Below are 72,089 nucleotides of genomic sequence, written 5' to 3'. Positions count from 1 at the left end.
AGACCAAATCGAAAGATGAAGATAAGGCAGCTAAATGGGAAAATAGGCAAGACCAAGCACGTGGGTTGATAGGGATGTCTATTTCTCCAGATCTTAGATTCCATATTGTAGAACTTGATACTCCCGATGAAGCACTGCAACAAATTACTAAAGTCTTTGGAATTAAAAATGAACTTAAAGCCCATCAACTTGAAAATGAATTGCTTACATTGGACCCCAATAATTTTTCTTGCATTGAAGATTTTTTGTCCAAGTTCAAGACCCTTAGACTTCTCTTGGAAGGTGTTAAGGTTAAGAAAGAATATAGTAGCCTTATCTACTCCATTCTTACTAAGTTGGGACTAGCCTATTCTGTGTTTGTTTCCACCTTCTATTCTACAATAGAAGCCTTCATTTCTCAAGGACAAACCTACAAGTCCCCTTCCTTTGATTCCTTTTGTGATTCTTTAATAAGAGAACAAGAAAAACTCTTACACCTTGGTCTTCTTCATCTTGGAAACTCTTCTAAGAAAGCGTTAGCCGCCCAGCAGCAACCAAATCCAAAGAATCCTAAGAAGTTGTATCCTAAAAAGAATGGTCCTAAACCAAACAAGGTTCCTAAGCAATTTCAGCCTCAAAATGAAAAATCATTTCAACAAAATGATAAGACAAATAAAAACAAAGGGAAGAAGACTGATAGACATTGCAACTTTTGTAATCGAGATGGCCACTTAGAATCCAAATGCTGTAAGAAGATGGAAGCCTTGGAAGCAGCAATGAAGAAGCATATGTTAATTTTCATTCTTTTATTAATAAATTGCCTGAAGTGGCCGCAATTTCTCAGGTCGTGGATTGTCTCCCTCTTTGAGGGTTTTAACCACGTCAAAATACTGGTGTATTGATCTGTGATCTGTTTGTGAGCGGTGTTTGTTGGCTTCGTCAGATCCTGTTAGAGTTTGGCTTTCAGAAGCAGCATCCGACTACACTTTGGTGTGATAATCAAAGTGCTATTCAGCTATGCAAAGATCCAGTCCAACATCAGCGCAGCAAACACATTGAACTGCACATGCACTTCATCAGAAAGCTCATTCGTGACCATGTTCTTGAAGTGCAATATTGTTCAACAGATGATCAAGTTGCAGACATCTTTGCAAAGGCCCTCGCAGAGGCAAAGTTCACTAAACTTCAATTTATGGTTGGAGTTCAGGAAGTTGTCACTAAGGGGGGATAGGCTCTAGTGCCTCCTTCCTTCTCCTATTGTGTCATATTTGTAAATCATTCAATCCTATCCCAAGTTGTTCTTAAGGGGGGATTTTAGGATATTTCGACACATAGGAAATAGTTAAGTACAACTTGGTCTAGTATAGAGATAGGTATAAGAGTTAGGTAAAGTGTGTTTCTTTACCTTGTACATTTTGTAACTTACAATACAACGGTTAGTTCTCTCCTCAATATTACCGACACTTGATCCGTGGCTTAACACCCGATTGGTCCATGATCTCTATTTAAAGAGCATGGAGGGTCATTTGTAGGGTAATCCGTCTATGAGAGAAGCATATGTAAATTTTCATTCTTTTATTAATAAATTGCGTGAAGTGGCCGCATTGGCTCAGGCTGTGGATTGTTTCCCTCTGAGGGTTTTAACCACGTCAAAATACTGGTGTATTGATCTGTGATCTGTTTGTGAGCGGTGTCCTTTGGTGTTCTGTCTGAGGGACTTACCCTGTAAATTCCTACACAAAGTTAGCAGAATTAATTAGAGAACTAAATAACATGTTAAGAAATGATTCAACACTTGAATGGATAGTGGAAGCTAAATAGTGCTTTGAGGCCATCAAACAAGCCCTTACCAAAACTCCACTCCTTATAAGTCCTGACTTTAGAAAAGATTTTATAATTTTTTCTTTTGCTTCAGAGCATACTATTGGAGTTGTCTTGTAGCAAAAGAATGATCAAGAATATGAACAATGCATTGAATTTTTTAGTGAATCTTCAAGAGATGCAACACTAAAATACAACATAATGGAAAAATAGGCATTAGCTTTAGTGAAAGCTATTAAATACTTATGAGTGTACGTCTTACATTCACACCTCATTGCTTATGTTCCAAATTCAGTAGTAAAGGACATCTTGACACAAAATGGGCCTGAACGAAAGAGAGGAAAATGGATTGTCACTATTTTTGAATATGACATAGAAATAAAGCCTACAAAAGTTATCAAAGGCCAAGGTTTAGCCAAACTCACGGTTGAATTGAACTGTCAGTCCCTAGATATAAATTTCATTGGTGCCCTAGATGATTAGGAAGAGACAGTGACTCCACAGATCAGTGAACCTCTTACAGATTCACCTTGGTATGCAAATATTGTATTTGTCTTACTAAAATTGCAAGCTCCTCCTGGTTTATCTAGAACTAAAGCTAGATTTTTGAAAATGAAATCAATGTGATATTGTATCATAGATAATGCTTTATTTTGGAAAGATAATGGTGTTATTATATTAAACCGTTTTTTGAAAGATGAATCTAATAAAATTATGCAAGAATTTCATGCAGGAGTTTGTGGAGGACACTTGTATTGGAAAACTACTGCTGACAAAATTTTGAGGGGTGATTTTTACTGGCCCACTTTTTTTGCAGATGTTAAGAAACATATGACCTCCTATCATAAATGTTAGATATTTGAGGGAAAAATAAACATTTTATCTTTACCTCTCAAACCCACACTACAAGAAAAAAGGTCATTGGTGAGGTTCATGCATATGATGAACCTTTAAGGTCTGTCACCAATGTCGCATATGGTGACGGTCTTTAAAAAAGCATTGTTGTAAGTGTATATAATGATGGTCCTTTAAGGTTTGTCACCAAAGCCATTTTCAGGGACACTTTTGGTGAGGGTAGTTAAAGGCCTGTCACTAATTCTCTCTTTCGTGACACTTTTGGTGAGGGTCGTTAAAGGCCCATTACTAATTATCTCTTTGGTGAAACTTCTAGTGATGATATTTAATTGACCTTCACCAATGACATTTTTAGTTACTTTTGGTGAAAGTCAATAAATATTCGTCATCATTGATAATTCCAATGAGTTTTTGATGATGATTCATGCCCGTGATGGACCTTTAAGGTCCATTACCGATGTCGCATATGGTGACAGTCTTTAAAAAATCATTTTTGTAAGTGTATATAGGGATGTTCCTTTAACGTTTGTCACCAAAGCCATTTTCAACGACACTTTTGGTGAGGGTCATTAATGGCCCATCAATAATTCTCTCTTTGGTGACACTTTTGGTGAGGGCCGATAAAGGCCCATCACTAATTTTCTCTTTGGTGACACTTCTAGTGATGATATTTTATTGAACCTGATCAATGCTCTTTCTGGTTACTTTTGGTGACGGTCAAAAAATGTTCATGATCATTGATCATTCCTATGCATTTTTGATGATGCTACGTACCTATTACTATATTTTTTTGTCAAAATATAATGATTCAAGACCATTGTTGTGGAGTAATTTTCATTATGTGTCCAAGGTGATAATGGTTATAATAGTCAATCAATTTGTTAAGAAGTAATTAGTGTGTATCATTTCCATCTAGTCATAAGAATATAGTGTTCCTATGAGTCAACACATGATTCATCTCTATTAGGATTTTTTATCTAGCAAATTTCCTTTAAATAAATTTCCACTAGTGTGTGTAGGAACTATATTATTTAATACATAATCAAGCTTTGTCAATTCTATTAATGAGAGAGACCTAGCACTCCTAAACACTTATGGCACACATTAACATTCTTTGGAATAGTACACTAACATTCCTTGGCACCTCGCATGTCTTGGAACATATTTTTACCTGGAACATCTTTGTACCTAGAACATCTTGCCATGAGTAGGATGCCCAAGCACATGTTGCCATGCCATAGCATATCATAGCACTCCCCTATCATCTGTTAGTATTCCCTGTAGTCCCTAGAATTCCTTGGAACTCCTTGTCATAATATTGCATTGCCAAACATTAGCACTTGGCACACATTGGCACTTCACATGTAATGGAACATATTATTATTGTGCCTAGCATGCCCCTTTTGAAAAAGATAAAGTTTCAACTTATTAACCCTCTTATGTGTTCATTTCCTTGAATTTTAGCTTGGTTATTCCTTTTGTTGCCTTGAAACTCCTTGATGCATATTGGCATACTCTGACACCCTACACATCCTAGCATGTCTTAGCACCTAGCATGCCTTGGCACTATTTGGCACATATTAGCACACCCCGAAACTACCTAGCACACTTTAGCACTTCTTGACATTCCCTAATATTCCCTGGCATTCCTTACCCATGCTTAGCATACCTTTTCACTCCTTCCATTTCATGAAAGATAGCACTGATTGACACTCCCCAACACACCCTCATATTCATTCACTTCCATGCATTTTCACCTAGTGATCCCTTGTGTTGTCCTAGTATTCCCTAACACTCCTCAACATGCATTAGGACTCTCTCGCACACCTTAGAACTCATAAGTGAAGAATGAAACTTGTAACCAATGTTACCAGACTCAGAATAGAAAATAAACCGGTGAGGCAAAAGATCTAAGGGTTTTAATCAGATTGGGAAAAAATCGGCAAAAAATCAGTGAAATCAATAAATAAAAATATACACATATATTGAATTAAAAAAATAAATAAAAATTCATTGATATTCAGTAAAGCCATGTCCAAACAATTCATGGTATCAATATATGTCCAAAAAATTATGAATGAATAAGAATCTCATATATGTTATGAGTCCAAACATGATCTAAAGTATTGAGTCATGACTCCTAACTAGTGACTGCGTAGAACTAGAAGCATATGCTTCTAAAAGTTTAAAAAAAACTGCATACTAATTAGAAACAAATCAGTAACTAAGAGTATATGACTCTCAAGAGTGATAACTAGAAACGATTCCTCCCACTCCTTCACTTGCTTGACTCTCAAAGTTCTTCAAGTCATGTAAGCTTAAAAGAGAAGTCTCCTCTAATTGGACCTAATCTGCTGCATTTTTAGATTACAAATCTACCTGTTCAAGGTCTATTGGTGAATGATCCAAACCAATCATCATCATCAAACATTGAAATTTGAATTTAAGTTTGACTTTGAACTTTAAAGTTTAAGCTTTAAATTGAAAATCACATTATGAAACCTTCAAATTCAAGCTCTCACCTAGTATTTGCTTGTTGTGATGTCGTAAATTGTAATGGAAAAATACAACGTCATTTAAGCGCTTTTCTGTCAATTGGATGCACTTCTTAGAATGCATTTTCTCAAACATGATCCTGTTTCATTCACAACCTGAAGCACTACATGCTTGGTTTAAGATACGAATGGTGAATCTCTTCAAATATGGCGTATCACTACAAAAAAATTTCCACAAAAGACCTAGCAAGTGACAGGGGTTCGTGAGTAGACATACTAAATACTAAATAGAAAAAACTTATACAGACAACAAAATTTAATAAAACGTTTAACATAAAAAATAAAATTTAAACAAATTTAATGAATTGATGAAGCCTTCAAGCATCACGGGGTACCTGGCAACATCTTAGACCTTTCTCGTATAACACTGGTGTTGTTGGGAAAAGTATCCAATACAGAATGACCCTATCCCACTCTAAGGGTGATAGTACCTCAGCAACAATCAAAGCAAAGCTATTCGAGATTACTTCTTTATGAGATGTAAGAGAGGGGAGAAAGAGATCCACTAACTGTTGTCTTCTGCTAATGATTGATCCAATCTTCTCTCTTTGCTGCTTGCTCCCAGCTCCTTGCTTTTTCACTGACCCAGCTACACCAAGATCCTGCAAAATGGCAAGAGAGGGAAACTACAAGAAGCATACATTCATAATTGATTCAAGGATTAGAATAAATCAAATACACAAGTATAGCAATGCACCATTGAGACACATGCATATAGAAGAACCTCAAATGCTTTATTAATGGAAGAAGTAAAGTTCAGGAAGTGATACAACCATCAAAGGCCCAATCCAGCATCACCTCCTAGCAGAAAGTAATCTCCTCTTCACCTCCTTCAAGCAAATCACCCAATAGTTCTATACTCAAACCAACAGCACTTCCTTACATTCACAAGATTCCAGCCTCTATAGACCTCATGAGAGAGCTCTATATATAGGAGATTTGGAGAAAGGATGAGTCAGCTTGTAGCTCGCATGAAGCTGACTAGTGTCCTCTCCCACTTCAGTTATTCTTCAGTTCTTGAGTCCACTTGGAGGTTCTTGCTTCCACTTGGAGATCTAGACCCTTTTACTCATCACAAGTCAAATTCCCTGATCCAAGTGTCATTTTGGAAGCTTCCTGGGCATTGACACCTTGAGGAATGACTGTGCCACATGTCCCAACTCGCCCAGCGCAGGTAGCCTTCTTTGCAGTTGACATTCAGCGCAGGTAGACAGTGTAGCTCTTGACATTCAGCGCAGATGCTCAGTGGAGCAGTTAACATGATCCAGAATTAGCTTGTTTTTGAGTGTTTTCAGGTGGAGAACTGATATTTAGTGCTGTGGTTTGCTGACCTTGTTCCTATAGGGGTAGGAACAACATGTTTAGGGACTTTGGATCCCTTAGATTATTGACATTTCATGCTTCATGTTGTAAGGCACAAAAATGTCTATAACAGTTGCCCCCTAAAGTATGAGGTCGTTTATCGGGTGAAATGCTTCATCAGGAGGATCTGAAGTTCATTCAATCGCTGAGAGGTGACCTGTAATAAAATACAATACAATACATTATTTTTCATTCTGATTTCATGATCTAGCTGAGGCGGGCATTCCCATGCTCACCTTTATAAATTCATTTTGGTACATATAACAGACGATCGTCTGATGGTAGACTGATAATTCTCTGCTGAAATTATCATCCTTTGAGTAGGATGATCATCTGCTGCAATGATGTACATATCAAATGTCTTTATATTTCCTGAATATATATCGCAGCCTGGATGGATGAAACTAGATCCGGGGTCTTCAAACTCATTCGATCTTCACTCTAAGTACAAGTCGATCCATGTGAGAATTGCGCTAAAGTCGAACATGGAAAGACATCGCTTGATTACCGGTCAATAATGTAAACTGTTAACAAGCGCGAGAGGAATCACCGGTAATGATAATGACCCTCAAGGTACTGCAGTACAATTCACGTGGTGTGAATAAAGGACTTGGCGTCGAACACCACGCAAAATCTTCTGGTCGAAGGTCATTGATGTATACCTGTCACCGGAAGTGAGAAACTTGCCATTGAGGCATGCAAGCTTCAAAGTACTGAGGGGGGTGTTCCTAGATCAACTTCCTGGATAATGAGCTGAAGTCGACAAGAAGCGATCCGTCAAAGGAGGGCCTTAATGAATCCCACATCAGTGACACGGAACGGAGCTAATGATTTTAGTGGAGGTGAAAACAATCTGTGAAATATGATTCAGGGTGGTGATCATGGGTGGATGAAGGATAATGTATGGCAGTGGATGGGACACGATTGACTCTTTCTGAACAACATCTCTTGAACATATAACGACACTGATGCGATGGATCGGTAGCATTACCCCAAATGTGGATGGTTTGGCGAAGACCATGGTGATGAGACCGACGAATGAAACAACCCAACCCGATGTGATACGGAGGAAAAGTGTCATGTTCAAGAGCGACTTGCTACCATTAAAGCTTTGAGGTTCTCCCAATTTTTCCCCAGTCATTTCTGACCAGTACCTCTTTATTTTTGTCAAGCTTGAGGAGGATAACATATGCTTGTTCTATAACCTGCCCTTCGAGCAAGCCCATTGCTATGTTTTAACGAGCCTAGCGATAGGGAAACTCGTTCTCGTCTAAAGACAAGTTTGTCGCTATTTAATAATTTTAACGAGTCTAACGACAAGGAAAACTCGGTCCTTTTCATTTTTAGAGAGTCTGAAAAGGTACAGAAAGTTAACTCCAAAATTCCTTTTTCGTCATCTAATCCCTTAAGTCCAAAAAAGTATAAAACAATACAGAAGGGATGAGTTTTCGATAATTTTAACGAGCCGAATAAAACAAGCGCTCGACCTTTTTGTGTAATAATCCCTTAGGTCCAAAAAGATTAAAATCTAGAGGAGGGATAGCTCTTCCGGTCACTTTAACGAGCTGGAAGGCCAAAACTCGACAAACTTTTCATATTTTACGAGTCAGGAGAAAAGAGCTCAAAGAAGACTCGTCTTTTGAGGAACGAGTGATAAACAGGGATAGCAGCAGATTCCAGGTACAGGTTGGAATTTTCCAATCACGGCAGTGTCACAAGGATGGCTAAGTGAAATCACTCTTCGCAGCTGGTCCTCAAAATAGGTAAACAATCATATGGAGGTGAACAATCGGCCAAATGGAATGGAGGTGGCAGGTGCAAACACGACCAAGGCTTTTTATGGCTAATAAATTTACGATCACAGAGATTATTTACCAGGGTATGTTCATTTTTTAATGAGCTTGAATGCTCAATCTTATGTTTATTTTTTAATGAGCATGAACTATGTGCTAAAACTGCTCGGATCTCGCTTTTCTATTTTTTAACGAGCATAAATTCCGCGGTAAAACTGCTCGAATATACTAGTCATAAGATAAGAATGTCTCCTGTGAGATAGCTATTTTTTATGGAGCTTTATCTCACGAAGCTATGCTTCTCATATCCTTTCTTTATGCAAGTTTGGAAACGGCTAATCCTACGAGTTTAAAGGGTTAGACCTACAGGTTTAAAGGGAGGACCTAAAAATTTAAAAAATAAATAGTCGTCCCTTGCTTGCACTCCAAAAGGTTGCATGCCCCCAGGTGTAAGGTATAATTTCAAGGCTGCCCCTACTTATTCGATAAAACATTTGTTTTAAAGGGCGAGGCTTGCCTCTTTCTGGTTACCCAAAGATTGTTTTGTTAACACCATCAAACGAAAACATTTCCTCGGCACTGACTACCGAAGTAGACAATGGTGAATGACCTTTGTCAAACAAGTAACCTTAACAAAAGAATCTTGTTCTAGAACAACCCCTCTTCCATCCACGGACGGGGTACGGACTAGTCATATTCTTTCGCGGAAATTCTACCTTATACCCAAGGTTTCCTCTGCCCGAAGCAGACCAGGATGCATGCCCCCTGGGTTCCAGTACTATCTTTCCGAATCACTCGCACTCATCGGGAAGGAGGACTAGGAGTGGAGACATTTCTTGAGTGAATAGACCATTGAGGGTTGGTATGTGACTATTTGCGATGCGTGATCCCGGAAATGAAAGTTGGTCTACGAGCTTGACCATTCTTCCTTCGTGTGGAAAACACATTACTCTAAAGGGTGAGGAGACTATAGCTCCCATGCAATATATATAGTCTCGTCCAAGGAGTAGGTTATAATCCAAGGGTCCTTGAACGACCATCACGTTCATTTGAACGGTCTTCCCTTTCAATGTAACAGGCACATTGGGGAGGATCCCTAATCGTCGACTGGTTCCTTTATCAAAACCCAAGAGATTTCTTATCTCAGGCAAAAGCGTCGGGGAACCCAGTGCTTTCCAAGCAATAGAGGAAAGGATACTCATAGATGCCCCTTCATCAATGATAGTTCCAGCCATTACCATTCTATAAATTTGGACTATGATTCTGAATGGTACATTGGCTGGCAACCGGGGTCTGCCTAGTTGGTTCCAATCAAAGGACACAACCAGGTTGCTTGGCGGTGGGACCGAATACACGGCCGGATATGACCCTGACGATGTTCCTTCCTGCGATAAAGGAATGGGCACATTGCCCTGACGCTCATCAGAGTCTGTGTTGATGAAAAGAATCTGGATGGTGTCATCCTTATTCTCTTCAATGAGGGTGTCATTTGAAGGTGAAACTTCATTGACGGAGTCATTTGAAGATGAAACCTCCGAAGGCAGAACCGGGTCAACTGCCGTATCGACCTTTGGACTTTCGTCCGGTCTGGATTCAGTAGGTTCATTTTCAATGACTGACACTTCAGCTGACCACTTTAGTGGGCCAGCTGTATTTTCAACCAACGAAGGACTTGGCACAAGTTTTTTGTATCCAGGAGGAAGTCTCAGCGGTGAAACCGGGCGATCTTCCAAAACTCTCTTTGCTTCGTCTAAGAAGGGACAACGGTGGATGGCGTGATCGCCTTCACACAGTCTGCAGGGGAATCTTGCTCCCCCTCTTTGTCTTGAACCTTCACTTTCGCTGGTTGACAGTAAGCATTCAACATGGCTATCAGAGGTTGATGCTCCCGAATTTTGCAACCAAGGGGACCAGTCCCTTAGTATCCGGGGAATACAGGGACAATCTCTATGGAAGTTGTCTCCTCTACATATGACACATGGTGATTTAGGCCCGGTCTGTGCTGTGTGTGGATTTTTGTCAGATGTCTTTTGCTTGCCCCCAGTCGCCTTAGGCTCTTTCTTCTTCTTCTCCCTCTTCTTCTTCTCCTTCTTCTCCATGGGAGCTTGGCTTTTGCCGGCTCTACCTTGCGAAGATGAAGGATCAGAGGAAGAGTTATAGGAAGTAGAAGGTTGGTGGGCAGCTCTAGACTGATCTAACTGTTGACTCGACTGTTCAGGAACCATGGTGTTCTGAACTACATTGGTTGAGAATAGCCAAATAGGCAGGCCAATTGTCAGTCCTGGAAGCGACAATGTGGCCATGTGGGGCGCACCAACTTCTCCCCAAGAGGAGAAAGGACTAGGATTTCCATCATGTGGAATTCCTTGGTTAGGGCGTTCCATGTTCTCAACCTATAGATCAACGCAGGAATAGGAGGTGATTATGTTTCGTTTAAAATAAATTTTATAACGACGCTTTAGACACAAATTGCTTTTTCACTTTTTAAGAGTCGAGAAAAAGCTAAAGATGACTCTAGTCTCCTTCGATGTTTTAACGAGCCCGAAGTGACAAATGCTCGGATGGGCTTTTTTAGTTATAGAGTTTGAAAAAGGCCAAAAGAAACTACTCTGGAGATCTAGGCAGAGGGTGTGCCAAACCTTTCACAAAACCACAGAATACGTTTTACGGTACGGGTGGTCGATCTTCGTGAATGCTGTGTTCACTGCATTCCGATCAGTAGGGCGGCCGACACGGTTTCCTATGGATAAAGGCTTTGTTCCTATAGGGGTATCCCAATATATACGTGACGGTACATGGGAGCACAAGTCCGTATTGATACTTATCGCTTCACCGTGGAGGAATCACCCAACCACTCAACGCTAAGATATCACGTTTAACGACGCCGGAACACGTCTCTAGCTTAGACCTCTATGTGTTTGCGTTATGTTTCAATGCGTTGTTATGTAAATTCAATTTATTTTAAGGTTGATCTTGTTTAGCAGTTTGCCTTTATGGATCACCACGAGATGTATAGTAACACTCCTAAATGCAGTCTAAGATGATAAGCAAGCTTTTCAATCTTTCAACTTTGAAAATCTTAACTACTGAGGGAAAAGAAAGACAACATCTTTTCACACAGATCAAAGAGCACACACTAATGCACTTTTTCCTAAATCAACACACAAATTGTCAAAATGCACATGCACAATGCAGGTATTTCTTTTCTCTTTCTTAATGTTGGTGTAATACAAAAAGAAAGCTGTTGTATAACTTCGAATTCAATTTCAAGTGAAAGCAAACAAGCTTGTCCAAAATCAAAAGACACCTTAAGATTTACTTGTTTCGACACTAGAAATATATAAATTCAAACCATATGATGAAAGCAAAAGCTCAATCAGCTATGAACAGCAAATAAACTAACTCTTAAGATCAAAACAACACTTATCACAGGTCTAGATCTAAGAGGCCACAGCAAGACTAGTTCACTTTCGTTATGGGAAACTGCAAATGATATAAGAAATACAAAAAGAACAAATACAGTTTCTTTATACAACCGAGGCGGAATAGTGGCAAGGAAAGTTGGTTTCAGATAGGTACATTGACTAGTAACAGGCTGCAAAAACAAGGGTGAAAACAGGGCAATAAACAGGAGGGAACCCCAGTAGCACTAGGCAAAACTGGTCCAGCGCAGGTAGTACACTGGCAGTTTGACCTTCAGCGCAGGTAGCCCCTTCGGGAACTGTGCTGAAATGCAGACTGCCTTCACAGTGCCTGCACTGAAGAGATAAACTTTCGTTTTTCTCAGTTTCCGGGTCACAGATTGCTAAAAAATTCACAGTTTTTGGCCAAATCAGAAGCTATCATTCATGTACACACTAAGGGATGAAAAGGAGGATGAAAAGCTATCACTAAGAGCTATTTAGAGTCCTTGTGGATCAGCTCTTCAAATCATAAACTTGCCCAGAAGCTGAGCTAGAGTAGCTGCCCTCTACTTTGCATTTGAAAGATCCAAATGCATTTCGATTCGGTACTCCCTGTGTTTATGAAATGAATAGCAAAAACACAAACAACCAACAAGATACGATCCCCAGCGGAGTCGCCAATTTGTTGTTGGGAAAAGTATCCAATACAGAATGACCCTATCCCACTCTAAGGGTGATAGTACCTCAGCAACAATCAAAGCAAAGCTATTCAAGATTACTTCTTTATGAGATGTAAGAGAGGGGAGAAAGAGATCCACTAACCGTTGTCTTCCGCTAATGATTGATCCAATCTTCTCTCTTTGCTGCTTGCTCCCAGCTCCTTGCTTCTTCACTGACCCAGCTACACCAAGATCCTGCAAAATGGCAAGAGAGGGAAACTACAAGAAGCATACATTCATAATTGATTCAAGGATTAGAATAAATCAAATACACAAGTATAGCAATACACCATTGAGACACATGCATATAGAAGAACCTCAAATGCTTTATTAATGGAAGAATTAAAGTTCAGGAAGTGATACAACCATAAAAGACCCAATCCAGCATCACCTCCCAGCAGAAAGAAATCTCCTCTTCACCTCCTTCAAGCAAATCACCCAATAGTTCTATACTCAAACCAACAGCACTTCCTTACATTCACAAGATTCAAGCCTCTATAGACCTCATGAGAGAGCTCTATATATAGGAGATTTGGAGAAAGGATGAGTCATCTTGTAGTTGGCATGAAGCTGACTAGTGTCCTCTCCCACTTCAGTTATTCTTTAGTTCTTGAGTCCACTTGGAGGTTCTTGCTTCCACTTGGAGGTTCTTTAGCTCCTTGCTTCTTCACTGACCCAGCTACACCAAGATCCTGCAAAATGGCAAGAGAGGGAAACTACAAGAAGCATACATTCATAATTGATTCAAGGATTAGAATAAATCAAATACACAAGTATAGCAATACACCATTGAGACACATGCATATAGAAGAACCTCAAATGCTTTATTAATGGAAGAAGTAAAGTTCAGGAAGTGATACAACCATAAAAGACCCAATCCAGCATCACCTCCCAGCAGAAAGAAATCTCCTCTTCACCTCCTTCAAGCAAATCACCCAATAGTTCTATACTCAAACCAACAGCACTTCCTTACATTCACAAGATTCAAGCCTCTATAGACCTCATGAGAGAGCTCTATATATAGGAGATTTGGAGAAAGGATGAGTCATCTTGTAGTTGGCATGAAGCTGACTAGTGTCCTCTCCCACTTCAGTTATTCTTTAGTTCTTGAGTCCACTTGGAGGTTCTTGCTTCCACTTGGAGATCTAGACCCTTTTACTCATCACAAGTCGAATTCCCTTATCCAAGTGTCATTTTGGAAGCTTCCTGGGCATTGACACCTTGAGGAATGACTGTGCCACATGTCCCAACTCGCCCAGTGTAGGTAGCCTTCTTTGCAGTTGACATTCAGCGCAGGTAGACAGTGTAGCTCTTGACATTCAGCGCAGATGCTCAGTGGAGCAGTTGACATGATCCAGAATTAGCTTGTTTTTGAGTGTTTTCAGGTGGAGAATTGATATTTAGTGTTGTGGTTTGCTGACCTTGTTCCTCTAGGGGTAGGAAAAACATTTTTAGGGACTTGGGATCCCTTAGATTATTGACATTTCATGCTTCATGCTGTAAGGCACAAAAATGTCTATAACAACTGGTATAGGAAAATAATTTAGTTGGTGCTCTATAATCCTATTGTTGGGAAGAGACAAGACTTTGAAATTCTAGCTCAAGGAAGAACCTTTCCATGCATGTCATAAGTCCTCTGTGAACCTTCCCATCCTGATCAAATTTTCTCTTATCATAAAAATATTGTGGGTTTAAGAAGTACCTAGCAACATGTAAGGGGGAATGAAATTTCCTATCCCAATTTGCATAAATAAGTTCCCAAAGAGGCATATAATTTTCCTCCCCATCCTCATATCTTCTTTGGATGGCCTCCTTTGTGAGATCTATCCCCTCATAAATGTAAACCATAGCGGGTTTGTCACCATCAACCATCCTGAAAGTTGAAGCTTTCAAATTTAAGTAAATATGAAATGTTGAGAATAAAAATAAGCTTGAAATGAAATTTAAAACATGAAAAAGTTAAAATACTTGAAGTACCTGAGAACTCTAACAAGGGACTCCATCACAACAATAATCTCTTTGACATCTTTGTTCAGCCTCTATTCTGTCTCAACCTTTTATTCTTTTTATTAAACAACTTGTGTTTGCACTAGGTGTTTATATCCATTACAATCCTTTTTATGCTAATATAAAGTCACCCAGAGGTAATAAGCTGTGAATTCTTGAATTCTTCTCTATGTAATAATATGAAGGTATTTTCATTTCAAAGCATCACTAATATCAAGGTTCCTGGATGGCATATGTATAGATCCAGTTCCACTAGCCCACTTCCTGTTCCACCAGCCCAGTTCCTACACCAACAGTGGAAATCATGTTCTCACTTCCACGATATACTTCAGACTATCATGAAAGAAAATGGCCATGTGGGTTTTGGAGGTCAGGCGATCAATATGCTGTTGTCTTCCTTCGATGGATTCCAGGCCTTCCAAATAATGTGTGGAGTTAGAGTCAAGCATTCGGTCAAACTGCATTAAACAGCGTTCCAACAATATCTACAATACTGTTTTTTTTTCCTTTCTAGGGGAGCTGCAGATCATTGTGTAGCTATCTAGTTATCATATCTCTTATTTCTAGTTGAAATGATTTTTAACTCTAATTTGTGTATTAGACCACCATAAAATTTGGATTGCTGGTGTGCCAACATGGTTATAAAACGTGAAGCCATGCTCTGTATCAGGGACACACGCATGGAGGGGGCACATCTGAATCGATAGCACAGGGAGACACCAGGACTTAGATGTATTGTGTTTGATAGAGGCAGGGTATTTTTATAATGTAGAAGATTAAGTTTTATTGTGCACTCAGTGGAATGACCGAGGGGACCACTGGAGTCTAGATATGTAATATCGATTTTAGAATTAATACAATACAACATTAGTTTTATATATTAATCCTTCCACTCAGATTCAATTCTTGTTCCAGATTTCCTCACATGGTTTAATGTCAGTTAGTTTTCTTAGTTTATGATTCCTTGGCTTAGATTGGTATAGTTTGATTTGATATAGTGTGTGTTGGCATAGATTACCATTTGATTATGTGGCAGTTTGTTTTGTGTATTATGACAACATGCTTCTGGTCTAGACTGCAATTCAAGAATATTATTAAATCCTTTCCATCATTTTGAATGTTATTTAAATTTGACTAATGATGTTATATTAAGAAGAGTGAGGGAGAGTAAATAGTTTCATTTGCATCTCAATTGGTTGTAGATTTAAAACATTATATTTACCCTGATCTCAATTGCTGCATAATGAAAATCACTCTAAGATTCTAAAAGGGAAATTAGAGCATTCATGGATTTGATTTCTTATCGTTCATTATTATCTCAATGAAATAATGCAAGGATCAATGAATATCAATAATCATGATTAATATTCCTTTCATCATAACGAATGCTACATATATCATAGTATTTCTGTGAGCCTGGAAGCAACAGATGGATCTATCTTATTTCTATTATACACTTTGTGATTCCTTTAAAAACATTCAACTATTTTTTTAAGATTTAGTTGCTTATGATTTCTATCTCAATTCATCTTTGTAGTATAGCATTATATCTTACGATTTCTAGCGTAGTTCATGGTCTCTCATATTCATAGTGTAGCAACATATTTTAAGATGATTTTCATTGGGCTTGTCTTACATTTATTTATTTTCCTGAAGAGGTTGTGAGTGTGAGCAGTACCTATATTCCTTTGTCCCATGGACAATTGAGGAAGACTTACTACAAGACTGAGGAGTCAGAAGTAGACTCCCAATGTGTTTATTTTTCCTTGAAGAGCATTGTTTCTTTACTTGATTGATGCCTTTTGATTTCTTGTAGGTTCTAGGGTTTCAATTTCACAAATCTTTGAGGTCGTATTCTAGAATTACCTCTACTACGCCTCTAGGTATTATGACCCCAAGTTGACAAATTAAATGTCAGTATAAATGTTGGTGTCATCTTAGTTGCAGGGCAGCTCGACGGTGGAAGTGATGACAAGACGTGAGTGAAGAGCCATGCATCCACTGTAGCTTGGGTCATTCCAAAGTCAAGTTGCTTATATAAAACCTAGAATTTATGCCACCCAACATTTTGGCGCTGTTTCTGGGGAGGCATTGTAGGATAAGTCCTCATGATTTGTTTTTTTTACAATTGAATTTTTAGATTAGCAAGATCCCCCTTGCTTGCTACATCATACTGGATGGTATTCCCAGAATGCTCACAAGCTAGGTTTTCCTTTCTACAAATGAGTGATTTTATTTAGTGCAAAGTGTGTTGCCTCATTCGTTTTTATTTGCAATTGAGTTTTTGGGAATAATTTCTTAAGTAGCTTTCTTTTTTACAATCTAGATTATTTAATTTCTGCAAGTGTGATTTCCTTAGCTTACGATTTTGGTTTTTTCTTGATCTTTTGAGTTAATTTTTGCATATACTAAAATAACCCCTGCTCTAAATCCTTGTGTTGACAATACTAGTTTTTGAACCTCTGAGATAGTAGTAGGTCAGCTACCAATGCCAGAGCATCTAAAATATTTTTTTTGGGGTTTTTGGTTTTCGTTTTGGAAGGCAAATGAATGAATATAGATATAGAATTGAAGTAATTAATCCTTTGGGTTATATTAATATCTCAGCAAAGGGCTTCTATAAAGCTTTACACAGTGATATAGGTCAAAATAGTGGTGAGAAGAAGACAAAAAATAATATGATTATCACAGCTTCCAAACTATAAAATAGAAGAATCATAAGTAGGGAAACCTTCTAAACTACATTCCAAAGGTTCAAGGCAGTATACTTAAGCATACTCAAGATGTTGACAATTTATTGGTTAGAGGGGATTGGCTAAATAGACAGTTCATAATCCATTTTCTTAATAGATGATCACTTTAGGATCTTATAAGAATAAATTGAGACACAATTCTTCCTACCTAGATATCTCTATAAGGCATAAGCATATGAAGAAAAACATAATGATTGATAATTGGAAAAACTTACAAGATAACACAAACTGTGTAAAACCAAATTCAGAATCCTCTGCCTTGTATTAAGGTTCCAGAAAGACTGAGTAAATCAAGTGTCTAGAAAATCTTCTTTCAAAGGTGGCTTCCAGGTTCAAAGTAGAATTAACAGTCAAGACTTAACAAGAAATGAACAATGAATCTTGAACTTTGAACCCATAATAACTCTAGAAGAGAGTTACTTATACAATAATAAAACTAAGAAAATATCCTAAAACTGATTTGATATTTATTATAGGAAAGGAATGATCTTTATGCAAGAAGATAGGGGCAGCTATTGAACTGCTTCTTGTTGTCCCTTTTATTCAGGTTGTGTTGGATTTTCTATTTGATACTTTTCCCCTTAAGCTAGTTGATTGTTTGAATCCTTTGCATTGGTTAATTCCTTCATTTGATTTTTCATTTGATACTCTTTAAACTCTATGAATATCCTTTAATCTTGTTGAGTAACCTTTACTATTTCTTTTTACCTTTACAGTGAATTTTCAGTTTTTTACTGTGTTTTTGAACAATAAATCCTTCTAGACTTGTCTTCAAACTGTATGTAGGATTTTTTTTTGTGAGTTTAGAACAGGATTATTTACTTGGAAAACACAAAAATTGTTAAAAAAAACAAGGTGACAGAGAAGGTCGTGATTGGATTTATTAAGCTTGAAAGGACATTGGAAGGAGTCTAGTGCATATCGGAAGGTAAAATGATGGTTTTATTGGTTGCAAAGGCTTATGGAGGCTTCACTGTGAAAACAGGAAAAAACAGAGAAAAATGGTGATTTTGGCATTTAAACGGAGAAACCGTCTACTTTTTGAAATATAGCGCAAAGTGAACAGTGTCTATTTTGTCGTTATGCGAGAGGTGGTTTTGGTTTTCATTGCACCGCTTATGAAGCACGGGCAGTTTTGGGAGGGGTCACCTGATATAGTTTAAAGCCTGACACATAGCAAAAGAAAATGGTGGAATACTGCTTTTCGAGTGGGTAATGCCCATACAGAGAGCCAACCCAAAATCCCTAAGGGCCATTGGATTTGAATGCCTTAGATCGGATGATGGTGGAGGAAAAATGCAGTATGGAGGGGCTCAAAAATCAATTATGGTGGCAATGGCTTTATTATGGATTAAAACTGAGATTTAGCAGCTAAATGGAGGTTAAGGTTAATTCTTCGTTAAAATCATAAAAACAATTTAAGAAAGAAAACCTTCACAAAACATGGTATAGCGGACTTGAAATAATATGAATGCGAGTGGATAAATGATATCAGGTCTGGGTTCATATCGCATGTCACAATTGCAATTTAGCAGAGGAAGGCCCATTGCAAAGGAATGTGATAGGGGTCAGATGTGACGTGGAATAAAACATGGTTAATACTGCGTCGGGTCTGGGTTCCCATCACAATCGAAGATGGCAACAAAGGAGGGTTATTGCTTTGGCTAGGACTTGTGATGAGGGCAGATGCGATATGGCGATGGATTATAATATATATTGTGACAGGTCCGGGCCCATCGCAATTGCATATTGCAATGAGGGGAGAGTGCATGCACGTTTGAAAGGCTTGCGATCCACTGATGCGATGTTTTATTAAAATACATAGTTTTATAATAAAAATAAGGTTTCGGGTTATTTAGTAACTGTTACACTAAAAAATGTCACCATGGCTATTTACAGTTAGTATGGCTCTATCAACAGTCATGCTATCCTCCTGGGCAAGTCTTATGCCTCTGCTCTCCATGTCAAAACTCCAAAAAGAGAGAAAGTCTTTGTAAATGTGTTTATCTCTGGGTACGCAGACTCTCTCGGCCTTACCTGCATATACGCACCTAATGTTCACAAAAACTGCGTACTTGTACGCTCTGTATGTAAAGGGGCAGGTGCGTACCCCTGTAAAGGTCAAAAGGCGCAAGCTTCACTCCAAAAAGTTACTTGTGGTCATTTCTAGAGGCTTCTAGAAGTATGTTTGACGTGTATGAAGCGCCTCCAGATGGTTCATGTACCCCTACCAAAGAGGAACTTATCCCATCAATAAGGGAGCTATCCCATCCAAAGAGGGGATTATCCCATTGATGGTGGACCTGATTAACTTCCTCTTGAGCACTATAAATACAGGCATTGGGCCAGAAGGAGGGGAGGTTGGAAGCTAAACATTTCTAAGGGTAGATGCTGCTGGAATTAGGACTCCCATTTAGAGGCTTGTGAGGAGAGATTACCATCTTTGGTTGTTCTATTTGGAAGTGGGTGAGCTTTGTCAAAGTAAAGGAGAACTCTTGATGGACCCTGGGAGGGACTTGCACAACACCAAGGCTCAGGTTGTAATTGTTCCTTTTGTTTCCTATTAATGCAAATGAGTCCATTCTTCTCAAAAACTTGTTATTTATGAGTTGTTTCATGTACTCCTTGGTCTATGTGTTAAATATGTTTTATTTTATGAGATTATCAAGTGCTATTTAGTCATTTGATTGTTAGTGAATGCAGGTTTCAAAGTGGAGGAGCTCATCCGGATCAGCGAGGCTGGACTGCTACAACAGCGTTGGATTATAGGTAGGATCTAAACACTTGATTTCTTATATAGTAAATGCATGTTTAGAGAAGGATTGCTCTTGTTTGTCTTGTTTGTCACTAGAGAGTCTTAGGCTCCTAGGGAGGTTGGTTGTGTCCGCACTATCGACTCTTTCCGCCTGACAAAATGGCGACTCCACTGGGGAATCCATAGATGAGAAAGTTTTTTCCTTTGTATGCAACTTTGATCTGAGAAAAGTCATTTATTTTCTGATTTTTGACTCTGTGACTTTGTATTTGGGTGGGTTAGCTTAGGGTTAGATTGAATTTAGTTTTTCTTGGTTTTTCCAGTAGTACGCACCCTCTGAGTATTGCACAGTGCATACCTCTACGCACTGTTGCTGTGTGCACAGAGCGGGCCCGCACCTGTCTTAACAGGTTGCCTGCGTACCCTGCTAAAAATTAAGAAATTTCCATTTTTTACATTTTTCCTCTTAGATTTTGATTTTTCTTAGTTTTTACTGCCCAGATCCATTAGCCTCCTGTCAAAGATCTTCACCTGAACTTGTTTCGATAGCATTGAGTGTTTTAGTGGATTTCATAGAAGTTTAAGCCCTAGGGTCTGATTTTTGAGTAGGTCCTGTAGTGACTTTGGCGGTAGAAGTTGTCAAGCCTTAGATCTCTCTGGTTTTGTCAGCCTTCTTAGGAGTCGGACCTGTCATAAAGTCTACCTGTGAGAGCAACTTACTTTTGAGTTGTCTCTTTGGCAAATTTCGAAGTGCTTGTTGATTGAGTATTGAATTCCATTTTAAAAAAGAACAAAAAGATTTGAGTTTTGTTTTGACTGGTCTCTTGATTCTGCATTAGCTAGTCCTTGGCTGGATTGTGGTCAAGTAAAACAACCTAGAATCATCTTTGTAGGCTTTTGCCTCGTTAGTTTTGCTTTAGAGTAAATTTCTTTTTGATTTGCTTGTGAGTCAATTTTTCATAGATTTTATAGATTTTGAGATTGATTTTCGTTAAAATAGATTTATATGCTTTATTAAATAAGAGGAAATACAAAAACATCTCCTTTGAAAAGTTTTGTTTCAAGTAGCTTTGAGGTATTTTGAAAGAAAAATAATTTTTCGTGCACGTAAGGAGTGGTCATGTTTGTATGCTTGGAAAGATAAAGGGAATTGTTTCTTTGATTGTCTTTACTAAGAAAGTTGTTTTCTATAAAATTTGCATTTTCCAACTCTCTTAGTTAGGAGTTTCATTGAAAGAGAAAAGTAGCGTAAATCATCTTAGGTGCATGTTTGTAGTGGTTTGAGTCGAGTCTACACACCATTGATTTCATTTCCGCTACCTTTTGTCTTTAAGAAAAACCATAAAATTGACGCTTAAAGTAAAATCAACTTAGTAACTTTTATTTACTAGGGCTCTGAAACACCAATTTAGATCAGGCTAGTGTCTCGGACTAGGAGAGTAATTAACTCTCCAAGACAACAAAACCAAACAAGTAGCTTATCTTGTGATAGAATAAATCCAATTGTCTCATTTGTACTCTGGGAAAGCTCCTCTTAAAGGAGAAGCACGAGCTTGTGTCCGAACCAGTGAGGGGATCAATCCTCCCTCGTTGGGAACGACACCAGACACGCACGTATTACAAACGGTAAACCTCAGATTAACCATTGTCGAGGAGCCAGGGGTCACTTGTCGGTAAACCTTGGATTATTGTCAAGGAACCGGCAAGGGGATTGAGCTTGATACTCTGCCCTTGCGTGCTGTCGGAGTGTAGACTGTTCCCCCAGGTGCATTTGTTGCGATTGGTAACCTTAGTGACCATTATCTTTAGGATTCTACCGAGGTGACGGTGGAGGGAAGATCCCACTGTACCTAGAGCAGACGTCGGCTAGACTCACTTGGATTTTCCGGGGGATTCACTTCACTCGAGACGGTTAAAGTGGAGGAACTTGTGCCGGTCTATTCATTAAGCAGGTTGCCGGGGTAACTGTTCCACCCGCCACTTCTGTACTGAATCCGACGATGTTGGGTTTCATCTCCAACTAGCGTTTTCTGTCTAGAAGGCTACTGTTTGTGCTTGGTTTGACGCCCTAGATTCTTTAGGCATGTGATTCGAATTTGTTTGGTTCTTTAGCGACTTTAGGTGGTTTGATTTGAGATTTTACTTTGTTTTCATGTGTAGTAGTTAAAAGTTTTTAGCTGTGGCGGAATTACCAAGACAGTCCCGTAGATTTCGGGGCAAGTCACCTGAGATTGTTACCGGAACTGATTTGTTGAGGAAACTTCGTAGATCACGGGGTGGATCTCCTGAAGACGTCCCGGGTGAGTACGAAGGATTGAAGGTCCTTGTAACTCCTCCTAGTGGCAGTAGAGTAGGTTCACCTGAAGAAGGAGAATCTTCCTTGGTAGTCCATCCAGATTACCAAAGTCTAGAGACAGGTTATAATCCCGAAGCTGTTACAGTTTCTAAGCTTGCTGGTAGTTTTTCATCTACTAGTGATATAGGTGAAGAACCTGAAATATCTGAACCTGTTACTCCGACTTCTAGTGTTCCAGATTCACCAAGAGTAGAACGAGTTATCACCGAAAATCTTCCTACTGGTTTGATAGCTATTGAAGAACTTGCTCCAGAGGAAGAAATAGGCGTCTCTAACCTTGAATATCAACTTACTAGGGAGCGTGAATCTATCTTTTACAGTCCTCCTAGAAGTACTACTTGGTACCTTTCGTTAACCAATTATTTAGACAACTCAGGGATAGGTTTTTCTACACCTCGTACTCCTTTTCCACCTGGAGGTATTTATACTCCTGTAAATATGTCTGGTCAGTCGTCCGTGTTCACTCAAACTCCTGAATCTTTTTTACACGGCGGTCCTTCTGTTCCCACCGGGTATCAATCACTTTCTGGTACCTTTGCGGGGGCATCTCCTCAACCCATTGATCATCGGCTATTAGCTGGAAACAATGGTAATCAATCATTGGGTGTAGGAGACATTTACATGATGTCAGGTTCAGTTCCCGTTTCTCAACCTCAAGGTGGCCAATTACCGCCTAGGGGGCAGCCTCAATTAACGCTTGGGGGGCAACCTCAAGGTACACAAATTGTGTCTGGAGGGCAGCCTCAAGGTCAGTATGTACCTATGGTGCAATACATGCCTCAAGGTCAACCCCAGCCTCAATATGTACCCCAAGGTCAACCTCAGTATCAATACTTACCTCAAGGGTATCAACCTCAAGGGTATCAACCTCAAGGTCAAGGTCAACCCCAGTATCAGTATTTACCCCAAGGTTATCAACCTCAAGGTCAATACTCGAGTCAAGGTTATCAACCACCTCAAGGTCAGTCATATGTTCAAGGTATGGGAACTGTACCTTTCAGTTATCAATCCTATCCTCAATCCGGTTATGGATCTTAGTATTCTCAACCTATTATGGGTCAATACCCTGGAATGATAGTGTGGGATCCGTCACAGGGTCAACAGGTGTTGCAGCCAAGTATACAGTTGGTACCTCAAGCTGGACAACCCATAGTTTCTGGTCCACCCCAGCAACCGCAACCTGTCCAGTCAAATGTTCAAACTTCTGTAACTTCGGTAGTTACTCAGCTGCCAATTGCACCTAGTACTCCATCTCAAACGGCTGCTGCAACTACCGCAACATCTGCCACACTTACTTTTGGAGTATCGACAGCTCCGGTTTCTACTGTCTCTGCAACCACTCCTCAGACATCTTTACCGTTGTCTGGATCTACGATTCAAACCACGGTCCAGATGCCTATAGGTCAGCCTGGTATAAGTACGGTTGTCACTACTCAACCTCAATTTGTTCATCAACCGTACCAGGGACAGTACCAATATGGGCAAGCTGTCCAACAGCCGGTTTACCAGTATCAACCATATCCTAGGTACACTTATCAACAACCTCAACAACCCCAGTATGGTCCGGTTAATCCTAGTTTTCCAGGAGGATATAATATTCCTAATGCGATTCCTGTTCCTAGTTATCCTGGATATCCTCCTCCTAGGACTGGTCTTGTGACCCAGAGTTTTAGAGATCCTAACCGGCAATTACCGTTTATCGCAACTTTGGATTTACTAGACTTGACGCGCCTAACGAATGATCCAATTCAATATCTTCCGTTCTGGCCGCCAATGCCAAATAAGTTGCCCAGTGATATACCCAAGTTCGAAGGTAAGTCTGGAGAGGATCCGTCCAATCATGTGATGACTTACCACCTCTGGTGTGCTTCAAATTCTATCTCGGATGATTCGATCCGCTTACGTCTTTTCCAGCGTACACTCATTGGTCTCGCGGCCAAGTGGTACATTGAGTTACCACGGGCCTCTTTTTACAACTTTAGCCAGTTAGCTACCTCGTTCTTAACTCACTTTCAGTTGCCGGTCAGATACGATAATGGCACGGAGTTATTAACTTCACTAAAACAATCGACGTCCACGTATATTTCTGATCACATTCATGAGTGGAGACGTCGAAGAAGGTTAGTGAATGTTTTTATTCTGGACCAAATCTTAGCTGAATGGTTTGTTAAATCATTATTACCGAAGATTACTGAAGATGTAGCTAAGGTCGGAGTAGTTACTGAGGAGCAAGTCATTGCTCAGGCGCAGTACCTTGACTTAGTTTATACTCAGTCAGGTACGTTACACGAGAAGATCCCAGATCTTCCAAAATCGAATCAAATCGCTGCTGCTCCTTCGTGATCTCATGCCACTGATGGTATGATTGGCACGGTGAACACAAAGAGCAAGAAGAAATCTTCCAAGAATTCTACTACTCCTATAATCACCTTGCCTGATTCCCCGACAGGAGAGTCTTCTCCCGAACTTTACGCCGATATTCACGCCGTAGAGTCATCTACGGCCAAATCAAAAAACGGTGGAAAGAAGAAAGGAAAGAAGAAGGCTAAAGCAGACAAGGCTCCGAAGGAGAAAACAGAAAAGTCAGAAACCAATGATGAAAAGCGCAAACCTCGATATCCTTGTCTTATTTGTGAAGAGGATCATTTTACAAGAGATTGCCCTCATCGGGCTGAGGTTGTGAAAATAGTCAAAGGTTCTCCAACTCCTGCTGTGTTAAAAGATCCATTTCCAAAGCAGGAGAGTAAGATGATAGGTTCTTCCTCAACTGCCAGTGAAGAACCCATTTTGATGATGTCTCATGTGAGGATTGCGACTCGATCGCAAGATTATGGTAGTAAGAATCCTGTTGATGGTAAGGAAGCAGAATCTTCTCATTCTAATCCATCAACCTCAGCTCCTGGTTCTGATCCACTACAGATCGAAAAACCTAACCCGGACTTAGTAATCAAACCGCCCGCCAAGGGTGTACTTCGAAGGTCTGCTTTCAATCCACATGCGAGAGCGGCCCAGAATTACAACATTGTTGAGGACTTAGCTGTTTCACCCTCAGCAATGTCGGCTTTAGAAGTGCTGCAATCATGCCCAGCACAGCGAAAATTACTTTTGTCGGCTATCGGAGCTGTTGATGTTCATGACCCGAATCTGATAATCTTCGATCTAGAAAATAGTACACCGTGCCTACCCCATCAAATGGCTTTCTAGATTCCAGTGATAGTAAAAAATAGGCCTATTCATCAGACTGTGATTGATGAGGGAGCTTCTACATGTATTATGTCGATTCAGTGTTGGAGATCGCTTGGTTCTCCTTCGCTGAACCAATCCCCGACCATCCTTAAGGCCTTTGATGGCCGTGGGTTCCGTCCGTTTGGTATTCTACAGGAATTGCCTATAAGGGTAGAAGGTAAAACCGTTAGTCTGGATGTGGAGGTGGTTGATGCCCCTCTAGACTACAACCTTCTTTTGGGTCGAAGTTGGTCATATGCTATGACAGCGGTCGTTTCATCGGTCTTTAGAGTAATAAAGTTTCCACATAATGGTAAGATCGTGACAATTGATCAGCTGACATACTTTTCATCCGACCCAGCCTCCTCAGAGAGTATCCAGCATGTCGGTAAGACGACAATCCCTTATAGGGACGTTGGCGTAGGTTTAGTTAAAGATTCCGGTTTACTGGGAACTTTTCCTTTCCCTCCAATCAACGCAGACCCTTTACTTGCATCAATTCATATGATTACATCAGACACCATTATTTACGATGATCCTTGGATTGTCCCATCTGAATCTGAGATAGACTCATTCGGTGATGCTATGCCTTTGAGTCCATATGAAATTGCTTATGAAGCCGTCATGTCTTTTACCGACTCGCGTTCAACCCAAATCGACCAAATGAATGTGGTCAGTGAAGAATCACTTTTCACATCAACCTCAGAATGGATAGCATTTCCCGAAGTCGAGTCATCTGACGAGCAACTTCGCGAAATCCTAAGTGTAGACGATCTACCATGGGAAGATCTCCATCATAGATCTTCGTTTTTACCTGAGGATGATGCTTTTGAAAACGATTTTTCATCTATTTTTACCGCTGAATATGTCAAAGACGCTCAGAATCCAACGAAACATTCTGATTCAGAGTTGAATTTAGGGAATATTTCTCGCACTATTCCCATTGACATTTCAGTGAAGCCCAGAATTGAGTAAAACATTCATATAGGTGCCTCATGTACAGAAGATGAAATTCAAACTTACAAGGCCCTATTCCAAGAATTCCGCGATGTGTTTGCCTGGTCTTACGAGGAAATGCCAGGAATCGATCCTGCCATTGTTGTTCATGAAATAAAGACCTACCCGGATGCTAAACCCGTCCGGCAACGGTTGCGTCAGATTCACCCTCGGAAAGCGGCTGCGATTAAAGCAGAAGTCGAGAAGCTGTTGAAAGCAGGTTTCATTTATCCAATCCCGTTAACGGATTGGGTATCGAATATTGTTCCGGTTAACAAGAAACAAGGAACAATAAGAATCTGTATCGACTATAGGGATATAAATCGAGCTTGTCCAAAAGACAACTATCCTACGCCTTATATCGATCAAATTATTGATGATTGTGTCGGAAGTGAAATGTTTTCCTTTATGGATGGTTTTTCGGGCTATAATCAAATCAATATTCTACCTGCCAATCAACCAAAAACGACATTCATTTGTCCATGGGGGACATTTGCTTACTATAAATTACCTTTTGGGCTTAAGAATGCCAGAGCCACTTTTCAATGGGCGATGTCTTATGCATTTCATGACATCAAGCACATTGTGCAACCGTACCTCGATGATTTGCCTGCTCATTCTTTACATCGAGCTGATCACCTTGTCCACTTACGAGCAATCTTTATGAGGTGTAGGCATTATCGTATTCGGTTGAATCCCCACAAGTGTGTATTCTGTATAGAATCGGGTCGATTGCTGGGATTTGTTGTTTCAAAAGCTGGCATTCGCGTCGATCCCTCGAAGGTCGAAGCTATCATCAAATTGCCTCCTCCTTCGAGTTTGCGCCAACTCCAAAGTTTGCAAGGGAAAGCGAACTTTTTACACCGATTCATTCCAAACTACGCCGAGGTCACTAAAGGTTTTACACGGTTGTTGAAACAGAACGCTCAATTCTTTTGGGACGAGATTGCTCAACAATCTTTTGATGCACTTAAGCACGCGTTGACCCATGCACCATTGTTGCATCCTCCCAACTACAACCAGGACTACTTATTATACCTCGCAGCTTCGCATTCCACTATTGGAATGGTGTTAGTTCAAGAAGATGAATTCGGAACAGAGCATGTGATATATTATCTTAGTAGGACATTAAACCCCACTGAGCTAAAATATTCGCATGTGGAGAAATTGGCCCTGGCAGTCGTTCAAGCTGTCCAGCGTTTTCGTCACTACATTCTTCTTCGTAAAACTACAGTTATTTCGGATTGCAACCCTATGATTTATATTTTGACAAAAAAACTGCTAGGGGGCAAGTACTCTAAATGGATCGTTATTCTGCAAGAGTTCGACTTGGAGTTCGAGAAGTCCAAGTCTAAGAAATCCTTAGTTTTTGCGGAATTGATGTGTGATTTCCCGCGTGCTGACACAGACACTGTGGCAGAGGAGTCCATTGCGGATGAATCTTTGTTTCTTATCAGTACTTTAGATCCGTGGTACGGGGATATAATCATCTATCTCCAAACCCAAACCTTTCGGCCTGAAGCGTCAAAGTCAGAACGTCGAAAAATTCGGTTTCAATCCCAGCAATACAGAATAATTGGAGATACACTTTATCGCCGGGGGGCATACTTAGTTTTTCGACGTTGTTTAACTCACGAAGAGGTTGAGAGGGTTTTGAATGATTATCACTCTAGAGCATGTGGCGGTCATATGTCTGGGTATTCCACAGCTCAGAAGGTGTTGCGCGCTGGCTATTTCTGGCCGTCCATGTTTAAAGATTGTATCATTGCGGTCTGAAAGTGCCACAACTGTCAAGGGTTTGATCGCAAGATGCGCACACCACCTGCTCCTCTCCATCCTATCAATGCCGTTGGTCCTTTCCTCAAATGGGGTATCAATTTTATTACTTGTAACCCTCACTCGGCCGGGGGGCATGCGTATATCATCCTCGCGGTTGATTATTTTACTAAATGGGCCGAGGCGATGCCTACATTCGACGCAAGCGGCAAAACAGCTGCAGTTTTCGTATTCAATCACATTATAACTAGGTTTGGTGTCCCGCAAGCAATCATCACTGACCATGGGAGCCATTTTCGAAACATCATGATGACTGAGCTTACAAGCCAGCTTGGTTTGCGCCACGATAGCTCTACTCCTTATTATCCGCAAGCCAACGGTTTGGTTGAGTCTATCAACAAAGTTCTGGTTATCATGATCTGACGAATCATTGGTATTCATCGGTCGAATTGGCACAACATGTTATTTTCAGCGCTATGGGCATACCGAACTTCAGTGAAAACTTCAACAGGGTTCACTCCTTTCCAGCTAGTTTATGGCTTGGAAGCTGTGTTACCCATTGAATGTGAAATCCCATCACTTCAAATGGCTTTCGAATTACTCCCAGCTACTTCCGAAGAGGAGAAACGTTTATTATACTTAGCTCAGTTAGATGAGACTCGACGTGACGCTGCATTGGCAATCGAGACTCACGCGAAGCGAATGAAAGCTCAGTATGATAGAAATGTGACCCCTCGAAGTTTTTCAGAGGGAGACCTAGTGCTATTATATGATCAAGCTAACGATAAGCTAGGTGCTGGAAAATTCGTTCCTATGTGGCATGGACCCTAAATTGTAAAGCGCAAGCTAGCAAAAGGGGCCTATGAGCTGGTAGATTTTGATGGGGAGTCTTTGGGTAAACCCAGAAATGGACTTTACCTAAAGAGGTATTATGCTTAAATGGTGGGTATGGAGAATTTTAGTTAGGTTAGGTTTTCTTTCTAGCTAGTATGTTTGTTAGTTTAGATAGTGTGCTTAGCTTAGAAAGTGTGTTTTTTGTCATTATTCTGGCTTATCTTGGTTTTACTCTTGATATTGCAGATGTCGACGCCTCTCCAAACGTACATTGGATTTGCCGATGGTGCTTGCCGTAGTACACGGAATATCTCTTCCGCAGCTTGGGTTATCTATTCGCCCTCTGACAAGTTAGTTTCTATGCATGGGGTGAGCCTCGGTCAAGCGACGAACAACATTGCAGAATACAGTGCAGTGGTTGAATTATTGTCTGAATCTATTTCATTTGGAATTCGACGTTTGATAGTGAGGTTAGATTCTGAACTCGTTGTATTACAGCTTAATAGAGTATATGCCATTAGAAATCCTGTGTTATTAAGGTTGTTTTTGAGAGTGCGCCTCTTGGAACATGAATTTGATTACATTGAATATCAGCATATTCCAAGGTCTTTAAATACATTAGCAGATGCAATTGCTTCTCGAATGTTGGACAGACATTTACGATAATCATGCAAGTAAATTTAAAAGCATTTCATCACATATGTTAAACAAGATGAGCCGGTAATGATGATATATATATATATATATAGATAGGAGTGTGTCAAAAATATACATCGTCTTCGATCATAGGTTGAAAAATACCTTATGATCGGCAAAAATGATAAGTACAAAAAACCAAAAATGTCATATGTGTCTACAAAAGTGACTAGCCAATCACTGGTGGTGCTCTCTATACAAGACCACTGCCCGCGCTACCCTACACAAGAACCTCCTAAAAGGTCCTGGGACTGCGACCACCTAGCGCTGAAGTCGAATGGGAATGTCATCTATGGTGGTCTCTGGTATATCCGCCGTCAGACGCTCTAGATCCTGTTCCTGCTCGGCTAAAGTCTCTGCGGCCGCATCCTGTGGGGATGGTGCTGGTACAACTTGTACTCTCCTCTCAAAAGCCCGGAGGTTGGCTGGACGCCGTGGACCTACATCTGCATTTTGAAAATTTGTGCTGTCAGTTTTGAGGCGATATATAAAAACAAAAAAATATATATATACATAATTTAAAAAAATTGTGAAAAATGAAATACCTCTGTCATCCCACTGTTCTCCCTGTGGAAGAACCATGTCCAGATCATTCCAAAAATACATTCCGGCATAAGGAAAGTCCTGAACAGCAAAGACCTGGCTCTCTAGCCAGTGAAAGTTGTTGGCATTATGTTTTCTGGTATGACTGTATTTTACAGATGTTGTACTTGATGGCAACTCCAGTGGTAAGGCTCTCTGTTTGTTGAAAATTATGAAGGACGCAGGTACACCTTACAGAAAGTGCGTCCCCGCAGGTATACCATGCAGAACCCGTGTCCAGGGACGCCGGCCAGCCGTTCAGGGGGTGCGTCCACCCAGTGCACACATTTCAAGGCAGAGAAAAGCACGTGGGGGTTTCTTGTGTGGTATCTAGCCGACGCTTTTGTGTTTCTATGGTGTCGGCTCATGGTATTGTTCCATGTTTTGGGGAGGAGCTTGCCTATATAAATCAAAGGAGTTCATTTGGATTGTGCAATTGTCTTGGGTTGAATATCTTATTTGGTGAGATCTAGTCCAGATCTAAGAGGGCGAATCTTCTAATGGACTGTGATCTCTATGGCGCATGATCAGATTTGTAGATCTGACTGATTGGGTTTGTCTTGAAGCCTTCATATCATCTATATCTGAAGGGTTGCAGGATCAGTGAAGGGAAAGTGCGCCGGGACGCAGGTACTGTAAAGGGCAAGTGCGCCGAGACGCAGCACAGTAGAGAGAGACCTGCGTGTGGACGCAGGGCGATCAAGGTTCAGGTGCGTCTCTGAAGCAGAAGGACGCGGCGCGATAATATATTTGGGTGCGTCCCTGAAGCAACAGAACGCAGAGCAGTCAAAGGAACAGTGCGTGGACACGCAGCTGAGCAGAAGGATATCTGCGTGTGGACGCAGAGTAGCAGAAAGTTAATAGTGTCTGGTCGCAGGCCACAGAAAGAAAAACTGCGTCTTTGTTTTAAGATGTTCTGTTGATTGAATTTCTCTGTTGATAAGGTGTTCTGGGTTGGTTCTGTTATTGCTGATCTGATATCTGTAGTGGTCTATATCTGTTATGTACTTGTTGATCATCTGATGCTTTATGAAAAGAAGTAGGGGGTTGTAGCTCCCTTCCAGGAGTAGACTGGAAAACGAGAGAGTTGTAGCTCTCTGCAGGTTGCAGCCTGCGTACTGGTAAAGGACTGCACCAGTACAAAATCATTGTAAAAGAAGTTTCTAAATTGAAAGAAGATAGAGACATATTGCAGCAGGTGGTTTTCACCCACATTGGGTTTCCACCTTACATCTTGTGTTCTTTGGTGTGATTATCTGTTTTTCATGCTCATTATTTTATGGTACTGACATGCAAAAATAATTCAAAGATCAAATAAGGAAGATTTATTAAATTGCTTGATAATACTGATTCACCCCCCTCTCAGTATTATTTCCAACAATTGGTATCAAAGCAGGTCCTTCAGAAAAGCTTGATCGCTTGAAGGTAGATCGTTCATCATGAGCAACTACGAGAGAGAAGCATCAATCAGGCCACCGATTTTTGATGGGACAAACTTCAATTATTGGAAGGTAAGAGTTACTGCATATCTTCAATCTCTTGGTACAGAAGTTTGGGACATTGTAGAAACAGGCTATGCTTTTCCTTCAGCTACTCCTACAGATCCAGCTGAGAAAAAGAAGTATGAAACAAATGCAAAAGCAGTCAGTACTTTATTAGGAAGTATATCCCAAACAGAATTCATGAAGGTAATGCACTTCAAATCAGCAAAAGAAATATGGGACAAAATGATCACGAGCTATGAAGGAGATGAACAGGTGAAACAAGCTAAACTTCAAACTCTCAGGATTCAATATGAGACTCTCAAGATGTATAATGATGAAAGTGTGGCTAATTATTTTCTTCAGGTAGATGAGATTGTTAATTGTATGAAAAATTTGGGTGAAGAAATAAAAGAGGCTATAGTAGTTCAAAAGATTCTAAGATCATTATCCCCCAAGTTTGAATCTAAAGTATCTGCAATAGAAGAAAAGGAAAATCTTCGTGTTCTCACTATGTCTCAGCTACATGGAATTCTAACTGCTTATGAAATGAGAAAGGGAGGTCCATCAGACAGAAGGGAAGCTGCTTTTAAGGCATCAGGCAAAGAAGATTACTATGAAGCAAGCCATGTTCCAGAAGAAGAGGAAGAAGAATCAAATTTTGTCAGAAATCTTCAAAGGGGTTCTGGAAGGTTCAGAGGTAAGCTACCTTTCAAATGCTTTGCTTGTGGAAGAGTAGGTCATTATGCTGCAAAATGTCCTTATAAGGATAAAGGAAAGGAACCTGCTAGATGGAACAAGAAACAAAGTGCAAATAAGAAAAGCTACTACACCCATGAAGATAGTGATGGCTTATCAAACAGTGATGAAGATGAACAAGGTAATAAATATAAGCTGTTAATGGCATTTGAAGATGATGATTATGAGGATGTTGTAGATGTGGATAATCTCTATGATGAAATTACTAGACTCAAGAGATGTATAGAAGAAAAGAATGTGATCATTGATACTCTACAATTTCAAATTGATGAAAAGGAAAAACATCTTGAAAAACTAGAAGGTGAAATTGTTGGTCTCAGAAAAGAAATTGAGAAAACAAAAGCTATTAATCTTAAGTTTGTCAAAGGATCTGAAACTTTGGATGAGATTATCAATGTGCAGCGGTCTCCTCTAAACAAGACAGGTTTGGGCTATAATGGAGAAACCTCTCAAGCATCCACCTCAAAAAGTTATCTTGATGCAGCAAGAAGAAATGAGCAAAAGAACAATGAAGATAATCAGGTAAAGCAGGGACGAATTACAAACAGAAACTATCAGGGGCCATCCATCTTAAGGGTGAACAAAAGCTACAACCAGCCACAGGTAAAATCTTCTCAGTTTGGTTCAAGAATAGATGAAAATAGAAATTACAATCAGTTGGCTGGTAGATTCAATAACCGCAGAAGCTTCTTCAATGGACAATGCTTTTCTTGCCATAACTTTGGTCACAAAGCAGCTCAATGTGTTGCATATAAAACAATCATGACTAGGGAAGCTCAAAAACAAAGAAGTATGATTACAAAAAGGACCTATAACAACTTTTCGGCTCTTGAAAATGAAGTTGAATGTTCTATTTGCAATAATTTTGGTCATGAAGACTCTGAATGCAGGAGCAGGTTTTAGGAGAAAAAGGAACAAGAAGGGAAAAAGGAACAAGCCACAAGCACCAAAACATGGAGAATAAAGGAACCTCAAACAGAAAGATGTGGGATAGCATTTTATGCAGAAGGACAGGAAAATCTATGGTACATTGACAGTGGATGTTCGAAACATATGACAGGTGATAAAGAAAAACTTGAATCTTATTCTACTTTAGAAAAGGGAAAGAAAGTTTCTTTTGGAAATGATACTCCTGCAACTATAAAAGGAAAAGGTATTGCTCCTTTAAAAGAAAAGGTCAAGGCTGGAAATGTTTTGTATGTTGATGGATTGAAGCATAATCTACTAAGTGTCAGCCAGATGTGTGATCAAAGAACCGAGGTTATTTTCAGATCGAATGGATGTCTTGTTCGTGATCTTGATACAGGTAAAACAGTACTCAAAGGCAAAAGAACTCCAAATAATCTGTACATATTTGAAGAAGGACAACAACAATGCTATCTAAGCAAGGATGAAGAGCACTGGTTATGGCATCGAAGGTTGGGACATCTAAGCTTCTCACAAATAAGGAAAGCATGCAAATATCAGGCAGTTCGCGATCTTCCAGATATCAAAATTCCTGACAACACCATATGCAAATCATGTCAGTTTGGAAAACAAACCAAGACTAACTTTCCAGAGAAAGAAGGATCAGCTAGCATGCCTCTTGAGCTAGTACATACAGATACATGTGGTCCATTCAGGAAAAGAACACCTAGAGGAGAGGAATACTTGATATTATTTATTGACGATTTCTCCAGGTTTGTCTGGTTAGGACTTATGAAGCACAAAGATGAAGCATTCGAAAAATTCAAGTCCTTCAAAGCCTTGGTTGAAAATGAATCAGGTCACAAAATTAAGTGCCTCAGATCCGACAGAGGTGGGGAATTTACTTCAAATGAATTTTTCGATTTCTGTGATGAACATGGGATAAGGAGAGAATTCTCTACAGCTAGAACTCCTCAGCAAAATGGAGTTGTTGAAAGAATGAACAGAACAATCCAACAAATGGCTCGTGCTATGCTTGATGAATCAGGAACTCCCGCAACTTTCTGGGGTGAAGCTGCACATGCTGCGGTTATTATTCTCAACAAGACAAATGTCCGGGTGAACAGCACTCAAACTCCTCATGAGCTCTGGAGTGGTAAAACTCCTTCGGTAAAGCACTTCAAAATCTTTGGGAGCAAATGCTATATCAAGAATACTGATGAGCAGCTTGGCAAACTTGAACCTAGAGCAGATGAAGGCATTCTTCTTGGCTATTCTCCACATAGCAAAGCATACAAATGCTACAATAAAAGACTTGGCAGAATTGTTGACAGCATTGATGTAGTGGTTGATGAGAAGGGATATATTCCTAGGCAAGTACATCATGAAGATATAGAAGAAGATGAAGGCTACCCTCAAAGACAGAATGATGAAGAAGAAGAACCCCAAGGAGAACCTCAAGAAGAACCAGAGGAGCAGACAAGAATAAAAGAGAAAACTCCATCCAGATATGTTCAGAAGAATCATCCAGAATCTCAGATTGTGGGGCAGAAAGAAGCAGGTGTACAAACAAGAAGAACAGTTGCAGAAGCCTCAAGCTATTTGGCATTACTCTCCTCTACTGAACCACAAAATGTGAAAGAAGCATGCAAAGATGAATGTTGGGTGAAAGCAATGAATGAAGAACTTGAGCAAATCGAAAAGAACAACACTTGGGAGCTGGTTCCTAGACCAAAGGATAAGAATGTTATCGGAACAAAATGGGTCTTCAAAAATAAATTGAATGAAAATGGAGAAGTAATTAGAAACAAAGCCAGACTTGTTTGTAAAGGGTATGCGCAGCAAGAAGGAATAGACTTTGAAGAAACTTTTGCTCCTGTTGCAAGACTTGAGGCCATCCGAATGTTCCTTGCTCTCTCAAGTTTTCAAAACTTCAAAGTATTTCAAATGGACGTGAAATCAGCCTTTCTGAATGGAGACTTGGAAGTATACATTGAACAGCCAGATGGGTTCATTCTTGGAAATGATCCAAATCTTGTATGCCGATTGAAAAAGGCTCTCTATGGTCTCAAACAAGCTCCAAGGGCTTGGTACTACCGGTTGGACAAATATCTTCATCAACAAGGTTTCTCAAAAGGTTCAGCAGATAGCAATCTGTATATAAAAATTGAAAATGACAAATTGCTAATACTTGTTTTGTGTGTAGATGACATTATTTTTGGCAGCAATGAAGAAGCTATGAGTCAAAGCTTTGCCTCGGTCATGCAGAAAGAATTTGAAATGTCCTTGCTAGGAGAACTGACATATTTCCTTGGTTTGCAAATCCAACAAAAGGAAGGAGGAATCTTTTTATCTCAAACCAAGTATCTCAAGAAGATTTTGAAGAAATATGGCATGGAAGATGCAAAACCAGTATGTACACCCATGGTCACAGGATGTAGTCTCAGTACAAATGATGAATCTGCAGCAGTACATCAACCAACCTACAGATCTATGATTGGAAGTTTACTATATTTGACAGGTACCCGACCGGACATCATGCATGCAGTTGGAATAGTTGGAAGATTTCAGGCAAATCTGAAGGAGACTCATCTTCAGGCAGTAAAGAGAATTTTCAAATATCTTCAAGGGACTCAAAATTATGGCTTATGGTATCCTAGAGATACAGATCTTACTCTTCATGCTTATACGAATGCAGATTGGGCCGGAAGCGTGGATGACAGGAAAAGCACAAGTGGTGGTGCGTTCTTTATGGGTTCCAGACTGGTATCTTGGTTCAGCAAGAAACAGAGTTCGATTGCCTTGTCTACAGCTGAAGCGGAATATGTTGCTGCTGCATCTTGTTGCACTCAACTCCTTTGGATGATGCAGCCTTTGCAGGATTTTCAAATCACTTGTACACCACCTATCCCCATCTTATGTGATAACACAAGTGCAATCAGCATCTCAAAGAATGCGGTTATGCATTCAAAAACCAAGCACATACCAATCAAGTACCATTTTCTCCGGGAACAAGTGCTTGAACAGAAAGTCAAGTTGGAGTATGTTCCTTCCAAGGAACAAGTTGCTGATATTCTTACCAAACCATTGCCCAGGGACACGTTTGAATACCTCAGGCAAAAGCTGGGGGTTGTTGATGCATCATCTTGTTGAACCTCTTCTTATTGGTGGTACAGGCTCAGGGGGAGCACATAATGCATTGTTGGCATTATGGAGAAAGAGATCTTGGAAATAGCTGCAATATGTCTCTATCTCTTTCATGGTGGTGCGTTGCTGCAGATCTGGTTCATATTCAGGGGGAGCATGAGCTTAGGGGGAGCATACCCTTTGCCCTTGATGTCAAAGGGGGAGAATGAAGCTGAAGTTTGTGAGGTTGCCATCAAGTCCAAAGGGGGAGATTGTTGGCATTATGTTTTCTGGTATGACTGTATTTTACAGATGTTGTACTTGATGGCAACTCCAGTGGTAAGGCTCTCTGTTTGTTGAAAATTATGAAGGACGCAGGTACACCTTACAGAAAGTGCGTCCCCGCAGGTATACCATGCAGAACCCGCGTCCAGGGACGCCGGCCAGCTGTTCAGGGGGTGCGTCCACCCAGTGCACACATTTCAAGGCAGAGAAAAGCACGTGGGGGTTTCTTGTGTGGTATCTAGCCGACGGTTTTGTGTTTCTATGGTGTCGGCTCGTGGTATTGTTCCATGTTTTGGGGAGGAGCTTGCCTATATAAAGCAAAGGAGTTCATTTGGATTGTGCAATTGTCTTGGGTTGAATATCTTATTTGGTGAGATCTAGTCCAGATCTAAGCGGGCGAATCTTCTAATGGACTGTGATCTCTATGGCGCATGATCAGATCTGTAGATCTGACTGATTGGGTTTGTCTTGAAGCCTTCATATCATCTATATCTGAAGGGTTGCAGGATCAGTGAAGGGAAAGTGCACCGGGACGCAGGTACTGTAAAGGGCAAGTGCGCCGAGATGCAGCACAGTAGAGAGAGACCTGCGTGTGGACGCAGGGCGATCAAGGTTCAGTTGCGTCTCTGAAGCAGAAGGACGCGGCGCGATAGTGTTTTCAGGTGCGTCTCTGTAGCGAAAGACGCGGCGCGATAATATATTTGGGTGCGTCCCTGAAGCAACAGAACGCAGAGCAGTCAAAGGAACAGTGTGTGGACACGCAGCTGAGCAGAAGGATATCTGTGTGTGGACGCAGAGTAGCAGAAAGTTAACAGCGTCTGGTCGCAGGCCACAGAAAGAAAAACTATGTCTTTGTTTTAAGATGTTCTGTTGATTGAATTTCTCTGTTGATAAGGTGTTCTGGGTTGGTTCTATTATTGCTGATCTGATATCTGTAGTGGTCTATATCTGTTATGTACTTGTTGATCATCTGATGCTTTATGAAAAGAAGTAGGGGGTTGTAGCTCCCTTCCAGGAGTAGACTGGAAAACGAGAAAGAGTTGTAGCTCTCTGCAGGTTGCAGCCTGCGTACTGGTAAAGGACTGCACCAGTACAAAATCATTGTAAAAGAAGTTTCTAAATTGAAAGAAGATAGAGACATATTGCAGCAGGTGGTTTTCACCCACATTGGGTTTCCACCTTACATCTTGTGTTCTTTGGTGTGATTATCTATTTTTCATGCTCATTATTTTATGGTACTGACATGCAAAAATAATTCAAAGATCAAATAAGGAAGATTTATTAAATTGCTTGATAATACTGATTCACCCCCCCTCTCAGTATTATTTCCAACAAAAGTAACCATCAGGAAATCGAACAACTGCTACGCCCTCATCAGGATGCCGGGCCATTACCGCAACCCATCTCATCAACTTAGGCTCCCGAGGAGCCCCAACTGGAACTGTAAGATGCTGGGGGACCAGCATTGGAACTCTCTCTAGGGCAAAGCTCACGACTAAAGGCCCATATCCAAAGGTCTTCAGTTGTCCTCTCTTTTCCCTGGTTAGTTGGCCCTTCAAATTAGCCAACACAGCATTGCACCAGTTGAAAATGGTGCCTTGGAAGCAATCTATAGCCATCCGCATTTGGGACCCGGTGGCATGGTGCAAAGCGGCCGCCCCGCAAAGTCTGGTAACAGTAAAGGCTATCACCATAAGTTCAGGTCGGGATATGTACTTGATTTCTATCCCCTTCTCCTGGTTTTGATTGTTGCACCACTCTAGCCGGAGACTAGCAAGGGATTGGCCACCCAGCCTAGTCCCGAATAGAGAGAGTTTCTCGCCCCTGTTAGGCAAGCCAGTGAGAAAATATATGTCGGAGGGCTCTATCTCGAGCTGGTGCTCTCCGATGTAGAAACATTGCTCCTGAATGTTCCACCTTTCAACCAGCCACTCAAGAAATGGCACCTGGCCCCTCATGCCAGGTATGGCCCAGTATTTATATAGTCCGCATGCTTTTAATGCATCAATGGAAGGTTGATGACCTATCGCGGCCAAATCAACGTCCTCGTGCTCTCTTTCACTCCAATCAAGCATGGTGTGCTCCCTGCACATCATAAAACATCTGTTAGAATCCATAAAATTTTAAAATTTTGGTTCATTTTGGAGAAATGAGGGTTTCGAAATGCGTTTTGCGGTGTACGCACCCCGGCTTTTAGGGACAGAGCCTCTGAACGCAGCTTCCCTTAAGGCCGGGTGCGTACACCTGGTATTTTCCCCATTGAGAAAATATCGGGGTACGCAGGTCAGCAATGCATGACCTGCGTACCCTGAAGGGCGCATCTTGAAACCCCAAGACCCCCAAAAAATCAAATAAAAACTTAAAAATGAATTTTAAACGGATGGAAAGCAAGAGAAGGATGTTCTAGAATACCTGATGAGATGGTGTTCGATTCTGACGGTCGGATTCTCCGCAATGACCACAGGAAGTTTTCTTGTCAAAAGCCCTTTTCTCAACCTCAACAGTAAAATGGTAAAATGACATGGTAAAAAGTCTTTTTATAGGTTTTTTGGATGAATGAATGCTAAGTTTGTTTATTTTTTACCATGAAAGGACATTTTTCAATGTATTTTTACCCATCTTAAACATTTATGAGTAATGTGTCGTTTTTGTGCAGGACAAAAGGACTTTAGAGTAAAATCATCATTTTTCACGAACCAAAACATCAGAGTCATCTTTTAAGCTCTTTTCTGACTCCTAAAATATGAAAAGATTGCCGAGCGTTTATTTTACACTCGTTAAAATGGAATTAAAAGACGGTCCCCTTATAGCTCTTTTCTGACCGTAAAAACAGGAAAAGATGGCCGGGTTTTTGTCGTTTCAAACTCGATATGGAAATAAAACGACGTGTCCTTGATCGCTTTTTACTTTTCAAGTCAGAGACACTAATCATGAAAGTAATCCTTGGTCGCAAGATCAAGCGGTTCTCCCAGTTATTATTTTATACTTTTTCGGGCTTGGGGGACACAAATTTACGAAAAAGTTCAACCTGGAGTCTTCTTAAGTTTTTTAGACTCTCTAAAATTGAAAAACACCGAGTTTCTCCTATACTGGGCTCGTTAAAATTTCACAGTAAAGGACCTGTTCAATTACAAACAGGAACGAACCACTCCTTCCTAGGGTTCGAATCAAAACTAGGTTGGACTCATCCGAAGGATGAGCTTATAATCAAGCATATGTTATCCTCCTCAAGCTTGTTAAAAATAAAGAGGTACTTGCCAGAAATGGTGGGGGAAAAAAGAGAAGAATGAGCCTATTTGTTATCCTTTGTCTCAGAAGAAACCTTATTACCACTCTTGAACACGACACTTTTCATTCACCTGGGTTGGGAAATCCTTTACCTCACAGTTGATCGAACCACATTGAAAGTCTTCAGCTGGGTTCCGGGGATTAACTTTGAGTCATTCGTCACCAAGCCATCTGTTGTGTCATTATGTGTTCAAGAGGTCTGCAAGCAAAACTTTCATCTGCAAAATACTTGTCATCCATTTGACCATCCCTGAGTCAGTCCTTACAGCAACATTTCTTCAACTTGAACAATGATTTCGTGTTGTGGGCTTGCCTACAATAGGTCGCTTTCTATCGACATCAGCACATTATCTAGTGAGATGACTTAGAAATCGTCAGTACCTTGAAGTTTGCATGCATCAAGGGCAGGTTTCTCGCCTTTGACGTCAGTTTACATCATTGACTTTCGATCGAAGGATTCCGTGAAATGTTCGACATCAACTCATTCATTCACATCTCATGGATTGTACTGGGTACTTTGAGAACCATTGACATTACTGGTGGTCTCTCTCACACTTGTTAACAGTTTACATCATCGACTGGTAATCAAGTGGTTTCTACCATGTTCGACATCAACTCATTTATTCGCATGGTTAGAATCGTAGCAATTCGAGAAGTAGTAATGAAGGTCCTGGATCTAGTTTCCACCATCCAGGCTGCGAGGAGTTTTGTATTCATTATCTAGTAGACTAATCATAAACAGATGGCTGCGCCCATACTGTGTCTACGAAAGTCTATGATTATGATGTACTGCAAGATCATTCCTGTATCAGAGTAGTTAGTCTGTTAGTTAAAGTTTTGATCTGAGTATGGGAATGCCTACCTCAGCGATGATATAATCTTATACATGTATTTTGTGTTGAAAATTGCAGGTTCTGACCAGGCTCTCCACGAGATAATCCTTGAAATGATAAAGCGCTTCACCCTTCCTAGATAATACAAAACCCTAATCTACTATAGGCTTCGCACTTTAGGGGGCAATCTGTTACACTAAAAAATGTCACCATGGCTATTCACAGTTAGTATGGCTCTATCAACAATCATGCTATCCTCCTGGGCAAGTCTTATGCCTCTGCTCTCCATGTCAAAACTCCAAAAAGAGAGAAAGTCTTTGTAAATGTGTTTATCTCTAGGTACGCAGACTCTCTCAGCCTTACCTACATATACGCACCTAATGTTCACAAAAACTGTGTAATTGTACGCTCTGTATGTAAAGGGGCAGGTGCGTACCCCTGTAAAGGTCAAAAGGCGCAAGTTTCACTCCAAAAAGTTACTTCTGGTCATTTCTAAAGGCTTCTAGAAGTATGTTTGACATGTATGAAGTGCCTCCAGATGGTTCATGTACCCCTACCAAAGAGGAACTTATCCCATCAATAAGGGAGCTATCCCATCCAAAGAGGGGATTATCCCATTGATGGTGGACCTGATTAACTTCCTCTTGAGCACTATAAATACAGGCATTGGGCCAGAAGGAAGGGAGGTTGGAAGCTAAACATTTCTAAGGGTAGATGCTACTGGAATTAGGACTCCCATTTAGAGGCTTGTGAGGAGAGATTACCATCTCTGCTTCTTCTATTTGGAAGTGGGTGAGCTTTGTCAAAGTAAAGGAGAACTCTTGATGGACCCTGGGAGGGACTTGCACAACACCAAGGCTCAGGTTGTAATTGTTCCTTTTGTTTCCTATTAATGCAAATGAGTCCATTCTTTTCAATAACTTGTTATTTATGAGTTGTTTCATGTACTCCTTGGTCTATGTGTTAAATATGTTTTATTTTATGAGATTATCAAGTGCTATTTAATCGTTTGGTTGTTCGTGAATGCAGGTTTCGAAGTGAAGGAGGAGCTCATCCGGATCAGCGAGGCTGGAATGCTACAACAGTGTTGGATTACAGGTAGGATCTAAACACTTGATTTCTTATATAGTAAATGCATGTTTAGATAAGGATTTCTCTTGTTCATCTTGTTTGTCACTAGAGAGTCTTAGGCTCCTAGGGAGGTTGGTTGTGTCCGCACTATCGACTCTTTCCGCCTGACAGTAAATGTAGTTAATATATTTAGGAAAAGGGACTTTTAGGGTTTTAATACTATCGGTTAGTGTTAATATGAAAAATGAGCGGAAAGGGGGAAATATATGAAATATGAGAAGAAAAGAGAAAATACACGCAAAAAGGGGAAATATATTAAGTATAATTCTTTATCATGGGATTGTTTTCTTTTCATATATGCATAATACTTAGGGTAACATCTTTTTGTAGATTTTTCAGGTAAAAGGGGATTTTACATGGTAAAAGGGATTTTACATGGGGTTTTCACTTTTCCTAGGTAAAAAGGATTTTAACCTTAGGAAACATGGTTTTTATGAAACGTGAATGAATATGAATGTATGAAGGTTGGAAGGGGAAATTAATCAATATAGGGATGAATGGAGATGGTGGAAGTTAATAAATTGATCCTGTAGACCTTCATTTGCTTTGTGTAATTGCATCATGGACATAAAAACATATGGTAAGACATGATAATGTAACCTTTGTCCAATGAATCATCAAACTTCTACAACCTTTCTTCTACTTACCCTTGGCTTATCCTATCATTTTTTCTTCACTTAATGGGTGCATTTAAGCTAGCAAAACCTTTTCCTTTCTCTTATCTTACAAAAACAAACTATCTAATTCTAACCTTATAACATCCAAGGGCTTAGATTAAACTGATGAGCACCTTATTATTCTCTACCTAACTACTGATCTGCCAAGATTAAACAGTTTGGCTAGATATTTATTCTCTAACTATAACATCAAATTTAAAGCATGAAACAATCAAGATTAAACTATTTGACTGTCATGGGTTGTGGCATTTAAGAAAAGTTTCACACAACCATTATTTTGCATAAACAATAGTAGTGGCATTTGGACTAGCTCACTTTCAAAGTTTATTTGTTTTCTCTTCTTTCTAACCTAACATTTTCTTTGATATGGATATCATCATCAAGATATTTTTTTCAAACACATTTTATTCACTATTGTTATGTCCATATCCTAACTTAACATTTTTTCAAATATTCTATCTTATCAAAACCAAAAAATGCTACAACATTGGCTCCAACTGGGGACTGCTTTCTCCTGTAGAATGCAGAGAACCTGCAGATCCATGTGCCTTCTCCTCGGGCTATGGAGTCCTTGTTGTAAGAAAAATCACACTGACATCTTGAAAAGTAAAGGAAAACTGGAGTATTTACAATGAAAGCTATTTCAACTTCTTAGTACTGAATGTAATGTTTGAGAAACCTTCCATTTACAGGATAAGTGGAATATAGCCCCTCAAGATTCTGTAGCACAAAAGTGTTGTTACCCTTCACTTCAACAATTGCTAAAGGTCCAAAACATAGATTTTCAAATTTGTCATGCTTTCCTTTCTCTTCTCTCCTGACATCCCATCTTAGGACTAGATCACCTGCCTTAAATTCCATTTCCCTTGCTCTTATATCAAACAGAGTCTTCATCTTATTCTGATATTTCATCAATTTGTATTGAACTTCATGTCCGTTTTCATTAAGTTCAAATATCTTATTTATTCTTCTTGAAAAACATCAGGTTCATCTATTGAATCCTGCAGGAATTTTAAAACAAGGAAGGCCAAATTGGTAGGGAAGATTTCATCTTTCCCATAGACTAATTGAAATGGAGATTTTCCACTTGATCTCTTTGGAGTAATTCTGTTTGCCCATACTACATAAATCAAATGTGAATTCCAACTCTTCTTATGATCAGCTAGAGTCTTTTTTATTACCTTTACTAGGCTTTTTTTGAATGACTCTGCAAGGCCATTACCTTGAGGGTAGTATGGAGTTGAATGATGTAACAAAATCTTATATTTCTTGGAAAAGTCAACCAATTTAATACTAGAAAAAGTTGTTGCATTATTAGTGACAATTTGAGTTGGGCAACCAAATCTAGATAAGATATTTTCCTCAAATAACTTAATTACTATTAAATCAGTAGCATTTTTTACTAGAATTGCTTCCACCCATTTAGTGAAGTAGTCTGTTGCAGTGAGGATCCATCTATGTTGATTACTTGAAGTGGGGTTAATCTCTCCAACAAAATATAATCCCCATTGATAAAAGGGTGTTGAAACTATTGATGGAAGGAGTGGAAGAGCTGATAATTTTTGTTTACCTCCAAACATTTGACAAGGAACACAACCTTTAACTTTTTCCCCTACTTGTAAGAACAATGTGGGCCAATAAAATCCTCCCCTCAGAATCTTGTATGTTGTTGCTCTCCAAGCATAATGTCTCCCACAAAATCATGTATGAAATTGATCAATGATTCCTTCAGTTTCTGATTTTGTTAAACATAATAACAAAATATTCAGTTGATCTTTCTAGTATAAATTTTCATTTATAATGTAGTACTTGACTGATTTTAACTTAAGGGTTTTACACTGGCTTTTGGAGAATGATGCTCGACGCTCAAAATGGATCAAGAAATTTACAATATCTTGATACCAGTTTGACAGAAGAAATTTTCATCAATGTGTATAGGACTGATTTGCTCTGAAGGTAGAGGTTCTTGTGGATTCTCCCCTTCTGCAAGGACAGAAGGTTCTTGTGTATTCTTCCCTTGTATTTCTAAAACAGAATTGATTCCAAGTACTTTGGAGTTGGATTCAGCAAGAGGCTTGGCTAATCCTTGACCTTTTACTAACTTGGTAGTCTTGATAATTAGATCAAACTCCAGAATTTGAGTGATCCATCTACCTCTTTTCCCATCAATGTCTAGTTGGGTTAGGACAATTTTCACAGCACTATTAGGAACATAAGCAGTAATAGGTGAATGTAAAACATACATCATAAATGACTTCAGGGATTGAATCAGGGCATAGGCTTACTCCTCAATGATGTCATACTTCAACTCAACATCTCTCATAACCTTGCTTAAAAAGGCTATGGGCTGGTCATGGAATCTTCATTTTACTATATTAGGATGGAAACAAGGGTTGTTTAAAAGGCAAAAGAGAAACTACTAAATGGCTTAGTATAACAAGGGCTGGCTAAGGTGGGAGCCTCAGAGATAGCCCTTTTTGTTTGTTCAAATGCATGCCTAGAAGAGGGAGTCCATTTGAATTCATGGTCCTTTCAGGGCATGTCAGTTATATCTTTTACAATCTCTGCATAATTTGGAATAAACCTCCTTAGAAAATTAATCTTCTCTAGATAAGCTTGAATCTCCTTCTTGTTTCTAGGTAAGGTCAATGTTCCAATGTCAGATTCTTGTTTGGGATCAACTATTACTCCCTCCTTTGAAATAATATGGCCCAACAGATTTCCTTCCTTGACAGCAAACAAGCACTTCATAGGGTTCAATGATATTCCAAATTTTCTACACCTGTCAAAAACCTTCATCAAGTGCTTTAGATGTTTTTGATCAAATTTAGAAAAAATATTTATGTCATCATGATCAATAACCACAAATTTATTTACCTGACCCATAAAAGCTATGTCCATAGCTCTCTAAAATATTGCTCCAACATTGGTTAAGCCAAATGGCATCTTAGCGTACATGAATGTACCCTAGGGTATAGTAAAGGTTGTCTTCTCTCTGCCTACTGTATCAACATTCACCTAATTGTAACCTGAAAAACCATCAATCATAGAAAGTCTTTGTGCTCCTCAAACCATTTGAAGTAACTGATCCATTTTGGGCAAAGGATAATTATCTTTTAATGATGCTTTGTTCAAATTTCTAAAATACACACAGAGTCTGATTTCTCCATTTTTCTTTCTAACTGGAACTAGATTTACAACCCACTTAGAATATCTAAGAGGGAGGATGATCTGAGAATCTAGCATTGTCTTAATCTCCCTTTCTACAGTTGGTATAAGGGCTGGATTTATCGTTCTAAGTTTTTGTTGACAAGGTTTCCTTCTGGCTTCAAATCTTATGATGTATTAATGAAGTATCATAGGTCTTTAGATTAGCATAAGTCCAAGCAAAAAAATCCTTATAAATTTGCAGTAACTTAAGATATTGAGCTTTGATCTCACAGTCTAGAGATGTACATATTTTGATGTTTTTGATATCTTCATTAGTTCCAATGTTAACCTCTTCTATGTCATCTTCTGAAGAAATGGACTGAGGGTTTCGGAGGACATCATTTTGATCAAACAATCTTTCTGAAGGAATGAGTCCTTTTCGAATAAAATCATTTGATAATTGAATAATGTCATGATTAGAAATTTGGGTTTTAAAATCTATAGTATCATTTCCATCTGCATTTTCATTTATTTCAGTTTGATCTTCATCAATTGGTAGAAATGAAAAATCATCTATTACTTGCAGAAATGATTTCAACTGTTCATCATCTTCAAATATTTGCCAATGTTTCAGATTATCTGGGATAGATGGCCTATATTTGACTTGTATTTGATAGAGTACATCAGTATGATCAGGAATTTTAAAAGAGATAGAAGTGACAGCTAAGGCATCTACATGCATATTTTGATCTCTAGGAATATGAGTCAAATTAAAAGCATCAAAGTAGTTTTCAAATGAATCCCATACTTCATTTCGGTAGGACCTAAGTATAGGGTGCTTGTTCTGGCAAACATTTTTTACTTGCTTAATAATAAGCTTTGAATCGATAAAAACACTTAAGTTTTGAACTTTTAAGCTTTTGGATAATTGCAATCCTAAGAGGAAAGCTTCATATTCAACAAAATTATTGGTAACTTCAAAGTCTAATTTACATGATTGGGTTATATTTTCTTTTTCAGGTGAAATTAAAACTTCTTCGACTCCTGTCCCATCTTCTGTGCAAGAGCCATCAAAGAACAGCTTCCAAATATCAGTTTGGTTTGGTTCAAGAATTTCAAATACCTCTTCAATTTTGACTTGACTTTTATGTTGGTTTGAATTGAGTTGAAAACAACCGAAGTCTTGATCTATTGCATAAATTGTATGGTTCCTTGGCTAGCTAGTCTTATAAACAGTATGTATAAATCTTACCTCTCTATATAATCTTAATTTCTCTCCTCCATAAACATGAATAGTAGCATATGACATATCCATCTGCAGAGTTCCCCGTAATTTAGCATAGCAATACCTAGAAAGGAGCATTCCAAACTTGGGAGGGATATCTGTGACAACAATATCAAGTAGTAAACTATTCACTGGAATTTGGGCAAGGGTAACCACTAGATCCTTCATCAATCCTAAATAGGGCACCTTTTTAGAATCAAAGGTGTACAGGTCATGGTAGGATCTAGTTATGTCGAGTTTCAAATGGTCCATGATATATTTTGGCATAAGGTTTTGGGATGCTCCTGAATCAAGCATATAATTATACAACATGGAATCATTTCTTTTAAGAGTTACATAGAAAGGAGGCACTATCTCATCTATCATGTTTGAACTAGGGCCAAAACATGTTGCTGGTTTTTCATCTTGTAGACTTATGACATCACCTTCAGCATCAACCGAGGTATTTTGTAACCACAGTTTTTAGAAAGTTCTAACAGTGGAATTGGGATCTTAACCCTCTCTAATTCTTTTCCAACATTAAATGTAGTCAAAATGTTTTTACCAGTTTGGGTAGTATCAATTGACTGATCTAGGGGCTAAATAAGAGTTGTTTGAGCTTCAGCAGTTTTGGTACGTGGTTCAATTATTGGAGTTTCCTTCGGAGGTCTCCCAGGACTAGGCCTAGGCCTAAGATCATACCTCTTGTTTAATTCTACAATTAAAAATTCAGAGAAAGCATGATATTTAGAGACCTGTGAAGATTCCTGATCATTTTGAACCTGATTTTGTTGTGAGAGATGAATGATGGCTATTTTATTGGATGAATCCATACTATTAATATCTTTAGTAATTGTCATAGTATTATCATCAGGTTGTCGATCATCTACCAATAAAGGAGAAGGAACCTATTGATCATTGCTAAGTCTCTGAAGAATTTGTAGTGGTGGATTTCGTTTATACTAACCTTGATTTTGGTTTTCAAGTCTAGTAATTGTTTATTGTATTGTCCTAGGTGGGGTCTCGATATTTGAAATCCTATTTGATAGGTTTCTAAGAAGAGATTTCATTTCATCTATTTTTGAGTCTTTCGATTTAGTCTTAGAGGAACTAGAGGCTTCTTGAACAGATTTGAGTTTTCTTTGGGCCTTTTATTCCTTATGTTTTAAAGAAGTTGAGGCTGCCCTATTTGATTCTACTTCTATAACGTTAGTTTGAATATCTTCAAGATTTCTTGAAGTTCTCTATCATAGCATGACATCAAAGTCATCATCAAAAGCTTTAGAAAATCTAGACTTAGCTACTGCTACTGTGGGCTTACAATCAACAGACATTTTGTGATAGAGTTTATTGAATCTTTTGATAAAATCTGATACTGGTTCACTGAAGTTCCTTCTAAGCTCTTCAAATTATATGAGTAAGTAAAGAGGATCCTTTTTCACACCCCATTGATTTTTAAATATGATTGTATGCTCTTCCAATTTCTAATATAAGTTGCTGGTAACTGCCTAAACCAAATCCTCACATTTCCTTCAAGTGACTGTACAAACAATCACATATAAACATTTTCTTGTTATATATTCATATTGTCTACAGAGTCTAAGAAATCTTGAAGATGGTCCTCAGCTGAGGGACCAGTTTCTCCGTTGTACTTGGAAAGGTATTTTAAGTATCCAGCTAGGAATGCATCAAGGTTATTAGGTAAGACTAAGGCAACATATCTAGTCTGTACAATAGGTCAAAAAGCTATGACAACAGGTTGTGTATGAGGTGTTTAAGGTATATGAGGTGCTTGAGGTGTGTGAGGTTGTCTAGGTGGAGTATGTGGTGTTTTTGTGGATGTAGAGGATGAAGAAGAAGTAGAGGAAGAAGATGGTGATTTAGGAGTTGATAAACTAGTTGGAGGTGGAGGAGGAGAACTCCTGAAAGACTTCAAAGGAGTCTTAAGAACTAGCTTTGGGACATGTAAAGGAATACATTCTTTTGTTTCAAGGAGAGGATTGGTATATATAGAGAAGGTCTCCTTGGATTGTTTAGAAGAAGTAGGTTTAGGTCAGTCAAAAGTGGAAGGAAATGGATAGGTGGTAGGGGATAAAAAATCTGTTGGTTTATATTATGGTAGATTAACACTGAACTTAGATTCAGTTTTAGGTGATCGTGGTGGTAATGTGGGTATTGGATGAGATTCTAATGAATGAATAAGGTAGGCTGACTTAAAATCAACTCCTCTATTTAGAAGTTTAGCAACCATAGGTGATAAATGGGAGTAATCAGGATCAGATGGGATATTACTATAGGGGTCAAATGATTCTAATTCTTCAAACTGTAGGACTGAAGAGAAAGAATAAGATGGATGGTGTCCCTTTTTAGAACTGGTTTTTCTCAGAAGCCTTTTAGGATCTGACAGAGGACTAACTATGTCAACTTCTAAACGAGATCTAGTATGTTTAAAAGGTGCTAGCTTGGGAGTGTCGATTCGACTAGGTGAATGATTTTAACCTTTCTAAACCTTTAATCACCTTTAAAGGAAAAGAATGAATGAATATCTTTGTCCCTGTTATGCCCCTATACTACTAGTGTAACCCCTTATTGTTATTAGTACAACCCATTTATTATATTGATGTACCCATGTAGTGCCCATATTGTTACTATTGTGCCCCATAGAAGCCCACTATTGTTATTATTGTGCCCTTACATTATTATTGTTATGTCGGCTCTGATTATGTTATGACCCGTTAGACTCCTATATATAGAAAGGAGGTCTTTTCATTTGTATCATCCAAGAATTGTTCATTTATGTAATGTAAAGGAGGTTGTCCCCTCAAAGAGGCTGAATTCTAAGGCGTTGATCTATCTTTTCTATCCTTTCTTGAGCTGGTTTCATAACATTTGGTATCAGAGCTTTGGATTCTAGGGTTTCACTGCTCGAAACATGTCATTGTGGCATTTTCGCTATAACATTTTTTCTACGACGTTTCAGAATTTGCAAAAAAAACCCATTTGAGAATAAGTCGCACTGAACCTCGGGCCCGAATTTTAGAGCTTTTTGCGCTATATTTGCGTAGATATGATATGAGGAAGTTGGTCTTTTTGCAGATTCTTGAATTACATTCCAAACAGGTGATCTAGGAAAAATAGTCATAACATTCTCTCTGAGCATTGGATTGAAATTTCGTAAGAAGGTATAGAAAGAGGACGGACTGTGTTTTCCTCTATATCGTTTTTAGAGCCAAAGGTCAAAAAATTGACACGTGGAACTTTATACAAGTTCGCTCTTTTGGAAAGGTCTATAATCAGGTCATCTTGGCAGATTGTGCATAACTCTTTCTTGGAGAATCCAATTTGGATTAGACTAGTGGCATTGGAAAGAGGACACAGAGGGCTACTACAGGTAGCAATTTTAGAACTTAAATATCCGAAAGTACAGAGATACATTTGTTTCAACATCAAGGTCCTAAAATCAAGAAAAAGCAAGATGAGGAAGTTTGATGGTAAGGATCCGGTAAATTGGATACTTCAGATGGAGCAATATTTTGATCTACATGGTGTACCACTATTAAAAAAGGTATGTATTGAATCTTCATATTTAGAACTGGATCAATTTTTATGGTATAAAGGGCTTTATTCTCGTAAAAAACTTGTTACGTGGTCAATTCTCACAGAGGAAATGATAGCACATTATGAGGATACAAAGAGCAACACCTTCTTTAGAGAAACACCACAACAATTGGAAAGAGTAAAAGGGCTTTGTGACATATTTGAAAATAAAATTATTGCAACAAGGAAGTCTACCCCTTACAACTTTAAAGATGGACGTGTTGTTTCTCCTAGCCTTCCACAACCTATAAGGGTTACACGACAACAATTGGAAGAAAAAAGAGAAAAAGGGCTTTGTTACAATTGTGATAACAAATGCACTAAAGGTCATAAGTGTGCTGAGAAGAAATTATTTTACATAGAGTATGAAGAGGAGGAAGAAAAGGATCAAGAAACATCAAAAGAAGAGGATATATGCCAAGACCCGACCCTAGAGAAAGAAGAAATGAATCAAAACATATCTTGTAAACTATTGGCAAGAATGACCACTCCTCAAACTCTCAAGATAGAAGGACATATCAAGAAGAAAAAGGTGCAAGAAGTGAGATATCACATCAAGAAAAAAGAAATGGATCCAACCATATCTTGTAATTCACTGGTCAGAATTACCACTCTTCAAACTATCAAGATAGAAGGACATATCAAGAAGAAAAATGTTCAAGAAGTGAAAGATCACATTGAGCGTCAAGAATTGAATCCGACCATATCTTGTAAAGGATTGGAAGAAATTACTACTCCTCAAACTCTAAAGATAGAAGGACATATCAAGAAGAAAAGGTTCAAGCAGTGAAAGATCACATCGAGCATCAACAACAAGTTCTCCAACTTTTAAAGGATAACGCCACTTTGGTGCAAAATCGAATGAAACAACAGGTAGATCAACATCATAGTGGAAAATGTTTTGATGTAGGCGATTGGGTATTTTTACTGTTACATCTAAAGCAAGCTATTTATGAGAAGGAAATGTTTGCAATACTACATGCACTTAAAAAATGGCGACCTTACCGAATGGGAAGACTCTTCAAGGATGAGGATGTGGAAGCAATGTTTTGTGCTATTTCTATTATCCAACCAGATTGGATAAACAAAGCAAGGGATGAATGGAAGAAGCACGAAGAAGTATAGCCACTTATTCAAAAGTTGCAAAAGATCCCAATTCAAACAATATTGCCAGAAATTGAAGAGGAAGGAATAATCATATTGGAACCTGGAGCAGTCATAGCAACAAGAACCCGACAGCTATGAAATCAATCAATTTCAGAGTATCTCATCAAGTGGAAGAACTTTCCCGCTGAAGATTTCACATGGCAGGACAAGAATTTTATACAGAATCATCAAGAACTGCTCAAGCGTTGAGGACAACGCTTTTCGAAGGAGAGGGGCATGTTAGGCCCCTATACTACTAGTGTAACCCTTTATTGTTATTAGTACAACCCACTTATTATATTGATGAACCCATGTAGTGCCCATATTGTTACTATTGTGCCCCATGGAAGCCCACTATTGTTATTATTGTGCCCTTACATTATTATTGTTATGTCAGCTCTGATTATGTTATGACCCCTTAGACTCCTATATATAGAAAGGAGGTCTTTTCATTTGCATCATCCAAGAATTGTTCATTTATGTAATGTAAAGGAGGTTGCCCCCTCGAAGAGGCTGAATTCTAAGGCGTTGATCTATCTTTTCTATCTTTTCTTGAGCTGGTTTCATAACAGTCCCAAGGGAAACTTAAATTAAATTCAAATTCCCGACAACGATGACAGTCTGATGTTGAACCTATGAGATAGTAGTAGGTCAGCTACCAATGCCAGACCATCTAAAATAATTTCTTTGGGGCTTTCGGTTTTACTTTTGGAAGACCAATGAATGAAGACAAATGTAGAATTGAAGTAATTAATCCTTTCGGTTATATTAATATCTTAGCAAAGGGCTACTATAAATATTTACATAGTGATATAGGTCAAAATAGTGGTGAGAACAAGACATAAAATAATATGATTATCATAGTTTCCAGATTGTAAAATAGACAATCATAACTAGGAAAACCTTCTAAACTACGTTCCAAACGTTCAAGGTAGTATACTTAAGTTTACAGAAGATGTCAATGATTTATTGATTAGAGGGGATTAGCTAAACAGATAATTGCTTAATCCATTCTCTTAATAGATGATCACTTCAGGTGCTTATAGGAATAAATTCAGACACAATTCTTCCTACCTAGATATCTCTATAATTCATAAGCATATGAAGAAAAACATAATGATTGATAACTGAAAAAACTTACACGATAACACAAACTGTGTAAAACCTTCAGAATTTTCTGCTTTGTATTAGGGTTCCAGAAATACTGAGTACATCAAGTGTCTAGAACAGCTTCCTTCAAAGGTGGCTTCCAAGTTCAAAGTAGAATTAACAGTCAAGACTTAACAAGAAATGAACAATGAATATTGAAATTTGAACCCATAATAACTCGAGAAGAGAGTTATTTATACAATAATAAAACTAAGAAAATATCCTAAAACTGATTTGAGATTTATTCTAGGAAGGAAAGATCTTCATGCAAGAAGATAGGGGCAACTATTGAACTGCTTCTTGCTGTCCCTTTTATTCAAGATGTGCTAGGTTTTCTGTTTGATATTTTTCCCCTTAAGCTGCTTGATTGCTTGAATCCTTTGTGCTAGTTAATTCCTTCATTTGATTTTTCATTTGATACTCTATGAATATCCTCTAATCCTGCTGAGTAACCTTTGCTGTTTCATTTTACCTTTACAGTGCATTTTTTGGTTTTTACTATGTTTGTCATTAGTAAATCCGTCTAGATTTGTCTTCAAACTGTATGAAGGCTTTTCCTTTGTGAGCCTGGAATGGGAGCCTTTACTTGCAAAACACAGAAACTGTTAAGAAAAACAAGGTGAAAAAGAAGGTTGTGAATGGCTTTATTAAGATTGAAAGAACATTGGAAGGAGTCTAGAGCATATCGGAAGGTAAAATGATGGTTTTATTGGTCAAAGAGGCTTATGGAGGCTTCACTGTGAAAACAACCAAAAACAGAGAAAAATGGTGATTTTGGCGTTTAAACAGAAAATTCATCTACTTTTTGAAATATGGCACAAAGTGAACAGTGGCTATTTTGTCATTATGTGGGAGGTGGTTTTGGTTTTCATCGCACCGCTTATGAAGCACAACCAGTTTTGGCAGGGGTCACCCGATATAGTTTAAATACTGACATGTAGTAGAGGAGGATGGTGGAATATCACATTTCAGGTGGGTAATTCCCATACAGAGAGCCAACTTGAAATCCCTGAGGGCTGTTGGATTTGAATTCCTTAGATCGGATGGTGGTGGAGTGAAAAACTAGTACGAAGGGGCTCAAACATCAATTATGGCGGCAATTGATTTATTATGTGTTAAAACTGAGATTTAGCAGTTAAATGGGGGTTAAGGTTAATTATTCGTTAAAATCATAAAAACGATTTAAAAAAGAAAACCTTTGCAAAACACGGTATGGTGGACTTGAAATAATATGAATGCGGGCCGATAAATGATATCAGGTCTGGGTTCATATCGCATATCGTAATCGCAGTTTAGTAGAGGAAGGCCCATCGCAAAGGAAAGCGATAGGGGCCAGACACAACGTGGATTAAAACATGGTTAATACTACATTGGGTCCGGGTTCCCATCGCAATTGGAGATCACAACGAAGGAGGGTTATTACTTTTGCTAGGACTTGTGATGAGGGTGGATGTGATATGGTAATGGATTATAATATATATTGCATTGGGCCCGGGCCCATGCCAATCGCATATCGCAATGCGGGGAGAGTGCATGCACATTTGAAAGGCTTGCGATCTGACGATGCTATTTTTTATTAAAATACATAGTTTTATAATAAAACTAAGGTTTCAGGTTATTTAATAAAGGGAGTTAATATACATGAGAAAAGGGACTTTTAGGGGTTTAATACTATAGGTTAGAGTTAATATGAAAAACGAGGGGAAAAGGGAAAATGCACATGAAAAGGGAAAATATACTAAGTATAATGGTTTATCATGGGATTATTTGCTTTTCATATATGCATAATACTTAGGGTAAACAATGTTTTGTTGGTTTTTTGGGTAAAAAGGGATTCTACATGGTAAAAGGGATTTTACATGGTAAAAAGGGATTTTACATGGGGTTTTCACTTCCTAGGTAAAAAGGATTTTAACCTTAGGAAAAGGGGTTTTTATGAAAAATGAATGAATATGAATGTATGAAGATAGGAAGGGGAAATTACTAAATATAAGGATGAATGGAGATGATGGAAGCTAATAAATTGATCACGTAGACCTTCATTTGCTTTGTGTAATTGCATCATGGACATAAAAACGTATGGTAAGACATGATAATGTACCTTTTGTCCAATGAATCATCAAACTTCTACAACCTTTCTTCTACTTACCCTTGGCTTATCCTATCATTTTTACTTCACTTAATGGGTGCATTTAAGCTAGCAAACCCTTTTCCTTTCTTTTATTTTACAAAAGAAAACTATCTAATTATATCCTTATAACTTCCAAGGGCTCATATTAAACTGATGAGCACCTTATTATTCTCTACCTAACTACTGATCTGCCAAGATTAAACAGTTTAGCTAGATCTTTACTCTCTAACTATAACATCGAATTTAAAGCATGAAATAGTGAAGATTAAACTATTTGACTCTCATGGGTTGTGGCATTTAAGACAAGTTGCACACAACCATTATTTTGCACAAACAATAGTAGTGGAATTTGGACTTGCTCATTTTCAAAGTTTATTTGTTTTCTTTTATTTCTAACCTAACATTTTCTATTTGTCTTGATTTTTTAGGACATCTAACCCAAAATTTTCTTTGACATGGACATCATCATCAAGATATTTTTTTTTTAACATTTTATTCACTATTGTTATGTCCATATCCTAACTTAACATTTTTTTCAAATATTCTATCTTATCAAAAACAAAAAATGCTACAACACCAACTAGCAGGAAAATGAGAGGAAATGTGATGCTATTAAAAGACTTATCTCAAATTCTAAAAGAAGCTAGAGTCTCTGATTCACAGAAAGATCACATTTTGGCCTCAATCAGAGAAAAAATTATCCCTTTAGAAGAGAAGATTCATGAAGATCCATAGTATCTTGCTAATGAGACCGAGCAGTGATGGCTCATGCTTGATGAGGAGAAGCCATTAGAAGAAGAGATTGAAGAAAGCCTACCTGATTCAGTCTACGCTTTAGAAGACAAGCAAAGAAATGTGGAGAATTTTCATGCTACATTGGAGGATGCCCAGGAATCAAATGTCCAAGAGTATATGAATCCCATAGAATCTTGGTTTAAAATGACTATCAATATCCACTCCTCCCTTATCATTTGAAAATTTGTAGCATCACATCAGTTTAAGCAGCTGGTACATCATGTTCTCATATTTTCTTGTATATACTTTGCACACTTGAACATGCGTATAATTGTCCTTCTATTACACACATGGATGCATTGGAAGTACTCCTATACGTAGAAGGGATTCTTCCACTTATGAGGGTAGGTTAGGGTGCTAGACTAATCAAGGGAATAAATTTCAATAAATAATGCATCAAACAAAATGCATCGTGCAAAATGCCTTCAACTAACTTTCACTTGATTAGTCTAGCTTTCATTGAAAAATAAAGTTTTCTTTTTCTCATATAGTGGCATCTCCTGCATATCCCACAACCGTTTTTCTTTCTTTGCCAAACTATTCTAGTAGCTTATCTGCTCCCTTGCTCATTCGATGTGTCTTCTCCAAGCCCCATCAACTTGTTCTTATAATTCTCCTGCTAGAGTACCAACAACCAAGATCTACTCATAATCGATGGCTCAGATCATCTTAGACTTTGTCAAATGATTCTATGATTAATTCTGTAATTTTAGGGTCATCCTTGTGCATCTCCTGCATATCCCACAACTGTTTTTCTTTCTTTGCCAAACTATTCCAGTAGCTTATCTGCTCCCTTGCTCATTCGATGTGTCTTCTCCAAGCCCCATCAACTTGTTCTTATAATTCTCTTGCTAGAGTACCAACAACCAAGATCTAATCATAATCGATGGTTCAGATCATCTTTGAATATTGGAAACATGAAAGGATAGTGTGCCTCATGTAGCTGTGTAGACCACCTATGTACTTCAACAGAGTCTTAGGTGAGTCTAATGAAATTCCTAGAATAAAAGCTCTAGCATGAATGCGAGTTCATGAGAAAGACATCAATTATGATGAGTTGACTTCAAGTTTACTGGCATGGTCATCAAGTTCGCATGCGTAGTGTTGGAGCTTCAGTTAGTTGGAGTCTTCTTTAGTTAGACTACATGATAAGGTGGCAGTGGCAAGTTTAGTTAGAGCGAGTTAAGACTTCAGCATTGATTGGAGAGAGAACGAGTTGAGTTCTAAGTTAACTCGCAATCACAACTAGAGTAAATCAAAGAGGAACTCAAGTTAGTTAACTGAGATCTATTCCAAATGTAACTGGGACTTGCTTTAATTAACTAGCAAAAGAAACACATGACAAAATTAAAACAGAGCAAATTAATGGATATATTAGGGTCATGAATAGAGCTATTAGGGTTTTTTTTTTAGCCAATGAAACCACTTTATGATCTACATTAGTTGTTAACACACCTTTGTGACAAATCTTGTTGAGTATGATTCACTCTAATACCTCATTATTTTGTAAAGGTAACCATGATTAATCACTCTAATGAGCTGTCAATTGAGATATATCTTTTCGGTTTCCCTTAGAAGGTACTATTGGAAAACCCCCTATGGTGGATGACTCTAGTAAAGATCAGAATAAGTTATTCATGAGAACACTAGAATTCCTAATTCAAAGAATCTCTTAGTCATTATTCATGATTATCTTTAATAAGTCTTTAGGGTAGAGAAACTAGCTAGTAATGATTAGTTATTAAAAACTTTTCACATCATCCCATAACTCTTAAGGAGTCGATCTGTCTTCCCACTTATTAAGTAGCCTCTAAAGTTAATCAAAATCAAAATTTACAAAACATTTAGGGGAGGATAGGAGGTCTCGTGATGAGCTGACCTACCTACCATGATCATGGGACCTAACATGTATGATATTACTTCTCTTGGTCACCAAGCTAGAGTAATGGATTTTAGCCAAAAGCTGGAAGACATGAGGTCTCATCATGAGCCAACCTGTTCATCCATGTTACTTCTTGTGAGTGGCACTGCCATCCGCTGGTTACCAAGCCAGGATAGTGGCCTTCATCTAAAAGTTAAAAAAATCTAGCTTTGAATCTATGTCTAGTAAGTGGGACATAGACATTTAGTTGGGTTAAAAGACATCCCTACTGAGGTTACGGACACATGTGGGCAGCAGGGCTATGCCTGTGGTATTAAAGTTAATTATATACTATGATTTGCTTGGTTATCCTTCTCTTTCCCTGAAACTCATCCTTTTTCTTGGACAATGATTTTAAGGCAACTTGAACATGATGCATCGAGTTATGTCTTTTAAAAATTAGAGATCTTCGATGATGTGGTACCCTTAGTGAAGGTAATCCTTTGTACCAGATTGAGGGGAAATTTATTTTTTCATCTATATGACAACAAAAATTTATAGTTTTCAAGGTTACTGATTGATCCAGGAAAGTAATATCTTAACTCCATTCTTATGTTAAGAAATTTACTGCATAACATAAATAATTACGGAGAGGAATAAATATAAAAATAACCAACAACAACCATAAACACATAAACACAAATGTTTATCCGGGAAAACCCCAAATCTGGGGAAAATCCCAACCAACAATAGATCTATTATTGTCCTTGGCTAAAACACAGCCAAGCCGGCCAACAACCTGAGCTTTCACCACTCAACCATGGCTTACATTACAATGAAGTCCTTCCAGCCTTTTATAAGCTCCCTTACATATAATACCACGGGCAGAATACTATGGGTACACAATACCATGTGCCCCAAAACCATCACTGTTTAACCTGGTCAACTTTGACTCTATCCCGAGTCAAGTTTACCTAACAATTCCCCCCTTAAACTTGACTTGGGGTTCCTTGACTAACTCCAGCCAAACCTGCTAAGTGAGACAATCCCGCTCACTCTAGCTCTTACCCCCCGCAGAGTTTTTACTCGGGGTATTGTTAACCCGACATCCCCCCTATCACCTAGGTCTAACTTAGACTTTACTGGTGATCACCGAGTGGTACACATGCCTTACCAAGTCTTACAGTAGTATGCCCATTTACATGCAATAATTTTGACTTCATTAATTTTTTTTTCTTTGTTTATTGCTTTTGTGATTCTGATCCATCCTCTCTCAATTTGATTTGCTCAAAAACTTCTATCAAACCACTCCAACTACGAGCCCAATGAGAACCTCATAGATTCCAGCACCGGTGGCTTCACGTAGCAGAAAATGAACAATTTTCAAAGCCGCATGAACAATTTTCTTCTGCTGACCTTCTTTAAATCTCCCCATTAATCCCGAACAATTCGTCAACATGTTCCAAACCGGTAAATATCGCAAATGCACTACGATCCGTGGTAGTTACGGCACTATCTTCCGCACATTCTTCCTTGAGGTTCTTCTGCGTACGATTATTCCACCATTATTTTCCAGACCCAGATTTCTAAAAAATGACAGCATTGATCTCATCAGGCGTTATAAACCCCTGGCATCAAAGAATCCCTTTAAAACCAATATCTGACTCTGATACCAGTTGTTAAAAAACTTACTGCATAACATAAATAATTACTGAGAGGAATAAATATAAAAATAACCAGCAACAAACATAAACACATAAACACAAATTTTTATCCGGGAAAGCCCCAAATCTCGAGAAAAACCCAACCAACAATAGATCTATTATTGTCCTTGGCTAAAACACAGCGAAGGCGGCCAACAACCTGAGCTTTCACCACTCAACCATGGCTTACATTACAATGAAGTCCTTCCAGCCTTTTATAAGCTCCATTACATATAATACCATGGGCAGAATACTATGGGTACACAATACCATGTGCCCCAAAAGCATCACTGTTTAACCTGGTCAACTTTGACTCTATCCCGAGTCAAGTTTACCTAACATCTTACTCTCTTCCTGGTATCATCACTCACTTTAATTTTCATAGGGAAGAATTACTCAATAAATATTATTCACTAGGTGTTGCTTAACAACAATGTTTATTGTTTGTAGGTGCCTCTGAATAAGCCCTATATGTCTTGGGAACAAGAATTTCATAGTAAGAATATGATTTTTATCATAAGTACAGGATTGTTAAAACATATATGAGAATCTTGTAGTGGTATTTTGAACTGCACTCCTCTTTTAACAAAATTTTCATCTTTAATCGTCATTAGACTTGGAATTCTTCAATGAAATCTATGTCGGATAGGGAAATTTTTTGAAATAGGATGACAGGTACATATTTGATTTCTATTTATGATTTGTATATATGCTATTTCCTGATATTGATTATTTTAATCCTCTCTGCTTTAATTATTTGTGTCCTCGATGCTTTCGTAAGGGATTATAGAACTCTAATGGTAAATGCAAAAGATATATCGATCTTTACTGATGCAAAAATAAAAATCCTTAGGTATTTTTCCATGCTAACTTTCATCATTTTGCAAATGGATGTTTTATGCTGTCAACTGAGGTAATCATAACTGATAATGCATAGTCATACTCCTCTTTGTCGTAAGGATGGATGTGAGTAATCATTATAGTTGATTAGTAATAATAAAGCTATATTTGGATAGGATTGTGGTTAATTCGTGACACTTTTTATGATGATTACATTTAAACGGCCCTTTGATGCTTCATGAGTCCTCCGCTATGCATATCCCATCGAATGGGCATTATGAACCATTATGTCAGTTAGAAGTACTTAGTCTAAAAGTCATTTGGCTCTCTACCTCAAAACATATTGAGTCAGTTACTTTTGTCTCCCTCTGGAAGCACATATCATCCAACCAAGCCATAACGAAGAAATATGACCGCCATGAACCTATATCCATCAAAGAGTTGGAGCAAACTCTGGAGCACAATGCCTGCAAACAAAAATTAATAAGAGATGGGTGGCATGAATTCATGGCCAAATTCTAGGGCCATGAGGATGAGGTCATGTTTCAATTCGCTTAGGGATTTGATGGAAAAATAACTCAAATTGGAGATGTGACTATGAATGTAAATGAAAAGACCATTTCTCGAGGAACTGGTCTACCCTTGGAAGGGGTTAAGTGGTTTAAGAACAAAAGTGTAGATAAGTGACAGAATGTACAGTTTATCAAAGTAGGGCATCAAGAGGTTAATTGGGCGAAGGGGATACTGCGTTCTCAGATCAAAGATGAATGGTGTGATACTCTATTCATTCTCCAAAAGTATTTGATGTTGGTTATGTTATATTCTTTCCATGACTAGACGACGTAGTTAAACGAGGGATTAGATGGGGGCCAGAACCCACCGTTTGTTGCGTTGATTGCATAGCAGGGGGGTTCACAGGGTGTTTGAGGGGTGCAGGTAACCCCACTCTATGGGGTCTCAGGCAGTGCCCTGAAAATTTTGGTTTTGGACCCTATGTTAGGTTAGGCAGACCCACCTATGGTTTTGTTCATGCTTTTCGCACATGGTTTTGGACGTGATGGTTTTTGGTCCATGGTATTGGATGCTTCAACATGTATAAATATGTATTGTAACATTGAAAGGAAAATAATGAAAAATCAAGCTGGTAGTCCTAATTTTGGGATCCAGGGGAAAATCTCTGTGTATATGTGTTTTTATGACTTATGCTCTCCCATTGTTTATTTTATGTGTTTTAGAATTCGTATGCAGGTAATTTCTATAAAGGGTTAAAACCTACATTTGACCTACAAAGGCAGGTATACAACCATTTTTCTCTATCATCTACATTTGCTATTACATTTTACTGGTGAGCAGTGAACCAATGTTCCATATTTCCTTCTCAAGAGCTTGTAAAAGATGTCAGAGTGGGTTTGTAGGGCTGCTAAAAAGCCTAGGGCAATCCTTTACCATTACGGGCTCATCAAAATGTTAATTGAAGACAAGTTAGGCATCAGGAACGATGATTGGGACAATTTTCTTCGAAGAAATTGGTTTATAATAGTCGTTGAGGAGCTTGGCACCCAACCTCCTGATGAATTGAATGAGGCGAACGAAAACCTAGAGGAAAATGGAATAGATGCTTGCCTCTACTCACATCTTAGGAAATCAAGGCGGAAAAGGGTAGAAATTCTTGAAATCTCTACAACCCCTGTAAACCCTATAACGCCTGTAACATCACCATTAAAACCTCATACCACCATTGTAGGGTGATGGATTACACGCGGTATGAAGAAACCCACTCAATCTCCTTCCAAAAACAAGGATTTTAAAGCCATTGATTTGGATCCAGAGGAAGAAGAAATGGAAAAAGGAGAGATGGGTGCCTTCGAGGAAGATAAACTCCACAAATTTGCTGAGTTTACTCAAAATTTTATGTCCCAAATCCAGAATCTGGTAACTAAACTAGTCATTGAACCAGATGTAGGGAAAAATCAAAATTTTGAAAGGGAAAATCCTCAATTTGAAAGCCCCATGGACCAAGGATTTGAGTCCCAATTTGATCCCCCTAAGGTTGGAGCGAAGGAAATTCATTCAAGCAATAAACCAAGATCAAAAGGGCTTAATGATGATTACATATTCCAGGAGAAAAGAGGGTGATCAGGGGATTGAAGAAAAAGGTGTGAGAACTCATTTCTCATGAATACATTGTAAAAGTAGAGAACCAAAATTGGGAGGAACTGTGCACCAAGATACATAATAAAATCGTTAGAATAGGTGTTAAGACAGATAAATTACAGAAGTTGGTCAAGGAGTGGGCCAGGAGAGCCAGGTCCTATGCTACGCATATCATGATTTTGAAAAGATAAATTGAAGTTGTCAAAATCATAGCAAGCAATAACTTCAACATTTTGATTAATATAGGAGGGCTCTAGGCCACAACTCTGCATCTTTCGAAATTTTTTAAGTTTGAATTCCATCTTCTGGTTTGGCTTGCATGAGGACGTGCAAGAAGCTGAGCACGGGGGGATGTTGAGCCTCTGTTTTGTCTCAACCTTTTATGCTTTTTGTTAAATGACTTGTGTTTGCTCGAAGTGTTTATAACCATTACCATCCTTTTTATGCAAATATAAAGTCACCGAGAGGTAATAAGCTGTGAATTCTTGAATTCTTCTTTATGTAATAAACTGAAGCTATTTTCATGTCAAAGCACCAATAATATCATGTTTCCTAGATGGAAGATGTATAGATCAAGTTCCACTAGTCCACTTCCTCTTCCACCAGCCCGGTTCCTGCACCAACAATGGAAATCTTGTTCTCACTTCCATGATTTTCCTACTTCGGACTATCATGAAACAAAATGGCCATATGGGTTTTGGAGGGTAGGCGATCAATATGATGATGTCTTCCTTTGATGGATTCCAGGCCTTCGAAACAGCACGTGGAGTTAGAGTCAAACATTCAATCAAACTTCATTCAACAATGTTTCGAAAATATCTACAATACTGGTTTTTTTGCCTTTCTAGGGGAACTATAGATCGTTTTGTATCTATCCAATTATCATATCTCTTATTTTTAGCTCAAATGATTTTGAACTCTAATTTGTGTATTATACCACCATAGAATTTAGATTGTTTGTGTGCCAGCATGGTTATAAAATCTGAAGCCATGCTCTCTATTAGGAAACAGACATGGAGGGGGCACATTTGAATCGATAGCATAGGGGGACACCAAGACTTAGACGTATTGCATTTGATATAGGAAGGGTATTTTTATAATTTAGAAGATTAAGTTTTATTGTGCGCTCAGTGGAATGACCAAGGGGACCATTGGAGGCTAGATATGTAATATCGATTTTAGAATTAATACAATTTGACATTTGTTTTATATATTAATCCTTCCACTCAGATTGAATTCTTGTTCTAGATTTCCTTGCATGGTTTAATGTCGGTTAGTTTTCTTAGTTTATGATTCCTTGGCTTAGATTGGTATAGTTTGATTTGATATAGTGTGTGCTGGCATAGATTACCATTCGATTATGTGACAATTTGTTTTGCGTAGTATAACAGCATGGTTCTGGTCTAGACTTCAATTCAAGAATATTATTAAATCCCTTCCATCGTTTTGAATGCTTTTTGAATTTGACTAATGATGTTATATTAAAAAGAGTGAGGTAGAGTAAATACTTTCATTTGCATGTCAATTGGTTTGCAGAATTAAAACATTATATTTGCCTTGATCTCAACTATTGCATAATGAAAATCACTCTAAGATTCTAAAAGGGAAATTAAAGCATTCATGGAGCTGATTTCTTATCATTCATTATTATCTCAACGAAATAATGCAAGGATCAGTGAAGATCAATAATCGTGATTAATATTCCTTTTATCACAACAAATGTTGCATATATCATAGTATTTTCATGAGCCTCGAAGCAACAAATCGATCTATATTATTTCTATGTTACACTTTGTGATTCCTTTAAAAACATTCAACTATTTTTGTAAGATTCAGTTGCTTATGATTTCTAGCTCAATTCATCTTTGTAGTATAGCAGTAGATCTTATGATTTCTAGATTAGTTCATGCTCTCTCATATTTGTAGTGTAGCAGTAGATTTTAGGATTCTTTTCATTGGGCTTGTCTTATATTTATTTATTTTCCTAAATAGGTTGCGAGTGTGAGTGGAACATACATTCCTTTGTCCCCTGGACAATTAAGGAAGACTTACTGTAGGAGTCAACGCAACCCAGGAGGAGCCAGAAGCAGACTCCCAGTGTGTTTATTTTGCCTTCAAGAGTGTCGTTTCTTTACTTGACTAATGTCTTTTGATTTCCTGTAGGTTCTAGGGTTTCAATTTCAAATAATAGTGAGGTCATATTCTGGCATTACCTGTGCTATGCCTCTAAGTCTTACAACCTCGGGTTAACAAATTAAATGTAGGTATAAATTTTGGTGTCATCTTAGTTGCAGGTCAGCTCGAGGGCGGAGGTGATGGTAAGACGTGAGTGAAGAGCCACGCATCTGCTATAGCTTGCTGATGACGTAGGCCTAGACCATTCACTGCCTCATGCTCTCAACATCGAATCTAGTTCACCAACATTAATGTGGCGCTACCTTCACTTTCCTGTATCGCACTATCAAACCATTTGATTTACTTTCTCTATGCCTTCATGATATCATACAGTCCTCTTTCTGGACTGATTAAACTTTCAACTCAACATTAACGCAGTTAACACATCGATCAACTTTCAACAATATTCTGAATCAAATTTAACAGATTCAAGTTACCTCTGGCAATACCTTATATCCTGTGTTCTTCATTCAATCGAATCCATTCCCAGCGCTATCCAATCGATTCCTACCTACAACTTATGAAACATATATAAACGCAGTCTTGGATTTAATAACGCTGGCTATTTCTGCAATGTCAATTCACAAATTTAAACCACGCATTCCGTTTACCATTTAACGCTGCTCAGTCTTCCCAACCTGTTCTTAAAAATGAAACACAGACTTTTAATTCGTAACGCTAAGTTTGACATTTCCACGATTCAGTTTTTATGTAAAATCGATATTGACTTACTAAAAGCCAACATCCAATTAATTCCATCCATAGTTCTACCCAGAACGCGCTTCAACCAATAGTAAATTCAGCAATCGATTACACCTGTACTTCCACGCACTAAACAAATAGAAATTGTTGCCATTGATTACATTCAACAGAACTGGTTCAGCAAATTAACGCATCTCATAATCGAAATTCATTAATTTGTCTCTTGAAATCTTCATACCAGTGTTATGCACATTTAAATAACAGTGTTTCAATTGCAACATAAACCCAATATTCACAACAGTCCAATCAATTTTCACAAAAATGTGTGCACCTCCATGAATTTGACTTTCCAACCCGATATGCCAAAGCCACTCATTTTCCACGCTGTTCAAACTATGTCACTACTATTTAAACATAACAATTTTTTTAATTGAATTCTAACAGAGTTTTAAAACACAGCTCTGCACCCTCTTACATTCAATTCCCAATTTCTCCTGTGCTACATATCAACCAATCCGATCTTAAAATCGAGTTTCTTATTTGACACAAATAAAATCATGCATGGATTTATTCAACACAGTTAACAATTGTTATATTAATATCCATCCTTTCATCTTGGGCGCATAAATTGATCTTAAAATTTCTTTTATTGCATACTTCCTTTGGTTGATCTTTCCAACAATCGATACCTCAACCATATATATATACATTTAACCAGAAATACTTTTAACTTTCACAACCAACCAACCAATGTTTATATAATCTGAAACCAAAACAAATTACTTACAAACTCTTGTTGGCCAGATATCCCAGATTTGTGACCTTTCAGAATCGCTTGAAGGCTTATAGCCCTGGCTGTTCAACCTACTCTCAATCACACTCTCACTATTCAAGTCTACCTACTCTCATTTTCCTTTGAGGCTCATAAATTTATACAATTTGAATTTAGCCAATTCTCATTCATATCCCTCTAATCACTCAAATAAAAGCTCTAAAGCTCTACATGCAATGCATACATGGCAAAAGCCTCTTGCGGCTTTATTCCATCTTTTTCTTGTTTTAAAACAAAAAGCCTCCTTATCCCTTAACGGCCCACATTCATTGCTTTTATGCCTGAAAGCTCTCCCTAGTTTATATGTTCTAATTTATTTATTTTGAGAACATCTAATTAAATCACACTTAAAATCCTAAATATTAAACTGACTTGGAACTTAGGAAAATAATTCTAAAAATGCTTGAGCCCCTATATCTATTATTTACAACGATTTCCCTTGGGCTGAATGCTCCTACAGCAGACTCCCAAGGTAGAAAATATTCATGATCTCCTGATCATGTGTTCAGATCTATGTTTGCCTAGATCCCATATCTTGTGTTGCAACTTTCCATTTGTCGCTTCTTCTACCTGTTGTTCTTCTCCAGGTCTCAATATTTTATGCTTTCTTGCTCCACTTGCTACAATTTCACAATCTATCCTTGTCTTCACTTTGCTGCTGCTACTTCTCTTCTTTGCTGACGTCTTCCTCTGAGACACTTTCAACATGATGCGTCTAATTAATTCAATTTCTTTGTCCAATAAATATTCAAGCTGCTGATTTTTTGCTGACTGCTGAGCTAAGACGACTTGCTCAATTCTTATTCCTATGCTTGTTTCCATTCTTACCTTCTCGTTTCTTACTACCACCCAATCATCCATGCCCTCTTGTCTTCTACTACGGAAAAATTCTTCCTTTGCTTCTCCTATCAGCAACTTACTGGACTGGTACATTGTGTACTCTTTTCTGCTATCTTCATCTCTATGCATCTGCAACTCCCAATTTTGAAATTGAGATTCTTTCTACACTGAATTCTGATCATTCAGCTTCCTTTCCAGCAAAATAATGTCCTCATCCCATGGATTATAAATTTCCACAAAATTCTCATCTTTCTCCTTCATTTGACTGCTCAACTGAGTCAAATATTCTTCAACACCTGCAATAATACCTACATTCAAAAAACACTTGTTAAAACAAAAATCATAAGGCATTAGTGCCTTACTTCCCTCTCCCAGCACCTTAGTATGTTGTTTTGAATTCTCCCTCTCAATCAGCACATCGGTATGCTGATTCTCTCTTCCCAAAGAATTCCCTAAAGAACTCTCAAGACTATCAACCAGTCTTCCTCTCATACCATCTATTTCCATGATGTCCTTTTCCTCTTGCTCACTGTACTGAACTCTTTCTTCTGCAATCTCCGTGTCATACTCTGGATTCTCCAACAAGTATTCCAATAATGAAATTTCTCTATAGCATTGCTGAAGCATTTCACTATCACTTACAGTCCCTGCACTCACACACAAACTTTCAATTTGAAAATCACAAAGTTCAATAGTCTCAACTGTTGCTTCACTTATCCGTGCTACAGAATGATCCACTTCTTCTGCATCCATAAGAACTTCCTGTTTTGATGTAATAGTTTCACAAGATTTCACATCCTCCTCAGTAAAACTTGTAATCACATCACAATTGTCAGCTAAATAAATACATGGTTTTACATTATCCAGCTGATCTGGATCTACCCAATAGTTCAAGAAATCATCAATGATCTTCTCCTCTATTTCACCAATGGAAACCTCCACTTTCAACTCAGCTGTTCTGAGTTCTTCACGTCTCAACTGTATACTCATCATCTGCTCGAGCTTCTTCAGCTCTTCTGTTAACTACATGTTTATCTATCGATCTCTTTTCTGTTGTAGCCTCTGCCACTTCACTCTCTTCCTCATGAGCCAACCCACTCTCTGGTCCTTCATATTTTCCTGTAGCAATTCCATCAATAGCTCAAGATGAACTGCTATCTCAACTTTTTCTTTCTCATACTCTTCCTGAGTCAACTGTTGTCTTATGCCATTTGCCTTGGCATATTTCTTCTCTTTTCTACAGTGGCCTCTTTCTCAACCTCTGCTTTCTCCTTTATGACTTTCAGTAGTCATCTTCCTCGCCATGAGTTTCTCATCCATGAGTTGCATCAAGCCTCTACAACAGCAAACTCTCTTGCTACCACTTACCTCATCAATCCTTCCCTCCAGATCTGGTCTTTTGGTAATCACCGGTCCTCTCCTGGAACCTTTAGAGCATTCTCCACTGCTCCTTCAGGCTTCTCTCATCTACAACTTCCAATAACACACTTGTCCTTTTCATTCAACCTCCGTTGAATCTTTAGGTTCTGCCACATTCACCTAGAATCCTTTGCTGGACTCCTTCATCACTGCACTCTAGCCGTGATTTACTTTTCCCGCTAAGATTTCTTCACTATGCCTATAAATCAAATTATCCAAGCATAACCTTTAAACCAGAGATGAATAATACCTGTCAGCTCACCTTTCAAGATCCTGCATGATCTTGTTTCACTTCTCAACTGCACTACATCTCTGTGCTGCAATATTCATTAGTTCCAAAATCTAACATTCATTCATCACATGCAATTAACTTAACTTAAAAACTTGAATCTTCAAACAGAGTTATTCCAACTCTAATACCAACTTCTGCTGCTCTGGAATCCTTCCCCGCAGGAAACTTTCCCTAGTCTGATACCACTTGATGACGCAGGACTAGACCATTCACCGCCTCATGCTCTCAACATCGAATCTGGTTCACCAACATTAATGTGCCGCTGCCTTCACTTTCCTGTATCGCACTATTAGACCATTTGATTTACTTTCTCTATGCCTTCATGAGATCATATTGTCCTCTTTCTAGAATGATTAAACATTCAACTCAGCATTAACGCAGTTAACACATCGATCGAATTTCAGCAATCTTCTGAATCAAATTCAACAGATTCAAGTTACCTCCGGCAATACCTTATATCTTGTGTTCTTCATTCAATCGACTCCATTCCCATCGCTATCCAACCGATTCCCACCTGCAACTTATGAAGCATATATAAACGCAGTCTTGGATTTCATAACGCTGGCTGTTTCTGCAATGTCAATTCACAAATTTAAACCACGCATTCCCTTTACCATTCAACGATGCTCGGTCTTACCAACCTGTTCTTAAAAATGAAACGTGGCCTTTTAATTCCTAACATTGGGTTTGACATTTCCACGATTCATTTTTTATGTAAAATCCATATTGACTTACTAAAAGCCAACATCCAATTAATTCCGTCCATAGTTTTGTCTAGAATGTGCTTCAACCAATAGTAAATTCAGCAATCGATTACACCTGTACTTCCACGCACTAAACGAATAGCAATTGCTGCCATTGATTACATTCAACAGAACTGGTTCAGCAAATTAACGCATCTCATAATCGAAATTCATTAATTTGTGTCTTGAAATCTTCATACCAGTGTTATGCGAATTTAAATAAAAGCGTTTCAATTGCAACATAAAACCAATATTCACAACAGTCCAATTAATTTTCACAAAAATGCGTGCACCTCCATGAATTTGACTTTCCAACCCGATATGCCGAAGCCACTCATTTGCCACGTTGTTCAAACTATGTCACTGTTATTTAAACATAACAATTTTTTTAATTCAATTCCAACAGAGTTTTAAAACATAGCTCTGCGCCCTCCTACATTCAATTCTCATTTTCTCATGTGCTACATATCAACAAATCCGATTTTAAAATCGAGTTCCTTATTTGACACAAATAAACTCATGCATGGATTTATTCAACACAGTTAACAATTGTTATATTAATATCCATCCTTTCAGCTTCGGCGCGTAAATTGATCTTAAAATTTCTTTTATTGCACACTTCCTTTGGTTGATCTTTCCAACGATCGATACCTCAACCATATATATATACATTTAACTAGAAATACTTTTAACTTTCACAACCAATCAACCAATGTTTATATAATCTGAAACCGAAACAAATTACTTACAAACTCTTGTTGGCCATATATCCTAGATTTGTGGCCCTTCACAATCGCCTGAAGCCTTACAGCCTTGGTTGTTCAACCTACTCTCAATCACACTCTCACACTCTCACTATTCAAGTCTACCTACTCTCATTTTCCTTTGAGGATCATAAATTTATACAATTTGAATTGAACCAATTTTGGTTCATATCCCTCTAATCACTCAAATAAAAGCTCTAAAGCTCTACATGCAATGCATACATGGCAAAAGCCTCTTGAAGCTTTATTCCATCTTTTTCTTGTCTTAAAAAAAAAGCCTCCTTATCCGTTAACGGCCCACATTCATTGCTTTTATGCCTAAAAGCTCTCCCTAGTTTCTATGTTCTCATTTATTTATTTTGAGAACATCTAATTAAAATCACACTTAAAAGCCTAAACATTAAACTGACTTGGAACTTAGGAAAATAATTGTAAAAATGCTTGGCCCCCTATATCTATTATTTACAATGATTTCCCTTGGGCTGAATGCTCCTGCATCACTTGGGTCGTTCCAAATTCGAGTTTTTCATGTAAAACCTAGCATTTATACCGCCCAACAATCTTTCCATAAATCATCATCAAATACAAGTGAAACAAATTCAATGCCTTCAAGGGTCTTGGAATGTTTATATTCCATCCACTCAGGTCGTAAGAACATCCTCTTCATATTTATCTTTTTCTCAACCACAAATTCCAAAGATATAAAATTTCTTGTAAATCTAGTCACTGGAGGTCGAACAATTTCTTTACCTTTAATGTATTTTCTCACGATGTTTAGGATAATAGTGTGGCTATATAGGTATTTTTTTAATGGATTTTTCCTTCTCCACAACCTCATGTATCCAATGAAGCTTACCAATGTCTTCAAGCATTAAATCTATTTAATGGGCAACACATAGGTCCAAAAAATAGTGGGGTGCCTAATCTCAAAAACTCTACTAAAAGCCATATAATTATATGCATTGTTCGTGACAATTTGTACAACATGTTCTTCTCCCACTTCTTGAATGACTTCCTCCTTCATTTCACAAATAAGTTGTGCAGTCTTAACCTTGTTTGAGGCATCCACTGATTTGAGAAAAATTGTACCTACTGGACAAGATACAAGGAGATTTACTAAAGTTCTATTCATCTGATCTCCCCATCCATCACTCATGATGGTGCACCCTATTTCTATCCATGATGAAAAAAACTCAGATAGTACAAGCATGACATCTTCAACACTTTCTAATAGAAAATTTGTCCTAATTCTCTCTAATGAAGGGGCTTTGAGCCCTGGACCTGTAACAACAACTACATCAATCATAACTTTCCAATAAGGACTTATGGCACAGTGTAAAGGTATGTTAGAATAGTACCAAAAGTTATCAATGGACTTCCTTGCCTGACTATGGATATTGTTTTTCCAACTAGTGGTATCCAATGTAGGCCGGGAACTTGGTTTAGTGCGAGGAGAAAAAAAGGTGTTTATGTTTCCACCTTCAATATTGAATGCAGGAGGATCCATTTGGCCTTGGGCTTGACTTGGAATAGGAGGAATGTGTGGGAAACTTGGGAAATGCATTGAGGATTCAACAG

The sequence above is a fragment of the Pinus tabuliformis genome, chromosome X (genome assembly GCF_031772625.1).
Source record: "Pinus tabuliformis cultivar Carrire ecotype Pingquan chromosome X, CPIR1, whole genome shotgun sequence".
Taxonomy (NCBI): Eukaryota; Viridiplantae; Streptophyta; class Pinopsida; order Pinales; family Pinaceae; genus Pinus; species Pinus tabuliformis.
The sequence above is the reverse complement of the archived record's forward strand: the minus strand, read 5'-3'. Positions refer to the sequence as shown.